This window comes from Perca flavescens, chromosome 14 (genome assembly GCF_004354835.1).
Source record: "Perca flavescens isolate YP-PL-M2 chromosome 14, PFLA_1.0, whole genome shotgun sequence".
Taxonomy (NCBI): Eukaryota; Metazoa; Chordata; class Actinopteri; order Perciformes; family Percidae; genus Perca; species Perca flavescens.
In genome coordinates this window covers 10,596,060-10,668,148 of record NC_041344.1, presented here as the reverse complement: position 1 = coordinate 10,668,148, position 72,089 = coordinate 10,596,060, and the positions used below count along the sequence as shown (strand labels likewise).

The window sequence follows — 72,089 nt, the reverse complement described above, 5'->3', positions numbered from 1 at the left end:
AATATTGTGCAATAATCAATTATTATAAAACTTGGCAATTAGTATTCTGACAATCAGCTAATTGATTAATCAACTAATCAACTAATCATTTCAGCTTGAACTGGCTTTTGCTGCATGTTGATATTTATTAATCACAATAAAGAAAGTTTTAAGGGCGCCTGGAGCTCACCTTTTTACAGCGCTCACCCATATATAGAGGTGTACTCCTCGACGCAGTGGCCGCGGGTTCGACTCCGACCGGCGGCCCTTTGCTGCATGTCTTTCCCCCTCTCTTCACCCCTTCATGTCTACGTCTGTCAAATAAAGGCCTGAAATGCCCAAAAAATAATCTTTAAAATAAAAAAGACTGTTTTAAATAAACCAACACCTACAAATATATACGCTCAACATATGAGAATTTTTGACATTTGGTTCATAAATTATAAAAAAAAATACTTACCGGTAACTATCAAAATCAACTGATTTACTAATCATTTCAGCTATACACAATATGAGACTGTAAAAAAATGAAAATTTAAGATGACCATTAACAATGAAAAGTCACATTCTGCTTATTCTGGTTATTAGTCAATTATAGTCATGAAGTGAGAAATAAAGTGACTAAAAGCCAATATTAAAAAACAAATCATCAGCTGGTTGATGACGCCTTCTAAGTCAACCTTCTGTTACACTGTTGGTGTCGGCTATAAGGATCGGAGCACTGCTTCATCCTCCAGCATGTGTGTTTATTTGAGGTGTCTGTCAAAATAAGCTCTGTTCATTGGATATTTACACAAGCGACTTGGGGGATTGAACTGTAATTGGCCCTCAGTGAAATTCTTCTTCTGTGGTCGTTAAAATCAGAAGAGAAAAGTTATCAGGAGCTTGATATTGTCTGCTTTTATAAAGTAGCTGCTCTTTTCACCTTTTGAGTTCCTGTGTGAGGGGAATAGACCTCTGTGTGGCCATTGTTTGGTATGATTGCACCGGTCCATCACGCGCTTCTCTGAAGGATTAGATTGATCCACTGACTGAAGACGAAGTCCTGGTGTCTGTACTGTATCGAGCAACAGGAGGGGTTGTGATCCCGAAGCTGTTTTTGTCCTTTTCTTTTACTGGGAACTGGGAAATTAATTACCAGTTATCATCAACTAGTCATAGGCGTAATTTACGTGGGGGTGGGGATGGGGGGGTTACAACCCTCCCAATAATCCAAACTGGCCAGAGCAACCCCCGCCTCCCCCCAAATATCTTATCATACTTATAAAACATGATAAGTGGTTGGCTTTCAATGTTTCAATGTAAGCAAAGAAAAAAAAAATTCACACAACAATCTAGCTGAGCTAGCTAACAGCCAATTTTTACTGGAGCAAACGTTAAAGCTATAGTGTGCAGTTTCTGTCGCCCCAATGAAGAATCATAAGTAACGACAACAAAACTGTCGGCGCGTCCACATGATACCCCCCCCACACACACACACACACACACACAGTTGCTAGTAGCCAAGGATGACACGGAGGATTAAAAAAACATGATGTACTCTTCAGAAGAGGTAATTGTCTTCACTCGAGTTTCTGCGTGGGAAAGTCACCGGACGACACAATCGTCTGAACATAGCCATACTGAGAAATACAGAGAGAGTTGTGTGGAGCTGATAGTCTTCATTAGCTCCACACAATGAAGAAATGAAGGGTTTGATGCTCAAAATTTCCTGGGGGAGGACCCCCAGCCCCCTGATTATAATTTGTCCCCCATTGTGTTGAAACAACGACCCAGCTACATAGGTCGAGTTCTCAACCCCCCCCAATGTTGAACCCAAAGTTACGCCCTTGCAACTAGTAATCGTAATGTCTTTTTGTGTTGTAATGTGGGTCTCTGCAGCTGTAAGGGGAATCCTTTGTGAGCAGAAGTGATGGTGCAAGGGTGAATAAAGTGATCAGTGTCCAGAGAAGTCAAGGCCTGAGAATTTATAAAATGAAATACTGAGCAAAAATAGTCTTAGTTTTTCTATAGTTGATGCCAGAACAGATTAAAGTATCCTGAAAATCTACCATTTTGTTGCCATTATAAGGTTACCATGAAGTTGTACTTTCATCAACATTGCCATCATACTGTCTGGCTGAGATCTTGGCTCAGTGTTATTTTAGGTTAAGATGTCAGATGTTAGTTTTACATCAAAACAGACCTGGTTAAGTCTAGAGCTTCTGCAATTTTTGTGGATATTAGACCCATACACACACTTTTAACATACACCATGTAAAGCTTATTATTTGCAGTATAGCTTCCCCAGGAACCCCAAAACTGTAGAATGATCCCTTTAAAGTTTCAATTAGATTTTAATTAGATTTTAAATTTTTTGTACATATTACATTCAAAAAAGTTCAACGTTCCGAGCCCCTTTTGATACATCTGCGCATGACGAAAAAAACTATTTGGGCTCCAAACATTTTGTACTTTTTTTAAATGTATTAAATACATTTTTTGAAAGGAATCGTGTGTTTTGCAAACTGATTGTATTAAAAGAATGTCCCAATAACCAACAATTTCACATGATTCTACAAGTTGAAATAATTTTTTAAATTTTAAAATGTCTATTTATTGTGTTTTTGGTTTGATGCAGTTTTGTGTTTCTCTTTAAAGCACATGATATTTTTGCATATGTTGCTTTCAGTGTACAGATGACGACGTTCATTGATTGAAGTTTTCATCCTAAGAGCATAAGATGCACAGATGTGAGTTACGTTAACATTATTCTGGCCTTTTTCTTCTCTTTATTTACTGTTACTTATAAAATAATGAACAAAATCAAGCCTGGAAAGAGGACAAATGCCACCATAAAATCAGAAAGTTAAACACACTCCTAATTGTCATGTGTGACTGAGTGACATTCTCAAATCTCGTCTTGGACTGAATGTTTTACTTTCTCCCTCGTCTTTTTTTCTCTCTCTCTCAGACTGATTTATACACACAACATGTTGCACAATGGGAGCCTTGTTTGCTAAATGGGATAGCCTTAATGGAGACTTATATTTCCAGGATTATATCTGTATTCAGTTGCAAATGATTTAGAGGGGGAGGGGGGGGTCGTTTCAATACTCTTCCTCTGTCTATGAATAATAGTATCATTTGAATTAAGTGGACACCTGGTGCAGTGGGTAAGGCTCTGAGGCGCGCTGTTGACCCGCTACCACTGCCAACTTCCCTTTTTCCCAGCCTGTCCTTATCCGTCCCTCCAAGCCTCCAATTTCATTCTCCCTCCACAAAATGCCACACACTTGTAACTTTAGTCTCCCTTCGGCAAAAACTTGCTCTCTCCTGAAAGGCAAAGGGGTAGAAAAAAAAACTTTAAGAGAGAAGGGCGAGAGGGGGAGGGAGGGAGAGAAATTCTTATCAATCTCCTCTTAGATTTGGGCAAAGTCATTTGAAAGCGCAGTGTAATGTTTCAGGGAAAACTTCCAATTAAATACTGTAAAAAGATAAAATAACAGTATCCTGGACCTGTCCGCTGCTGGTATTAAAGCCCCCTTTTGTTGATTTATTGTACATTAGCTGCTGAGCCATGCAAGGAAGGGGACATTTCAGAAGGGATTCTATTTGTATGCATCCTGCGTCTACTCCACACACAATCAGGCCTGTATTGCGTTTTGCAAATTTATACCAGGATGTAGGTTTAGAGTGTTCGACCCCCACCCCCCATGAAAGAAAAAGAAAGTTTTTCAAGTAAGTGTCTGCTTTCATGAGCACAAGTGATTGAGGCTCACAAACAGAGCTTGGTTTCTAAACTCACAGATGTACAGCCCCGCCGTAGCTTTGTCCTCTGCCCCTGAGAAGCATTCATAGATTTCTATTAGAGCACAACATTGGATTGTTTGGAAATACTTTAAGAGTGGGCATCCAATAATAACCCAAAGCTTTCCCAGGGAGGAACGAAAGAAGTCTTTTCTGCCCAGATATCAGATAAAAAAGAAAGTAGCCTGCTTTTAAATGTCCTTTTCAATCTTCCAACATGATTTTGCTTTTGTAAAATGTCGTGAAAAAACTAATCAGACTTTGAGCTCTTTCAGTCAAATGACAGCAATAATATTTGGCACTTTAAACTTTGAATGAGATTCTGGGAAACATGAGAAGATAATTTTGTTGATTTCAGATTTTCTAGTTTGCTTATTTCTTAGACACTTGCAGAGTATTTGCCATCTGTAGTGGTAGTAAGTACGTTTACTCAAGTGCTGTACTTAAGTACAATTGTGAGGTACTTTTTCTTCTCCTTTATACTTCTACTCTACTACATTTCAGAGGCAAATATTGTACTTTTTACTCCACTACATTTGTCTGACATTGCCAGTTACTTTTCATGTTGAGATTTTATATTAAAAAACATAATGATAATCCTAAATTCCCAACCTGTTTGGCTTGTGACCTCTTCCAAAAAATCAGTGCTAGGCCCCTTGTGATGTTTCAGATGTCGATGAGTTAGCAGCAGTTCCACCAAAGAGACATTTCACCTCTAAACATCTTAAATGCTTTCATTCAATAACAGTCTGAGGCCCAGAGAGTGAAATGATCCAAAATATGAAAAGAAAATATTACAGAAAAGTCAAAAAAATGAATTCAAATTTGTGTCACAGAACTTAGTTTTCTCGTCTTTTATACTCTAATACTCTAATCTCATGACCCCCCCCCATAGTTGATCTTGTGTTTGGAAACACCCAACTGTATATAAAGGAGTTAAACGTAGCTCCACCTCCACCAACTACAACAGTACAATGCTGATGTATATTGATGCCTCAGTATCTGCCAAGTCCTTTTACTTTTGATATTTTGGGAACATTTTACTGATAATATTTCTGTACTTTTACTTAAGTAAAATTTTGAATTATGGACTTTTACTTGAAATGTATTTTAACACATGAATGTGTTGGTACTTTTACTTATGTAAACGATCTGAGTACTTCATCCACCACTGCACGTTTAAAAAAAAGTATCCAAATGGCACATCGTTTTCAATTATGCTGACAATTTGCACATAATTATGCACATTTCAATTTGCTTTTGTGATATGCTTTCTGACAACAGATGACTCTTTAACTTCAAGAAAGTTCCAATGTCAGTCTTTGTACAGACAACGCAGAGAAAACATACACACACACACACACACACACACACACACACACACACACACACACACACACACACACACACACACACAGGAAGAAAGAGAGAAGGACGGTCATGTTAGAGTTAGATGACAGAGGAACAATTATCTCTCTAATTCTCTTGTCGATACAGTTATGTCTTATGTGGTCGATGGACATGTAGTTGTAATCCCTGATCGATACTGAGACACTTCATAACACATCTGAGCGTGATAGAAGCTGATATCCTGCGCGACACCTCCTGATCCCCATTTAGCTATGATTGCAGGCGTTGGCGTGAATCTGTTTGGCTGGTTATGGATTAGCTACTTTGGCCCTGAAGTGGCTGCAGTTGATGATGTGATTAAATCAATGATCTTCTCTCCGAAGGCTCTTTGATTCGTTCTCGTTTGGCTGCGCAGCGGAACAGAGCAGACTGTCTCGGCAGCAGTGTGAAAAATTACACCGGTTGCACTTCAAAGGCCACGATGTGTTCACTGTCTTAATATACAAAAAAAGGCTGTAAAAATATATTAAATTAACAATCATGTGAAGTAAGAGTAGGTGTTAGTAGGATAATTAAACATTCAGGATTTGACTTGACCTTGTGTGTGATTGAAATATCTCAAGGTCCATCTGCTTGCTTTTCAGGGCTTTCAGCTGCTTCTCACGGTCTTCATCAGGGAAAGGAGTTTTTAGGTTATGGTGGTATTTTTTAAAGATGTTTAGGGATTTTAATGGATTTTTGATATTCCTAATATTTTGTTTACAATGTTTCTCAATTTTTGTGAAGATATTTCATTTTGGGAGATCTCAGGGGATTTTAATGGCTTTTAAGTTTTTTTAAATGATTTTTTAAATATATTTTAGGATTTTCATGATTTTTAGTTTATTGTTTAAGATTTTTAGGTTTTTATTTAGGGTTTTTTGTTTAAGATGTTTGGGAGAAATGTTTAGTTTTTCGGGGGATTTTTAGGATGTTCAAGGATTTTGTGACTTTTAAAGGGTTAAAGGTAATACTTTTCAGGATTTTTTAGATTTGTAGGGAGGAATTTACAGATTCACTTTTAAAATTTCATTTTTAAAACTAATTTCTCTCCAACATGAACTCTCTTAGCTCTAATCCTCCACTGACAATTAGTGAGCACTGCTGCAACTCTGCCTCAGTTGTGTCTAGACTACAGGAAATGCAAAATTGCATTTGTTTACAGCCTCACTGAGCTCAAAGCGGTTGGTGGTTTAAAAGTGCAGCAGCCAGCGAGGATGGCAGAGAGCTGGAGAGGCTGCAGCGAGCAGGCCGGATATGAGAGAAGGTTTGTCTGCAGGCAGCCAGTGAGGATAGGCCCAGGATGTGCTGTAAAACTGTTGTAAAGCAGATTGGACATTTTTTACTGTTTGCATTGCATGACATTTGTTTTTCTCTGTCCCACCTTCCCCTCCCCCTCTTGCCCCCTCCCCTCCTCTCTCTTTGAATGGACTGTTTGACGCACACACTGCCATTTTGTGGCGCAGTCTGCTGTGTCGGGGCTGCAAGAGAACAAGAGTGTGAGGCAGGTAGAAACAGAAACGTTTACTGGGTTTAATTGAGGCCACAGTTTGTGAGAAACTTTTTCTTTCTTTTTCTCTCCTTTTCATTTCTCTATAAACACCAGCCCAGTCAAAAAGTGTCAACGAGCCTCGGCAGTATCATGATATTTGCCAGTTCCTATACGCCTCAGACATAATACAAACACAGCCCTGATGACAGATCTTGTCAGCTGTCTGGCTGTCTGTCTATCCAGCTATTGATTATCCTTCAGCAGGAGGTCATAAATGACCCATGATCATCTGGCTGAAAAACATATTTCCAACATCTGACCTGTCACTAGAGGTTAAGCAAATAAACCTTGCCGGCCCTATGGAGCATGACTTTGCAATTATCCGTAACTTGCTCCTCCTGTGCTGCCTTTTATTGCATCATTAATACAGTGACAACTGAGGGTGATGGCAACTCTTAAAAAAAAAAAAAAAAAACACTGCATGGTGTGTTTAGTTGCCTTGACTTACAGGGCAACATGCAAAATCTGATCTTTTTAAAAGAGAACTTTAACAGAGGAAAACTAAAATAATGCCAACAAATGACAAAGTCGGACGTCTATCTTAACTCCAATCTTGAGAGTGACTTTGATGCCAAGATATTTATTTACAAGGAGACTGACAAACGCATCGCCTCAACATTTGCTGTGATGGATGGGGATGCTGTCACATTTAGGATAGTGTCACTAAGAGATGTTAATATCAGAGAAAGCAGGGTGGGAGGGGTGGAGTGCAGCTGTCATGATGTTTATGTCTGCTACCTGTGGTGCCACCTCCTTCAGTCTGTTTGGATGGAATTAAGGACACTAACAAGAACTTCAGAAGAACACGCTGAACTCTTTGAAACAAAGGCAGCATTTTGCGTGTTTTTTTTTAGAAGGGCGTGAGAAACAGACAGACAAGGTTGTACATTTCCATAAAAATGTTGACGCTAGGAAAGGGTTTTCTGTGCCCATTTTTTATATTTTGTGCACAAGGTTGAGAAAATAAATGCTTCACAATATCCAATGTATAGTAGGAACATAGTGCACAGATTTACATACATTCAGTTCAGTGTCTTGTCATTTCAACATAGTGGAACCTGCTAAGAATCATGAATGTGTGTAATTTGTATGTGCAGACTTTGCTAAAAGTGTACACTGTTTACAGTGTATCCACAATTATAGATCCAAAAATGGACCCTTAACACACGTCTGCATTTATATTCCCCCTGTTTCGTTAGCATGTTGCTAACAGGTTTCACAGAACTGGATAACCTGAAGACTCCAGAAGTGCTCAATTACTTGGTAACTGTGGCTGTTGAATTTTGGAAATTAAAGGATTGTTCCTAATGTCAGCTTTAGCCAGCTAACACTGCTTCAATAGTAAGTCTACTGAGGACCAGCAGAGGCTGAAACATAGCTGATAAAACCACTGAGATTGTTTCAAGTTGAGAAACCTTCCTGTTAAATCCACTCCCATGTGCAATAATATCCAAAACATCTTTGTAAGATCCATGAAGGCTGTTTGCCATGGCTACATCCAAGAGAATAAAATAGAAAAACATCTTACCTACAACTTGGAAATTCAGATCCTGGTATTTTGGGGTGAAAAACAATAAAAAAGTAGCCTCTTGCAGCAGGCCCGAGCCAGAATGTGAGAGCAGCAGTCAAACTGTAACCCTGGGAATGTGTGCCATCTTGCATGATAAATATCAGTGATTTGCTCCAGGCTTCAGACTGTTACTCACAGGAAGTCACTGTTTGAGTGGGTTTACACAGATGGAGACCATTCTTAGTCAACATTCACATAAAAAAGCAGTCTGGGCCCTTTTTTTGTTTCTTTTATTTTTTTTCTCGCCTCCTTTTCATTGTGTGTAGACAGTGGCGGAGCTTTGCTGTTTTACTGGGTGGGAGACGACACCTTTATTTGTTTGAGAGCTTTAACTTCACATTTCACAAGGAGCTGCAACTTCACACTGACATGCGTAAGTTCGACCTCGTCATTCACGTTTTCACACAAGGCAACAGATTTTTATCCCTTCTGGGAGTTACAGTTCTTTACTATCGTGTAGGCCTGTAACACTTATTACATAATTGTCTAATTGTCAATGTTTTTTTTTTTTTTACATAATTGCGGTTTCTTTGTTTAACCGCAATTAATTGCTAACATGAAGGTCTTAAAGTGTATAACTGGTAATTGTTGATTTTGTTAAGATATGCCAAATTGTAAATATATAAGTGATTTTTGGGTGGATTATATATTTCTTCTTATTATTTAAATGTTTAGTTGTTGGCACTTGACCCCCTACACGTTCATAACAACAAAATGATGGCGGGGGGGGTGGAGGGGGGTACATTGGCTGTGTACTTGTGTTATAACATTATCTGGGTCACATAACAGTGATATAACCAAAAGATGTATCCTGGAATTCATTCAAAACTTTAATTTGTTCAAAAAAGTAAAGTTGACTGAAAAAAACAATTTTATTGTTAATCGCAATTATTTCTGAGACAATTAATTGTACAGCAACATTTGGAATTGTTACAGCTCTGCTATCATGTTGAGAACTGCTTTCACTTTCTTCAGTTTGGTGCTTCCAGCTCTGATGATGTGGCAGGACAGAATGTAGGCTGTGGTTTCCCAGCAGTTATTGGTCTTCTGGTCTACGTTATGAGGAGTTTCTCCCGCTGTACTTTCGGACGAGGCTTCTGTCTCCTGCTGAGAGCCATGCTGGACCTAAAACATCTTCACATATGTTGCTTTAACGTGTCAAAGAGGCCTGCAGGGCTCCTCTTAGTTAATGCTGTTTGTGCCACTGGTGGAAGAAGTATTACGACATGACAAGATTCATGACAAGTTCACATCCTGCATTCAAAATGTTACTAATCTAGCTACTAAAGTATTATCAGCAAAGCATTCGTTTTAATTGTGAAGAATGGCCTTAACATGTTGTAGCTGGTGGAAGAACCATTTTATATGCTGTTTTAATCCTCTATAATAATGCATCGTTATGCTACTGGTTGATATTATGATTGTATTTATAGTGTTTATCTGCAAAGTAACTCCTAACTTTGTTACGTAAGTACAAAGTACAGTTACCCCTGAATGTAACCAAGTAAAAGTCGAAAGTTACAGAAAATGGAAATGCTTCATAATAAAAGTATTTTTAGGAATGTTTATGGCATTTAAAGTTTTTCATTTTTTTATGATTTTTTTAAGAAGAATTTTAAATAGTCTTTTGTCTAAAATGTAAACTCGTTAACTTGTTGGCTTCTTTTGTGACCGGTAAGTTTGATCATGTAAAATCAACAAGCGATATTTAGTTTTCTTTACATTTTTCTCACCAGTGGACTTCACGAAAAAGAAAGTTGTCCCTGATATTCTCTACAGTTTACACATGGTAGCATTTAAACTAAATCTTCAGTATTTCAATTCCTTTTAAAACGTTTTACATCAAAATTGTACTGAGCATTTTCGTCAATGTACAAAGTTAGTCTGTCACCACTGAATGTTACGAGAAGTCACATTTAGGTAGAGAAACATAAAAAGTTGTTGGTGGATTGGCTTTCTACCTTGAATATAAAACCATTCCAGGGGGAGCTCTGCATGTTTCCCAGATTAAGTGATTGCCAACCAGATTATTTGTCAGAGTTGATATGAAATGCTGTTTCTGTTGAAACAAAGGGCTACCTGTGGGTAGTCTGCTTTGTTAGTCAGCTCTGAAAAGACTTCTTACTTTCACTTTGATCTGGAAACATCTTTTCTTATTCGAAAGATGTGTGCTGTTAAATTGTTTCTGGGATAAGAAAGAGACATCCTGCTGGTACATTCAAGACTCTCCTCTTTGTTTTAAGAAATCTATTGACTGAAAAGTTTCTCTTCATTTGAAATTTTACATTTTCAGCTGAGATACTTCCATTATAAAATCTGCTATATAAAAAAAAAACTAGATTTTCGGTCACAACAGGCTCTGGTGTATTTCATTTAAAGGAAGTGACTACATTGTATTGTAGTTTTCCTACCAGCCTTAGATGTTAGTTGCTAAAAGGTTGTAATTATCTACTGTTTTATTGCAACCATTGTTGTAATTGGCACAGAAGTTTGTGAGAAGGAATCTCCTTTTTTCCTGATATTTGCAGCTTTTTTTGCCGTTAGGTTTGTTGTCGTGTAAGCATGCACGTCAGCAAAGTCCCAAACACATCATTATGAGGTTTTTATGAAGAAAACAGCAGCTGAGGAGGTGTTTTAATCTGCGTCCCTGTTTCTCCCATGCTGCTCTAAACGGAGAGATTATTTCAATGCCTTCACAAGTTTCCTCAAACAAGAAAAAAGTTCCCAGAAGGAAATATTCTCTTTTTTCTCGCCTGTGCTCCAACAAATATTTACACCGATGTGATATAACCCCACACTTTGAGAGACATATTTAATTTTCGTCCATTTCTTTCTTCCTCAGCCAATTTCCTTCCTTTTTGATCCCAGTCTGCTGGTATCATCAGCTTCCTCATTTACAGCTTGAAGGCGATCCTGACACCCGGGACGTCATGTGAAACCATGAAGGACAGGAAGCAATAAGTCGGAGAATAGCAGCAATCTTCAGAAAAGTTCTTCATTCACTCTCACTCCCGTAGTTCTCTGTCCTCTTATCCAGCCTTGAAGATAAAGAAGAAAAAAAAATCAATACAAAAACACAGTGTTAGATAAAAGCAGAGAGGGGGAGAGAGCCGAGGCAAGTTGGGTGTAGTGAATTAAAGCGATCAGAAATTTCCCGGCCACTCAGCCCTCAGTCTACATAACCTAACAGCCCTGTCTTGCTGCTGTCTATCACTCTCCACTCTCTGTTCAATCCCTCTTTGTTCACTTTTGATTTCTTTTTGGTCTATTCCCCGTTTGCTTTGTGTTTTGGGATGAAGGACCTGCTCCCATTCAGCTGCAATAACTGCTGAGTGAAGGTTTTGGATATTGCAAGGGAGCCTGTCTGAGCTTCCATATGAGCTTTGACAATTGCTGGTCTCTCTGGAGGGACCGGAGGATGGACTGAAGTGATCAGTCTCTTGTTTTTAGCCGGACTAGCGGCGTGCCTCGAGGGATAGCAGTGTCAGACCACTTTGGTCCAGTCTGAAATATTTCAACATCTATTGGATGAATTGCCCAAAAAAATTGTACAGATATTCACGATCCCCTGAAGATGAATCACGATGACTTTGCTGATCCTTTGAACTTTCCTCTAGAACCGCAAGCAGGTTAAGATTTTTATTTTTTTAGTGAAATGTCTCAACTACTATTGATAGATTGCCAAAAGAATTGTGTACAGACATTCATGGTCGCCAGAAGATGAATCTGTCCGACTATGCTGATCCTCTAGCTTTTCCTCTAGTGCCACTATGAGGTTGACATTTGTGGTTTTGAGTGAAATGTCTCGACTACTAAACTATTAAGTGGATTGCCATGAAATTGAGTACACATGTTCATGTTTCCTCCGGGATGAACTGAAACTTTGGTGATCCCCTAACTTTTTCTTCAGCACCATCATCTGGTAAAATCTTCAATGTGTCCAATACTTTGGTTTATGATCAAATTCCTGCAAAACTAATGACATTCACATCAGCCTCAGCTGCACTTTGTGTTCACAGCTAAACAGCTTATGTTAGCATGCTAACACCCTACATCAGCATAGTAATGCACCTCAGTTACTCCCAAATGTTATCAATATATTTACTGAATTTAGCAATATTTCTAAACAGAAAATAAATTGAAATGATTCGCATTACTTCCATGTAACAAATCCAAAGTATTGCTGATCGGAGATGGTGTCTGAAATTCCCATCCTACCGAATTTTAAATATCTTTTTTGGTATCATAATCAGGGTTCAAACTTAGCACCATTCACCAGCCAAATGCTGGTAAAATATGCAAGTGGGTGGTAGATTTGCTTCACTCACCAGCGCCCCAAAAAAAGGTGGCTGGTAAAATTTGAACATTCACTAGCCATTTGGCTGGTGGACAAAAAAGTTAATTTGGAACCCTGATCATCATATATAATGCATATAATGGAATTATAAATACACATATCTATAAAGGAAGACATTTATTATCAAAATAATCATACCTTAACATGTTATTATTGCCATTGTGAGCATGTTATCATGCTAATAGCATGTAGCTCAAAGCACCGCTGTGACTAAGTAGAGCCTCACAGAGCTGCTAATGGCTGTCAACTTGTTTTACCTGCTTCTTGTACGAATATAAGTCCATCTGTATCCCAATCTGTCTCTCAGCTCCTCAGGTACCAGATCACATTGACATCTGATGAGCTGTAGTAGATATCAGGGCCAAGTGTGATGTTCAGCAGGACGTATTTCAAAAGGGGTTGAGGTCATATTTCACGGTTTCAGGGCTGAGGCGCCGTCATGAATTAATTAAAATCCAAATACCCAGTATTGATTGTGTTATCAGGCTAGTGCAGCTTGGGCCCAGTGTATTGATCCGGCCTGTGATTTATGATCATTTTCAAGAAAAATCCTTTTGTGTGATTATATGAGGAAACCGAGCCTGAGTGAGTGTAATTCTTTTAGATCTATTCTGCAGCACAGTGCCCGTGGTTGAAGGCTAAACAGACTGCCACCCTGAAGCCTCCCAGAAGAGAGATATTTTCCACTAAAAAAATTGTTATGATCCAGTTGGTTTCATGGGAAACTAAATCAAAAGAAGTAGCAGGATCGACAGACTTAATAATGGCTTCAGTCTGTGGCTTTCAACCTTTGCTCTTCTTACTGTTTGATACTTCTAATCATAGGATTTTACTAAATTCCTTAAATGTGCATTAAAGGGTTAGTTCACCCAATTCTCAAAACGAAAAGCATATTTTCTCACTAGTGATTGGTGGCCTGAATTACATCCGATCAAAACATAAAAAACGAAAAGTCCAATGCCAAATTTTTTTTTTAATCTGCACATGGCAAGTGCAAGGTTAATTAAAGGGATAGTTCAGATTTTTTGAAGTGGGTTTGTATAAGGTACTCATTCATCGATGGTGGTCAGCACGCCCCTAGTTTAAAGCAGACAGGAGTCCCGACACGGATGCAATGTACTGCTGTGGACGTAGACACCCTGCAAAACGTATTTTAGCCACCTAAAAAAATCAACATCTGTTTTATCTGTGTTTGCTATATTTAGAATATTTTCATCGCTTTACCTTGCCGTCAGACAGCCCTTTCCGACAGGGAACTAAAGCAGTTATATTCATCTTTGCTCTCTTTAAAGCCACCAGATTCCTTTGACAAAAACAGTCATTTTACCTCGCAGATCACAAGAGTTGCCGGTGTACCGCTGCCTCAATCGGTTTGTTTGTGTTAATGTGTGACTTTGGTTAATCCAAACTAACCCTTTAAACCACCAAAGTAGGAAATACACTAACTATGGATAAGTACCTGATACAACCCCAGTTCAAAAAATCCAAACTATCCCTTTAAGTATAGGGAATGACTGTGGTTACATTTCTAAAAAAGCAACCATTAGCTATCAGATTGATGGGACAAAAACTCTGGTTGCCCACATGAAAGTGAGATGCACCACATGCCCATACAGCACTCTGACAACCACACCCATACATTCTGCTTTGTTAACGGGCACACCCCTACATTGGCACTGGAGCCCAAACTGTGTGCTGCAGAACCGTCCAATATGAACATCATTTAGTGATACTGAGTTGGCTCAAAGCACCAAAAAAAAAGACATTTGAAGAGGTCGACAACAAGGTGACTTTCCAAAAAAATGACAGCCTTGGTTGTTTTTTCAAATGTGTAAAACAACTTGTGTTTTCCTGACAAAATTGTGGTTTTGCAAATAATGGCTGTTTGGAAGGCACTTACAAACATGTCGTCCTGTCAATAGAGATGCCAGATTAGAAAAAAACAGCTTATTTGTGTTGTAGGCAATGTCAAATGCCAGTTTTGTCATTTAAGTCTCAGGACTTGCTGGTTGTTGGTTAGTTGTGATAAGTAACCTCATGTGGGCTGTCCCCTTTTATTCCCCTTTAAGTTTTTTTTGCATTTGTAAAAATAATGTTATTCCACACTGTGTGATAATGTCATGTATATTCTGTATCAGCCCAATTAAATATTGTCTTGTGCATCATTTTATATCTATTTACCCTCAGTTCAACCTCATATTTATTTACTTTGTGAACTTTGGGATTTCCACTAGAATTTAAAATAAGGTTATTGGGGTTTGAACAATGTTTGGCTGTACAGCATGAATTTATAATGATCCGCTGGTGGGTCATTGAGGTTTAGGAGCATAAAATGTGGTTGAACTGTCTAAAATCTTGGCCTAAACTTCCCAGATATTGACAAAACAGACCTCCATAAGAATTAGGTTTTCCCTCTTGCTCAGTAAATACCTCAGTATGAAGACATAGGAGCCTCAAAGTCTTCCCCAGGAGTCCTCTCATGTCTTTTAGCCTGACATATCTCTGCAGAGCTTTGCATTTTTAGCTGATCGCTGTCTGCCTCAGCGGGCATTAACTTGTCATATCTCCATCTGAGGCCTCATGCGCCGCACAGCAGCTCTCACATTTCTTAGCTGGCAGCGGCTGACAGGACACTGCTCTATCTACTCCTGCATTCAGCTGCGTGTAAATCAGAGACTTTTACTGTAATCTTCATATGGACTTACACTGCTTGCAGGGAATTGTCTCAATTCTGCGGACTCAATTTCCCCTTTTATATGGAGAGTACGTCATTCTTGTTGACAATCTCTCAAGCTTGTACACACAGAGTGAAGCTTAAAAGTAACAAAAGTAAGTAATGAACAAAGTAAAGAAATGTCTAACCTAATTAAGTTTGTAAACTGACCATTAAAGTGTCTTTGATGCTGTTTTAACCTGTTACATGTGCTGTCTTTAAGTGATTAAATATTTTAATAAGAATATTCTTATTAATGGCTTTCACTTAGTGAAGCTTTGTGTACAATCCCCGTTTGTTTTTCAGATGTTATGTGTACTTGATTTGTGTTACAGCAGCCCAGTGAAGTGGACAAAATACCATGAACAAAAGTAAAAAGTAACCGAAAAACTGTGAAGTCCAGTGCACTAAAATGACATAGGCCCGTAGCCTGTAAGGGGTATGTGTGTGTGTGTGTGTGTGTGTGTGTGTGTGTGTGTGTGTGTGTGTTCTCTGCGTTGTCTGTACAAAGACTGACATTGGACTTTCTTGAAGTTAAAGAGTCATCTGTTGTCAGAAAGCATATCACTTGTATTTAAAAAACAAAAAAAACAAGAGTAAAAATAACCTTTATATCAACATACTTCAGACAAGCAAATTGAAATGTGTATAATTATGTGCAAATTGTCTGCATAATTGAAAACTATGTGCCATTTGGATGCTTTTTCAAAAATGTCCTGTGGTGGAAGAAGTACTCAGATTGTTTACTTAAGTAAAAGTACCGAGAGGCGGGGTCCTACATCAGCTTATATTTTAACATTTCGGCCCCCTGCTTCATTATATCAGATCCCAATATGTAATCTTGGGGTGTAGTTTAAAGAAAATAGTCAACTTCAATGTATACAAGTTACAATACAATGAACACATAATATCACATATATGCATTTGCAAGACACGTAGTAACTTTTAAGGACTTGTCTGGCGATGACTAAATAACATAACTGGGAGGCTACTGGTTAGTCATTTTCCCAACCAAACCTAAAAAAAGAAACACTCACATTCTTATCTAAAAAGCCTCATGTAGGATTCATGACCTCAGTATTAGTAAACTCCTGGCTATGGTCCTGCTTATATTGTAATCTAGTGCAACAACTCCGCGAACAACTGCCTCAAAACTAACTGGAGACTTTGACACGTCTCTGGCACATGTTGACAAAAATGAAACCTTTTAAGCTTCACAGTGGTAGTGTTTGTTATTTATTGTGTACAACTCCTATGTCTTTGTTTCTTACTATATGTCTCTATTTTGTGTAATTTCATGTATCCATTTACTTCCTGCAGCACTTTGATAAACTGAAAAGTTTATATTTAGAGTCGTTTATTCTTGAATATAATTTATGGAACTGCCTTGTTCAGATGCATTTCTTCTGCTCATTATACAATATCACGTGTCAAACTCAAGGCCCGCGGTCCAAATCCAGCCCCTTGCAAATTCACGATAAATATTGGCCCGCCTAGATGTGCGCCATGTCGACCAAACTGTAAGAGGAAAGACTATGAGACATGCAATAATACAGTCAAAGATATTTGACTTTTTTGATTAAAAGCATGTCAATAAACTATACATGCCTGGCCCTTGATGTGATTCTCATTTTTCAGTGTGGCCCTTAGTGAAGTTGAGTTTGACAGCCCTGTACTAAAAAATACAAACTGATACATTTGTTCCTCTTAACAGATACACGCAATAATTCAATTCAAGTGGTGCTTCATGCCGTGAGTGGTGTCTGCGTTAGTGTAGGCCAAGTTAGAATCTGGAAGAGATCACGGTCAAGTAGTTACTAGTTTGATTTTGTGTGCCGACGCTGGTTACAAAGAATCAATATCGAATCAAGGAGGGTTGAGTTTCCAGATAAGCCCTCTTGGCCACTCTGGCTATTCATCATAAGTCTGTAGAAACCTGATAGGTCAGAAGAAATTATATTCCAGCAGGAGTGGGGCCTTCTTATCTCTCCATAGCAGGGGAATGGGAGACATGCCGATCAATACCAGGCTGTTGTGTAGTGCTTGCAATTATCAACAGCTGATTCTGTCCACCCCCAGCTGCATCTTTTAATACCACATAATTACAAGTTTTGGGACAATGCCTGGTGAAAAGGGATTACAGCTTTGGTGAAGTATGCTTCATTCCTCTCTAAGCTTTGAAATAGCTACAGTCTGTGGAAGAGGAGGATCAAACAATAACATCAAAACAGATTCTATATTATACACTTCATATGCTCGGATATTTGCCTTGAATTGAAACTTATGACCTGTAGTTGGTGATTAAATGTCAACCAATCACCAACACTTAAACAAAAACTACAAAAATGAAGGTCTAGGCCTCATTTTTTTTTTCCTTCAACACCCTCATTAAACTCGACTCCATAAGATTACAGCCTGAGCTCATTGGTTTACCCTCCACACATCCCTGATCATCACTCAAAGGAAGAATACTTTTCCAACTTGGAGACATTTTTCAGTCTATTATGGCGCCAAATTGTGGGAGGTCGTAACAAATGAATCAAGGGCTCCAACACCTCCTGTGGTATCCTGGCAGCAGCCTATCGCAGTCGGCTGAAGGGCATCTAATGATGGACCGGAGGCGGAGGCAACAAGGAGAGCGCCGGTGCCTCGGATAAACCAGGGAGTCACTTCCGAGAGCCACCAGTTTGTGATTGGACCTAAATGCTACCTGAGCGAGATTTTTACGCACGTTTTTAATCCGTCTGCGAGGTTTTCGCCTGTTACGCAAGAATTACCTCTTCTATCGCGTCGACTCTGGACTTCACGCAGTTTTTGGAGACTCAGCATATCGCCTGTCCTCCTGTGGAAGGATAACTGCCCCTGCTAGTGTTGCTCTGCTGTCTTATTAAGTGCGTGAGGCGACCGATTCAACCGGGACATCCATCCATCCGCAGCCCGAGTAGGCAGCTCAAACTGGAGCGTCTCTTTTGACAAACGCTCATCCAAGAGCTCAGAAAGAAAAAAAGTCAATCTTAAACCTAAACGGACACGGAGATGCAGCATTTGGCCACAAAGTTAAACCCAAGACCGCTCCACAACGCATGAGCCCCTCACAGGAGTTTATGTTGGACTAAAACATGCCGGAGCCGCTTGGAGTTGTGCGTAAAAGCAGCCGCACACCGGACAGGAAGTGAACTAATTATTATTAAACCCCATACCTCATTTCCATATCTAGCCTGAGTTGGCTGGATCGCAGCCAATCACCCACCGAAGGGCAGCAAGAGTCGTAAAAGCATTATCCTTCCTCCATCACAATTACACTGACATGCGCAATCTGCACACGGGTATCAACACCAGCCACCGTTCGCTTATTTCACCGACCCCGCTCCCTCTGAAGGGTCCCATTCGCTGCTTGTAGATGAGTCGGCGAAAGGCAGCAGCGAGTCGCAGAGAAAGATCAACATGTCCCGTCGCAAGCAAGCCAAACCGCAGCACCTCAGGTCAGATGAAGAAGCGACAGAGAGCGGACTCCTCTGCAGAAATGGTAGGTGTCTGGGAGGCTTTAAACCACTTTTTACTGGGTGTTCAGCTGCTGCTATAAACAGGAATTATCGCTGAGGAACAGCTTCATTTAAGGCTTTTTTTTTTGTTGTTGTTGCAAAGAACATGTTTAAGTATAGGAAAATGATTAAATTGACAATTATTGTAGCTCTACATATTTCTGAAAAAGTGGACAAATTTAGCAAATGAAACTGATCTAAGTTGGTTTACTTCCTGTTTCTGCCTGAGTCTTAATATATAAATAAATATTGGCCTTTTATATATTTTACATTTTTATATTATTTTGTTTTCACACTTTCAGTTTTGAAATCTGCCAAATGAAACCTTGTTAGTATTAAAAAAGTCTGAAAGTTTAGGATTTATGATGAGAAGGGAATTTAAGTGTGCATTTTAATTTTGATTCATATTTAATGTTTTATCAAAAAAGATGGAACATCTCATGAATGGAACTATTTTCACATTTTATTTAATTTGTCCTTCATGTTTAACAGTTTCAGGGGGATAGGTACTGTAGAAACAAGACCTGTTGCCATACAGAATAAACTCATGGAAATAACCACGAAGAGATATGTTAAAAGAGTTATTTCTGAAAATTATGTTTGAGGTTATTCTGGGTTTTGGCTTGAGGCCTTCCTGTTAACTATATTACAACTTTTACATTTAAATCAGAAACATTTACATTATATACCAGGAGAAGACATGTTACTGTTGTTCTCAATTAAATATTTTCAGTATAAATTATTTCGTAAATAATATGAAAAACAAAACAAATTAAATGGATATCAGCATCCAGTATTTCTTAATATTAACGTTTTTAATTCTTAAAAAATGATCAGCCTTGTACACATTATTTGTAACTAGATCTCAGTTCTTACTCATATTGCCAGCCTATGGTATGGCACACCAGAAGCCTATAACATCATTTCTAATATTCTAATATTTAACTCAACAATTACATTCTGTCCTCGTGTACGTGCAGGAAAGCCTCGATGTTATTTGAACCTTTTTACTCACATCAGCAACAATATTTTAACCATAAATGAATCTTTAAACTATTGGATATGTGTTTTTATGTTTGTGGTATCCAAAAATTGATTGAATTGTGAATATAATTTGGCCTGCGCTCTCTAAATCTGGTGCAAACTCTCTGAAAAAAACGGGTTTACATCCTACCTGGCAATAACTGACAGTTCATACATCTAAATGAATCAGAATTAATCTAATTTAATATGATTCATGTGTATTCATTTATATCAATATCGACCTTGTTTATCATTTATGGCACAATTCTGAAAAGCAAAAGGCTTGCAAAAGACCAAACCAATTCCACACATTAATTTGAATCATCATCACAGTTCTTGTTCCATGTTTGTCAGTGATTTATTTATTATTTGTGGCTGCGAGAAGGTGTCGAGTGTGGTAGAGGCCCTCCTCACTCAGGCCCTCCCACAGCCCTGCAGCCACGCGGGGGGCTCCGCCACTCGGAGATGGGCTTTGATCGAGCCTGCTGACTTAACCTTTGTCAGCCTCACCCTGCGAGGGGCAAGTGCTCCATGTCTGGATCATAATACAATTAGTAACTCTGAACCATTGACCTCTTCAGCCCAGAGGTCACACAGAGAGGCAAAGAGGCATCACCGCTGGGCTGAGAGTCGGTTTGCTTTTCAGCTGCAGCTTCATGATTTTTGTTTCCCCTCTCATCGCCAAACCACACAGCAAGAAACAAGACATAAATCTGTTTTCTACTCCTAACATTGAGCGAGGGTGACATTCGAAAAGACATTTCTATCAGCGTTTTTATATTTAGAAATGCATTCAGAGCTTTAAATCAAAAATGATCTTTTCTTTGTTTTTTCTGGAAGTAAATCTTACAAAGTGCAGACAAAATCCTGAGCTAAAACAGTGAAACGTGTTTTTGCTCCTGTGTTTGCTGAATCGCCTTGGTGATCTTCAGACCACCCACATGGTGAGCCAGCGACTCTGATTATTTACCTCTGACGAGTTTGACTTTCAAATAGATTTTACCCACTCAGCTGTGGTCACACTCTTCTTTTTCTACACTGGAAATAAAAAGATTTAAAATCAAGTTTTTATGATCTCAGATGTTAGATAGTTGGAAGCTAAAGACTGTAACATATTAACAAAATGATTACACATTAATACAGACATTGTAGTGTGTGTTTGCATTAGGATTTGTTGAGTGTACTTGTATAATTGTAAGTACACCCGACATCCCAGTCTGTGTTTAGCTTGAGCACTCTGGGACTCATTCTTTCAGGTGGTGAAAGATAGTGATAACTGGAGTGTATTGACTACAGTTGGAAACACACACACACACACACACACACACACACACACACACACACACACACACACACACACACACACACACACACACACACACACACAAACAAACTACATGTACACACGGTAGCACGTACACCCACATTCATGTTAAATTAGCACAACCACATGCACATTTAAATTGTCCACATTTAATTCAATTTATCAAATCATAACAGGAGTTCTCTCAAGACACTTTACAGATAGAGTAGGTCTAGACCACTCTCTGTAATTTACAAAGACCCAACAATTCCAGTAAGAGCAAGCATTTAGTGCGACAGTCTTACTGTGTTTAAGAACAAAGGTTCAGCACATATGTCGGACACACACACACACACACACACACACACACACACACTCTCAACACACGCACTTGATTTTATGATTATGTGGCAGAATTTTTTTTTTTCTTCATAAAATAAGGAAATTATTGTTGCATTTCAAATAAAGCATGTTTGCAAAAAAAATTGAATAAAAAAAAAAATCTAAACCTCATAATATCCATATTTAAATTTTGGGTATTTTTTTAAATTGGTGTTCTTAAATTTGTGTAGGGAAGCCCGAGTGTATGTAACAATAATTTGCTATTGATTTCCTCAACTCCTTCCATCTGGCGTTGCTATCTGTTTCTTAATGGAGCAAAGCCTGAACAGATGCAATAGTGAAGTGTAAAATCTTAAATATCACTGTCAAACAGAAGGAAAAAGAATTTTATTGAAATGTGTTAGATATGTAATGTGTTTTATACAGATTTCATTTTTTACAGATATAACCAAATGATCAAATCTGTATAAAACACATTACATATCTAACACATTTCAATAAAATTCCTTTAAAAAGTAATAGTGGGTTGACTTTACAGTCAATACCAGTTAAGGAATTAAAACAACAAATCCATATGTCATATCCTGTTTACATTAGGATATTCTGGGGTTTTATTGGTTTCATGGACTTTTTTTCTCCTGTAAATTGAGAGCTTAATGACTAAGTAAAATATAATGTAAAAGTGGCAGCCTTAGCACAAATCCTCTAGGTATTTACTGTACTAAAGACAGAACTATGCTGTCTCTTGAAGCTGTGATATTAAATACTGTGGCCTATCGTTAAGATTATTAACCTATCAATTGCCTGGTGTTGTTAATGCAGAATCACGTGTGTTCTTCTAGAAATGAAAACACATGAGTGTTCATCAGAGTGTGATCAGTAATACAACAATAATAATAAAGTGTATAAATTGTTTCAAACTGCTTTGAATATATGTAATATATGTTTAATAAATGCAGTGATTTTCTGCTTATAAACACATCTCATCACAGGGAAGTGTTGTACAGTTAAATTAGTGATTGTCCGGTTTTCTAATCCATTAACTACAAAGTTTTTGCACAAAATGTGGGACGCGTGCAATGTTTGTGCATAAAGATGAGAGACGTTACTGAAATGTATGAATGAAAAAAAAAATCAATACATTGTATGGAATTTCATTATCTGTCTGAATGCACATCGAGAGGTCAACTTAATTGATTTTTCGGGAAGATGATTAACATCTGAAAACAGAGGGTGTGAGTTTAAAACCTTTTTCCACACTTTAAAGCAACATTTATTCCCGGCCTGTTGAAACATTTAAATAGTTGGAATCCCTATAATGTTATAAAAGAAAAGAAAAATAGGTGGCTATTGTTTGCAGTTAAAACTTGGATTCCCATTCAGTTTAATCTTTACTAGCTTCATTATTCATCATTCAAAACATGCATGTATTTTTGCATAGTTTATGAAAATGTTACATTAGATTTTTGCATCAAATGATCTGTTTCTAGATGTGTTTTGCATCATTTCATATATATATATATATATATATATATATATATATATATATATATATATATATATATATATATATATATATATATATATATATATATATATATAATTTGTAAAACTCCTTGCAATTCAGCCAGACATGTTTGCTATATTTGGACACTTTGGGATGTCTTGTGGAATTTCAAGTTCAGTGGGTTTGAACAATGCTTGTCCACACAACATGAGTTTGGAAAGATGGACTCGCTGCTCTGTGTGTGGGGATTAATTGCAATGTGATAAAGGAAAATGTGTCCCTCTGGTGAAATATCAGGACGATAAATGATCAATTATGCATTCTTAATCTGTCTTTTTGTTATGCTTTCAGGCACCGTGCAGGGCATGGAAAGAGAGGAGACCACTGGAGGCTGCCACAGCAGTGAGGAAACACACATATGTGACAAATGCTGTGCTGAATTCTTCTCCTGGGCTGAACTGAGTGAACATCAGAAAGTCTGCACCGAGGATCCCTTGGTGCTGATAGTGAAGGACAACAACGGGATGCCAGTTCCTGAGGAATCTCCTATGGGACCCTCTCCCGTTCCTAGCATGGCGTCCAGTGACTCGTCTGCAGCCGAGTCCACAGGTGCTGGCTTTGAGCTGGGGGAGATGCTAGGGAATGACAAGGACAGTCTGGATAATTTAGACTTAAGCATGGTGCGTGATGAAGCCATGGAGCTTGAGCATCGGCCACAGGACAAATACACCGCAACCTCCAGCCCTCAGCCTCCAGATTCAGCTGAGTCCACTTCCCCCCAGATGTCAGCTGCTGGCAGCTACGGTATGCCGAGTACAAACGTGACGCTGGAGATCCTTCACAGCACCAGGGTGGCTGTCGCTCAGTTCTCCCAGGGGATCAGCAGTGGTACTGGAGGGAAGGCAGCTTCAGCAGCCATCCCGGTGATCCTGGAGCACCTGCTGGCTCTGCAGCAACAACAGGTCCACCAGCTGCAGCTTATTGAGCAGATCTGCAGCCAGGTAGCCTCAATGAACAGACAACCAACACAGGCAGCGCTAAAACCAGTCTCCAGATCTCTTTCTCTGGCACCTAACCCTTTCCCTTCTCAAGGCATCATAACTCCTCCCATCCTGCCACTGTCAGGAACGATGCCCTCAACCATCAACGGACAGGCTGCCGTTTCTTTGTCTTCTGTGCTTGACAAGTCACAAAGTCTCCCCTCACAAACTGCGTACGGGCAGTCCACCTTTAGAGACGTAACATGTACCTCAGCATCCTCGGAAAATTCAACACCATCTCTCTCCAGCTGCAGCAGCAGCATCTCCACGTTACTGCCTCCTTACACAGGCTCGCACACCAGCGGCATCAGCTGCGTTCAGACTCTTAGCTCCTCCAGCCCACTCCCCATGGGGCATAGCAGCCTCCTCAGCTCATCCTCCAGCCTGTCATTTCTACCTCAGACCCCCCCCAGCAGCGTCATTTTCCCCAATCCCTTGGCTAGCATCGCCGCCACAGCCAATGCACTTGACCCTCTCGCAGCCCTGATGAAGCACAGGAAAGGGAAACTGCCTAACATGCCCTTGTTCGAAACGAAGCCCAGCCCAGAGGAGCCCTTCTTCAAGCATAAATGCAGGTTCTGTGCCAAAGTGTTTGGCAGCGACAGCGCTCTGCAGATCCACCTGCGCTCCCATACAGGAGAGCGGCCCTTCAAATGCAACATCTGCGGCAATCGCTTTTCCACGAAAGGAAACTTAAAGGTCCACTTTCAGAGGCATAAAGAGAAGTATCCTCATGTTCAGATGAACCCATACCCGGTGCCAGAATATCTTGACAATGTGCCAACAAGTTCTGGGATTCCCTATGGAATGTCCATTCCCCCAGAGAAACCTGTCTCCTCATGGCTGGATAACAAACCTGTTGTAGCAACTCTGCCAGCCACTATGGGTCTTCCGCTTTCCTCCACTATTACCAGTATCGGAGGCTCAAATGACCCTGTAAGTGTAACACCATCTGCTAAATCTCCCTACCTGCCAGCTCCTGGTGAATGTGCATCTTTGTCACCTAACCACAGAGGCAGTGAGGCTCATTTCTCTCCTGTTTCAGAGTCTCCACCGTCTAACCGTGAGACAGAAGCGTCCGATATACTGGAAACAGAGGGGGTACACCTGCCCCAAAACTGCTCCCTGAGACTGAGAGCCAACCCAGTAACAGAAGCAACCAGCACCACGGTCCCATCTGTGGTCACCACACCTCAACCCATCACCTCAGCGTCCCCTCTCTCCAGCTCTCCGCCTCTCTCGTTCAACTCAGACGAAACTAAATTCCCAACCGGTGGCTTCCTGGACTCTATGCAAACATCTGAAACCTCAAAGCTTCAGCAGCTGGTGGAGAACATTGACAAAAATATTACAGACCCCAACCAGTGTGTCCTCTGTCACCGCGTCCTCAGCTGTCAGAGTGCACTAAAGATGCACTACCGCATTCACACCGGGGAGAGGCCCTTTAAATGTAAAGTGTGTGGCAGGGCTTTCACCACCAAAGGCAACCTAAAGACACACGTTGGTGTTCACAGAGAAAATCCTCCTGTTCAGGTGCAACACTCATGTCCCATTTGCCAGAAGAAGTTCACCAACGCTGTTGTCCTTCAGCAGCATATCCGTATGCACATGGTCGGGCAGATTCCAGACTCCACCCTGGTGGACGGGCTGCAGGAGATGGACAACGATATCTCATTCAACGACAGGAACCTTGACAGCCTCAGCAGCAACGGCAATGACCTCATTGATGATATTTCAATGGAGGATGACGAAGAGGAAGAGGAGGTAGAAAATATGGAGGAAGTTGTTAATCCATCTAAACCCTTGATCTCTGATTATTCTCCGCCTAAGTCCTCCACCATTGTTTCAAGTATAGCTGCACTGGAGAACCAAATGAGGATGATTGACTCTACTTTAAGCCTAAACCACTCCTTTGGTATAACATCTTTAACAAATGGTTTTAATGACAGCAGCCAACTCAATGTTAAATGCTCTTTATCGGGGAAAAGGCTGGAGAATTGCAGCCTAAACAGCCCAAATGTGTCGGAATCCTCCTGTTCACCAAGCGTATCAGTGTCTCCAATTCAAAGCAACTCAGAAGGCATGACGATCAAATCACCTGCAGTGAACAACAACAGGCCAGAATCCCAAGAGCCTTTGGCAGCCTCAGTGAAGAGAGAGCAATCTGAGTCTCCTACCTCTGCATCAGCAGCTGCAGTGGCCCAAGAGCTGAGAGGAATACAGGCCAGCAAGCTGTGTGTGAAAGAGGAGACTCCTTATAGTATGTCATTCCAACTGAGCAGAGAAAGAGGTACATTTATGAAATTAACTAAAGTTAAATTGTGGTTCAAATTTATTTTACTTTTTAGGATGTCTGTGTTTAATTTCAAGGGAGGAAAACTATACCTCTGCACTTTTATTTCAACTGCAGGTCAAAGCATCCCCAGCCTGGATACCAGCACATTATCAGGCCTGATAAAAACCGAGGTGAATGGTCACAGTCAACCAAACAACAACCCGTCCGAAGTGCAGCACCCACCATTTAGCGTCCACATCCCCCCGACTTATGCATCAGTCGGCAGCCCAGGAATGACCTCCCTGCTCGGCCCTGCTCCTCATCGTCGAACACCGAAGCAGCACAACTGCAACGTCTGCGGGAAGAACTTCTCGTCAGCCAGCGCCCTACAGATCCATGAGCGCACACACACCGGAGAGAAACCGTTTGTCTGCTCCATCTGCGGCAGAGCTTTCACTACGAAAGGCAATCTGAAGGTAGATAAAGGATGATGTTTTTCTCCATTTGGAGTCAAGCTGATACATAGCTTTGTTGATATATTCAGTGGTACATATCTGATTTTGTGAAATATTAGAGGGAAGGGTCCTGCACAGCTAAAATTAACAAATTAATTTACAAATATTTTACTCATTGAATAGTCTGCTCATTAATTTCTCCATTGATCAATGAATTGTTTTGTTTATGAAATATCAGAAAATAACTAAAAATGTGCATCACAATTTCCCAAAGCCCAAAGTTTTTTTTTGTCGAATCCTCAGTTCATAACCCAAAGATATGTCTAGTAAATCTTCACATTTCAGAAACTGAAAGCAGCAAATATTTGGTATTTTTGCTTGGAAAATCCCTCAAACGATTAATAGATCATCTAAATTGTTGCTGATTAATTTTCTGTTGATCGTCTAACCGATGAATAAAATCATCGGCCTTTAAAAACCCATACTAGTGGAACTATCATATTGACAGATCTTGTAAACACAGATGCTCATGAAATGTCTTTACAAGTCAACATATATACATTCTATTTTTAATAAGCCTATTGATATATAGAATGAGGAGTATAAAGCCCCAGCTCTTTTAAATTAGGGGACTTGATATTCACTGGGTCAACCCATGCTTGACATATTTGCATTTTGAAATAAAAGCATCATTTGCAGTTCAAATTTCATATCTTATCTGTCATTTTTAGGTTCATATGGGAACTCACATGTGGAACAACGCACCAGCCAGGAGAGGTCGGCGGCTGTCGGTAGAGAACCCCATGGCCCTGCTGAGTGGAGAGGCCGCAAAGTTTGGAGAGATGTTTCAGAAGGACCTGGCAGCTCGAGCGATGAATGTAGACCCTGGATTTTGGAACCGCTATGCCACAGCTATCGCCAACAGCCTGGCAACGAAGAACAACGAGATCTCAGTGATTCAGAACAGAGGCATCTCTCAGCTGCACCCTCTGACTGCAGGCATCGACAGAGTGAGCACCGCAGGAAGTCCGATAACCAGTCTAACCAAGACAGGCATGGACCTGGGAAATAATAGGCATTTTTCTATGCTGATTGATGACAGCAAAGAAATTGGAATCAATTGAAAACAAGATGAATGGAGACTTAATACTTATGCAATCTATTATGGACATTAAAATATTTGTAAAACATTTTTTTTGTTCTTATATATTACTGTATATATAGACTTAAAAAAAGAACTTTTTATCAATTGACAGAGAATAGTAGGGTATTCACATTTTGCTATTTTACTTTGCTGTCATTTGTGAATGTTGTTTTTCTCTATACATTAAATAAGTTGTTTAACTTGTACCTGAGAATTCCTACGGTGCTTAGACATATGGTTGCTCTGAAGAAGGGAACATATGTTCAAATCAATAATGCAAAGAGTCTGTTATCTCTTCCGGACTGCTGCCCAATGCTGCTAGCTGGTGCAAAGCACAAAACATGCTCATAAATACCCACAATTACCAGTTGTCAATGTTATGGTGAGAAATTGTCATTCTTAAACAACAGTTGGACTCGAATAAAAACTAGAACAAACATTCTGTATGTTCATTCACTACCTCAATCTGTTTAAATACTGAAAAGAGCTTACTTGTCTTGATATTATTTCACACACACACACACACACACACACACACACACAAAATCATTTCATCTAGCTTCTCCATAACTGCTTTTGCAAACTTTACCTCTCTTTTGAGCATATAGGCCTAAGTAAAAAAAAAAAATGTAGGCCTACATAGTGCACTCAAACAAAATGCATCTTGTTTATCTTTTATGCTGTTGTTGTAGGCTTGCAGCAAAACTTCCTTCCTCAAGCTGCAACATATCTCAAAAACACTAGTTAATAGTATAAATAATAAGATGCTTTAGAGTTATTTTTTGGTTTTCAAAATCAGTGAATTTATTTCCTATAAATGGTCTCTCTGGTCTCTCTCTAAACTTTATGATATAAACAGTTCCACATCCTACTGTTCCTCTACACTGTGAGAGGATAAATACAAACACTTTTTTTTATTTTTATAATTTACAAAATCTACTTAATCATTTATCGGGAGCACATCAGAAAGTGGACGTTTGGTTGACACGTCGATTAAAACAATTATTCTGGAATATTAGAATAGTATCTGGTGCCTAAATGAAAAATAAACAATTAAGTAAGACAAAGTGGTCTGTTTAGACCTGTTGATAAGAGTGGTGGGTTTACCGGAGACGATAAACTTTTTCAAACGTGAAAAAAATGTAAAGGTTATTTACTTTTGAGGAGCTTTCACTCGCATCTCGCTATCTCCATTTGCAGACTTTCGGAAAGCCGACATTCCCTATTGTTACATTGAATCAGGCCCACTTTTGGTAAGAAAACACCTTCTTTGTTTATTTGGCCTAGTTTTAGAAATCCGTTGGCCTACAATGAATAAAAATAAAAATACGCCCTTTGCCATTTAACCTTAAACCTCGCATCACAGTATAATCACTTCGTCTTATCGTTAATTTCATAGTTACGACATTTCTGCACAGTAAGTGAATGCAGCATAAATCCTAAACGCTATTTTTTTTTTTTAACGTGACGTCAGTATTTACGGCCCATAGGTACTGCCCAGCCAAGATGGCTGACAGCATCCCGTTAAATCCGATACGGAAGAACTCGAAGAGAATCCCGTATTACAACTCATCCAGACTTTCAAGGTATGAAGGGGCGAGATAGGCTATTTCTTCGGTTGCTTACTAAAGACGCAGCCGTTTGTCTAAAGTGTTTATATTTAGCTGCTTCGCTTGCTACCGGGTGCGTGTTTGTGTTCGGTTCGTGGCTGTTAGCTTGTGTTGCTAGCGCTGCTGCTGACAGCTCTTTCGCATTTTCTTCTTTGACAGCTGCTTGGTTTGCTCACACCACCATCGATAAAGTAAAAAAAAAAGTTAAATCTGCCCTAACTAGTCCAATACCACAAACTCCATAACCTCTTAGTGTGCGTTGTAGTGAGTGAACGATATATGTTGACCACTGCACTGCTCAGCCCTCTCCTGGCATTTAAAGTCCTATGATAGCTTATCTGTGTTAACGAAGTTCGTCACATGTTATTAAAGTGTTGTTACATACTGTAGTCATCATTCACCAGCTTGTTCATTTTTCAGACTGGACGAAGATGAGCTAATAAAACCCTCAGGGTCAGGAATGGACAGGAAGTGAACTAGTCGCATGACCAGGTACTTTTGTTTTAGACCAAGTAGTAGGTTGTTGATTGTTTACAAAGTATAAGTAAATATGTTTAATTGGTAGCCCACCACAAATGTATATACCACAGTTGGCTTGGATATAAGCAGTTCTTCTTGAGTTGTGATTATCTCACATTTAAACACACATGACACGTCTGGCTTTCTGAATTCCTTTCTCTTGCTCTCAGTAATAAGATTCATGTGACAGTTTAGTTGGCCATGTGAAGATCTTTTACTGCTGGGTCAGCTACCGAGCACTGGTCCTGAAGCTGGTTAAGCCACACTAATAAAGCTTTTCCAATGACACAGGAAGCAATTGTTGCCAGCAATGCTTTTGCTGCAGCCAACGTTTCCACTGGATTTAGAGTTGAATTATTATGTAATCAGATGTGGGAGTTGAATAGCAAGACACACTATGTCTATTATTTATTTTATTTATTTGTTAGGGACCATCAATTTTTAAAATAAATGTTGCCATTTGATGCATTGTACCAGAGATAGCCTTAGGCTAATCCAGTTTACATCTGCAGTCCCTAGGCAGGGCACAATTTAACAGTAAAAACATGACAACATCAACAAAACAGCAAGACAGATCACAAAACCTACATCAATATAATACACATTGTGACACACAAACACACACACACACCTGTTCAGCACCATGTTGAAAAATAAAAGTAAAAAAGCAGGATGTTATTAACATACCTCAAGTCCCTAAAGTGTGTAAACAAAACACAAAACAGTGAGGAGGTTGGTGGTTACCTCAAGCGCAGTGGTTACTGAGGTCAGAGCCTCATGAGTTGATTTGCAGGTTTTGAACCAAATCCAACAATGTTTTGCACTACCTAGTCTCGCATTGCCAGACCTTCCTCCACAGCGCTACCGAGGAGGGTCTTTCTAGTCCACGCAGCATTCTGGGATATGAGAAAAACACGCTCTGGTTTATTGGCATTTCTTTAAACCAATCACAATCATCTTGGGCGGAGCAACGGTGCCGCTGCAAAATAGCCCCGGGAAGGAACTTGTTTTGGAACGTGTACGTTCAAAAAGTAGTTTTAGTCATGCAACAGAAAACTATATATAATGTATATATGTCCAATATAAGTATTGTGAGATAATCAGACTGATTGTCATTTTGTTTCACCTCATGATCCATGATCATGGTTTGAATTGCTTTAAAGATAGATGTAGGCAGGGATTCAGAGGTCAGGAACCAACTTTGTACAAATTGAAATTGCCACTACATGAGCAAAAGTATTATTATAGTTGTACAGCAGGGATCTGTGTTTTATGTAGTACTACAGATCAAGTAATTTATGCTATGAGGGATTGTTGTAAAATCCATTAGTGTTTGGTTTGACTGGAGTGAAACTTTCATATTTCAGGCTTAATCTCATGATGTAGTGAGATATTTGAATGTAGTAAAGAAAAGTAAGAACTGGGACTCTACAAACCACCCAGTACTTATCGGAGTAATATTGGTGCAGGGCCTTACTTTGGGTGTTTTTCACTGTCCACAGTGGATAACATGGTGCAAGGAGAGATAACAAGTTGTTTTTAGGTCTGAAAGTCCTCTGAATTGCTATTACATTATGTCTCTGGTTCTCTCTCTGTAGGGCTTCACAAGCTTCTACATGTTTTGCCTCTGGAGGGCCGTATCACTGAGAACTAGTGTGGATGGTTGATCTTAAGCTCATAATCCCGCAGATGCTAGTTTTATGCTTGTTCACATGTCTATGTTTTTGTAGGCACAAGACACATATTCATGTACATGGGAGTGACCTTTCAGCCTGTTTTTATATTCCAGAGTTTTCCAAATTAGAATTTTGTTTTGGACAGACTACCCAAATAGATCTGCCTGTACTATATTTTCTGTATGTATGAGTAGCCTATGATTTTATTTCTGTATGTTGAAGTTGTTTTTTTTTTAATTCATTCAAGTGGTTGCTGGTAATAAAAGCAGCCAGGTATTGTAGACAGACACTGGACGTCACCCACTTGGTAGCATTTTGTTGTCTATTGTAGGGCTCTTTATTGGCAAGAATCTGGCGATACAATACGTATCACAATATATGGGTCACGATTCAATATATTTCAATACTGTGCGTAAGGCGATATATTGGGAAGTATAATTTTAGAAAAACTAATATTTAAATAAAAATAGACATGATGTTCATAAAAGTCAAAGAAGATTACTTTAGGTAAACAATTCCGTACACAGAAAATCCAACTGCCAGTTTGGGATTTTGATTCACAGGTTCTTGGTGAGCTAATGTTTATATGCTAAAGTAGGCCAAAGTTCAGCCATAGCTACATTGTTAGATTCTAGCAAAAGTCAGGCACTGTTGGGCAAGGACACTAGTGGTGCGTCTCAGCATAGCCATAGCGGTAGGGGGTTTAAATGCAACATAAACGTGAACCACTGTCTTACATGAATATTTCTGAATGTAAAAATAAATAAATAATAATAGTATATTATTTTTTAATAAAACAAAAATATTGATTTTGCCTTTTTGAAAATCTATACAGTATTGCAAAATAAAATTGCGATACTCAAATGTATAGATTTTTTTCTTACACCCCTAGTCTATTGAAATATATCAGATATGAATGTTGATGTTTTGGTGTCTAAAATGTCTCATTGTGCTGGATCAGTGTGAGCAACGTTGACCGTAGTGAAGTAGGAAGCTTCCTTCACATTCTATTAACAACACCAGATTTGGGTTTGCACCATAATTAATTGACAATTAATATTTTATAAACCTCACTTGTTTTAAACTAAACAATCACAAACCAAAGTAAAGGTGGTCTGCATACATTCAGAAGATAGCAAACTATTTCATTTCTTCAGAAAACACAGTATATTGCTTTAGTGTCTTCTTAAACTCAGAGAAAAAAAAGTAAAGAAAAGTCAGTAAGTGTGGGTGTGCATGCAGAAATATTCGAGTTGTGAATATGGTTGGTTTGTGTTTTTTTAAGCAGGTAAAGAATAGTGTAGGCTCAGCTACATGCCAGCAGAATGGGAAATGGCCTTGACTTTACAGTAACCAAGAAAGTAGCTCATCTTATTGTAAACCTGATATCCCCTTTGGTATCCAATACTCACTGTCTACACAGCAAGCTATCTGTCACATTGAGCTGTGTTTGAATAGATAGGCTTTTACTTATTATTTACTTAAATAATAATGTATATAACAGAAGGTTTTCATTCAAGATTATATTTTCAGTTTTAGGCGCATCTTTGCTTTTTATTCTAGGTTTGTTGGGGTTTGATGTCTTTTGACCAGTTTGTACTGTATGTAATTTGCATCTTTAAGTGCTTTTGTAGTTTTGTAAGTGTAATGTATGACTTCTTTCTGTGTGTTGTCAGTATTGTGAGCCCATGTAGGTTTTTCCTGTTAGGCTACAGACTACCTTGATTCTTTAGAGGGGCCTCATGAATAAGGCATTGTGTGCTTCGCAAGAGTGTTTCCAGTGTGTCTTTATAAGGTGAATAGGAGATGTATTCTACAGTGATGGAGGAACTGTACCAACTGCGCTAACTAGCTTTAATCTTTTTGCACTTATGGTGCGATATGGAGTAATTCTTGAATGTTGACAATCAACCAACTACTCAATGTCCATTAATGACCACACAGCCTGTCTGTAGATCATGTACAATTCAGCATCCATGTGGCTTAAAAGAGGAGCTTATCGTAATGAGTAGAGTGCTGTTTATAATTCTCAATGTAACAAAGTGTTTGTTACATTTTAAATGGGAAATCATCATGACTGAATATTCTTTTTGGATTTGTTGTTATCTTCATTCACCTCAAGTGAATATTCACATCAGAAATGTACAAGGCTGGAGCAGTGTCTGTAATTGCACCTTAACACAAAATGTTATCATTCAAAAATAATGGACCGTCGCAATTTTTCATTTTTCATATTCGGCTTCTTTATATTTGACTGTGCTCTGTCCTCACAGATACTCTCTAGAAGATGAGCCCTCTAATCTGGATGAGATGCCTCTGATGATGTCGGAAGAAGGCTTTGAGAATGATGAGAGCGATTACCAGACGCTGCCCCGGGCCCGAGTCAATCAGAGACAGAGAGGCCTCGGCTGGTTCCTCCTAGGAGGGTGGAAAGTCCTCTGTGGCAGGTATTTCTACACCATTGCGTTATTGTTGTTTATATGGTTTTATTACCACATAATGAGTTATGTTGGTCATCTGTGCATGATGACTCAAAGAAATAATGCACTGATTACACTCGAGTCTCGTGTAGCTGGTCTCGTGGTTCAGTTCAGTCCTACTTCTGCTTGGGAGAAAAGTTGCTGAAACAATTTCTAAACAAAAGCTATATTATAACCGATCTCTAAACATACAGGCCAAATTGTGAAATTGATAATCCTTGTCCAGGAATGGGTGTGAGGTCAGGTATTTTTTCCGAGAGAAATACAGAGATGTTTTCAAACCTAAATAAATTCCTCTGCTACACTGCAAAGTCATGTTATGTTCTGTCTGTAGACTAGAGTTATTGTACTTCCATTTGGGCCTTGAACCACTCTGAAAGTTGTTAGTGTTTTGTCATTCTGTAAATGTATGCGTAGTGTATAATGTCGGTAAGTATGCTTGTGACGATCAGTTTGGATTTCAAACGCACCGGTAGTTGTGCATGAAGTGCAAAGAGGATAAGGGCATGTTTTTGGTCGAGTTCCTCGATGCGCACCATCAGTCCAAAAAGATTTTCAGGTCAAACAGAACGGTGCGGTTTATCCAGCTAATGATTAATTTGACAGGTTTTGCCCTCTAAAGATGCTCCTGTAGAGAGGAGTGTTTGTTTATGCCAGAACAATAAAGTGTAACATTTTATAAACAAATGTTTGTGCAGCACCTCAGTGCCCAAAAAGTAACATTTACTGACGTAGGAATTTCATAGTTTCCTGTGGCGTTTGGTTGTTAGTGGTGCATCTCCAGTTGAAGCTGCATATTGATCCCCCTCCCTCCCCATCCCCCCACTAATGAACAAATCGGATTTTTCACAGCTGACCAGTTTGATGCTTTCCAGTAATTTTATGTGTGCTTAGTGTGGGATTATAAAACACAAATAATTCACACTGAATAAGCCCTGACTGTTCAAATGGCATATTATTTGGATAGCATTCATTTGCTCAAATAATCGCTCTTATGAAACTGGACTCGGCGTGCACAGAGACAGAGAACATCAAGGCCAATACAAACAAGACTTTTTACCAAAGTTGATTTATTTAGTTTTATGTTTTGCCAACTTGCTTAAAAAGTGGAAAAGCCAAGTCGATCAGCATGACGGTATACACTGACACTCTCCCCACTTTCCCCCCCAGGTGCCAGTTTAGGTCATGCTCACATCTAGCTGCTCTCATTGTAATTTACCCCCACACTGCACCCTGTTTGCATTTGATATCAGATATGCTAGATAAGCCCCAATGTAGTCATTAGCAGGTTGATAGAAAGTCAAACACTTTTTAAAATGTAAATGGCAATCTACAATTCATCCCTTCTCTCTAATCTCTTCTTAGAACTTTGATATTATTACAATAATAACATAGGTACATCCTTCCGTAGGAAAGGGCTGGTCTTTGCATGTCAGAAAGATTCAACATGAAGTAATACTAACAAGGACAAATATATATCATAGTCTGCCATGCAGTACTGTATGTCTGCACACACATAGCATGTCTGGTTCTTAAGGTTTACCTGATATTCAGCTCTAAAAGTGCCTGACTCCCACAGCATTAACAGGGGAATTCCCTCCTGGAGAGATACTAACCTTTTCAGATAATTACATTGCCTGTAAGCAAAGGACTTCTTTATAAAATTGTGTCAAAAGAAGCCTTGAAGATCTAATTAACACTAACACCTGAAAAAACACTAATGTAAAAGTCTAGGGTGTGATTATGGAAAAACTTTCTTAACTTCAATTGACTCAGGCTGATGTGGTAGATAATACTGTTCTTGTTTTTGGCTTTTCTCCCCATTTTTAAACATCTTTCTTTTAACTATCCAGATGCCAGACGTATATTCTAAGCTGTTATTCTAGTTAGAAGACTCTTGAATTGTGGTGAAGAGTCTGTTGAAGAAATAATAATTAAAAAAAAAACTCGAAAAATCGATCTACTTTAAAAAATAAAAATAAACTCTGGGCTTCTTCCAGTGAAAGTTGGTAAATTGATAAATTGGATTTAGCTGTATCTTTATTTTTCTTTTTATATATCATAATTTCAACTAAACACGTATTTTATTGTTTTAGGTCCGTAAGTCATGCAGTGTGCTTCTTCTTCCCTACTTAATTTTTGCATCGTTATCAGGTTTCAAAATCAGCTTTTAGATAAATTACTTGGTACGATTTAGAGCTGAAACAGTTCAGTAAAGAGATATTTTGATCTGTACGAAGCAAAGTGAAAAAGTATTTTCCCGTTAGTTTCTTAAGTGTTGGGATTTGCTGCTTTTCTTTGTCTTATGTGATTGTTAATTAAATCTCTTTGGGTTTTGGACAGTTGGTCGAACAAAAAATCCCATTTAAGGACATCACCTGGGCTTCAGGAAATTATGATGGGCATTTTTCAGACCAAATAAGTAATCCATTCATCAAGAAAGTAATTGGCCAATATATTGCTAATGAATTGATTGTTAGTTGCAGCCCAATACATTTAGTAGCATGTGGTTGGTGTAATATGTTGACACTGGATCGTATCGACGTCTTCCTCTCTCAGCTGCTGTGACTGCCTGGCCCATATTTGTCGAAGGAAGAAGGAGCTGAAGGCCAGGACAGTTTGGCTTGGCTCCCCGGAGAAATGTGAAGAGAAGTACCCCAAAAATGCCATCAAAAACCAGAAGTACAACATCTTCACCTTTGTGCCTGGGGTGAGTTTGATTTCAGAAAACAACAAAGACCTATTGCCTGTGAATTCACATTTTAAGCTCTGATCTTGGTTCCAGACACAGACGACGTGGCTTAAATACGTTGGATCTTTTCGCAGATTAACCGTATGTAAAGCCCAGTAGCATGCACTAGGTGTAATTCTTAACTGTTCTGTCATTAAGTTAAGGGTTTACACTGTAGGGGACATTAGAGATCCATCAGGCCTACTTATTAAAAACCAAATGGTTCCATGATTAAGAGGACCACCTTTGGCCCAGGCCATAAAATGTCAACTGTCTGTTAGAGACGCAGATATTCTCATCGATGGTGGACAAAACAGCTAATTTTTTCTCCCTCCATGTTGAATTATTAAATACACACAAATTGAGTTTAGCAGTGTGCATGTTCCCCTAAAGGTCAGGGGGTTCATTAACTGTTGAGCATCGTCCATTGATCCCATTGTGTCTGATAATCTGTGACGAGATGCAAGACTCTCATTATTGCAAACATTATTCAAATTTTGACCTTAGATGAATTAGAATACTAAAGGATCCCTGTTGATGGATAGCCCATTAGCAAAGAGCCCTCAGTAAATCCCAGGTTGCATTTTGGTATGTGTGATTTAAGAAAATTGGCCTTTTTTCAGTCCTGTTTGTCTGTTTGTTCTGCAAAGCGTAGGCACCAACCGACATTATACCAAGTTACCACATGAAATCGGTCACTGAATGCCATTTGAAACAGAAGTTCTCAAAGTGTCAGAGTTTCCATTAGGTTAATGTACAGTTAACAGCATTAACATGTATCTTGTTACACCTTGGAACATGTACAGTAACCCATCCCGTCTCCTTTGTTGTTGCTGCATCCTCTTTGTCTTCTCTGGCAGCTGTCGTCGTCTTTGACTCACCTTGATGACATGTTCACTCACCTCACTGAATCCTTGTCTTCTGCTCCCCTCTCAGGTTCTCTACCAGCAGTTCAAGTTCTTCCTCAATCTCTACTTTCTGGTGGTGGCCTGTTCCCAGTTTGTGCCATCACTGAAAATCGGATATTTGTACACGTACTGGGCACCTCTGGTAAATGCTACTTTAGTTTTCACTCTTTAATTGATTTGTATTAGAAAATATTTTGCTCTCTCAAAGCACGTCTGCCCTGTATTATGCCACAAATGTTGTTTGTATGTAATTGTAGCTGTTATTGTTTATATAAAACAGTCTTTATTGTGATTCATAAATGTCAAAATGCAACAAAAGCCAGTTAGAGCTGAAATCATTAGCTGATTAATAGGTTAGTTGATCGTTCAGAAAATCATAATTTTAATCCATCTTTTCAAATTTGCCATTACTGTTGATCTTAGCACTTTATAGCCATCTTTTTATACCATGAAGACAGATTAAAGATTAAGGCAAAGAGTTTGTGTTTTTAATACCTCATTTGACAAAAAACCTTCAGTTTTCAAAGTCAAGACTGTTTTCATTTAGTGTCTCTTACATTGTTTTTAAGAGTTAATAATGTAAGCCGTGAACCTTTTCTGTATGTAAAAGTCATCTTTACATGTTTTACATTAATGGATTATGGTATTAATGAAGCTTTATAAATGATCATGGTGTGTTTGATCTGTTTTGCCTCTTTTGTCACTCAGGGTTTTGTGTTAGCCGTTACAATGGTGCGAGAGGCTGTGGATGAAGTGCGACGGTACCAACGGGACAAAGAGATGAACTCTCAACTCTACAGCAAGCTCACAGTGCGAGGTTAGTGAGAGAAATCTATCCACACTCCTCCTCATGCCTGTAACTGTTTGCTGCTGACATTATGATAACGGATATTCCAGCGTATAGTCAAGCTCTCCCCATGCAATTAAGAGACGGCCCTCCACTGGATCTACACTTGTAACAGAAGTCATTCTTCTTGCTGTAATTGCATTGATTTTTTCTCGCTCAGTTTCTCAAGAGCGTATGATCTAAGAACTGTCCCTTTGTTGAATGTGTGGTAAAATCCCCCTGTGTGGTATCTGTGACCATGGCCGGGAGATGTAGCTCTCGCTCTGTGCTCGTGTGCATGTACACAGTTACGTGTGCTTGTGAGCACAGAAGAAGAGGGGTCGTGGCGGATATTGAGGCAATATAATTGAGAGTGACCCAATGTGCCATTGTTTTTGTCTATGCGTCTGACCAGAGATGAAAACAGAGGGGTATTACATTCTTATGCTGGAGGTAATCTTATCTGTTAGAAGGTGAGAGAGAAAGAGAAGAGCAATAGCAAAAAGTGGGTTGTGGTTTTAATAGTCAGCATCATTTTCAAGGGCCAGAAATCAATATCTTCATTTTATTTCATAGCTATTTTAAAGTTCACAGCATATTTAAAAAATTAAGAGTCTTAATTTGAACGTGACGTTGCCTTAGGGTTGCTGTCTGTTGTCTTGTCCCATTTTTCTTCATTCCACCTGTCTCTTTCCTCAGGTAAAATTCAAGTAAAGAGTTCAGACATACAAGTTGGGGACCTGATCATTGTTGATAAGGTACATCTTTAGTTTTTCATGTAGATATCTTTGCATGCACTGATTTTGAAAGGCTCAGTTTTGGGCAGTTTTCTGCGACAAATGTTTTTTCATCTCCCAAATAGCTGTTTCTTTCCATCCAGTTTAAGTTTATGATAACAATATGTAACCAATTTATGTTTTATATATGACCTATTATAGACGAGGACCAAACATATTTTTTGAGCCATGATTGATTGAACAACTAGGTTGTGTTTCAGCCACATGCTAGACATGCACAATTTCAGGAACTAGAAGATGTTACCTTTTAAATGAGGTCACACATATATGCATTTGGGCCTTACAGGTCTTCTGTTATAAGCTTTTCCATTTGGGTATGCCAAATAGATGACCATTTGGCTGTTAAAATATTAACTTTAACATCTGTCTGCATTACTGGTAAATGTGATGTGACTACCCTACCCCATTCTATGACTGAGTGACTGTGCACAAAAAAAGTCAGGGTGTAATACAGATTTAAAGAGTATTTGCCTCTTTGCCTCTTTTTTTTTTTTCCATTTTCTTAAAGTTTTTCAGCATAATATTTGTCTAGTCCTGGATCTAATCAGATATTTTATGTATCACTACACATTCTCCCCACGTCCAAAAGATTACAAAGCAGATTTTGAATAGCTTACCAGCAACTCTAAAGTACATAATAATAAGTAACTTAACTTGATTTGAAGGCACAGTGTTAATCAGAGTTTTGCTTCACTGTGAAACCGAGAATGCATGTTTGATACTATAAAACTCCTACTCACCTGTTAAGCATGTGATCTTTGGTTTCAGCTCAGCCAAAATGAAATGCAGCTGCTGCTAGAAAGTTAAATTTCCATTACTGTGTCTTAGACAGACTTTTAAAAAAACGGTTTCTCCTTCACCCTCCGGTCAAGGTATTGACCCTGTTTAATTATTCAGGAAGATTCAAAGGGCTTTTGCCACAGCGCTGAGTAACACACCGCCATTTGCACTCCTGCTTTTTCTCTTTCTTTTTGTAGAACCAAAGGATTCCTGCAGACATGATATTCCTGAGAACGTCAGAGAAAAATGGTGAGCTGGCAAAGTGTTTGTGTAACTTTATCAATGTGAAGGAGGACGGTGCTGAAAAGTTTTAATCCGCATCAGCAAAACTCCTCCTGGATTAATCCTAAAATGGAGAAACATTAATAATCTTTGCAATAAATGGAATAGTAATGCAAAAAATAAAATACAATAATCAGACAGAATGCCTTACAGTTGAACCTTGTGTGCCCTGTGGCACTTTAACAAACTGCATCAAGATCATTTGGGTGAGAAATGTGACTTTTCCCCACACTTCCAGTCCTTTGACATCATCTCCAAGGCAGCCTGTGATCCATATGATTTATGTCACATTCTTCTAGTGACTGATGATGCAAATTCCAATTAATCAATGAGCTGCGTCAGATCCTAGCTCTTTTCTAGGGGGCATCGGGAGGAAATGTTCAGAGGACATCATTTCCATCAATCTTTGATGTGCCAATATGCTTGGCAGGGAGTTGTTGATGTCTTTATGACTCTGAGACACACACACACACACACACACACACACACACACACACACACACACACACACCTTTATCTTTCACATATACAGCCTCATATACTTTCACATAGTCGTACACACGCATCTCAGTGATGTTATGTGAGGAGCTGAAGTCCCATTGCAGCAGAAGGAAAGCATGAATCATCCTCATTGTGCTAATGTTGTCCATCATAGTTAACCCTCCAGGGATGGTTTATAGCTGCCCTTTACCCTCTCTGTCACATAGTTCCTCTCATCCATCAGTTTCATATGTAATATTACCTCAGATCGATACAGGTCACGACTGCTCAACGTTTGTCAGACCTTGCGGTGTCCACAACAGCCACAGATGCTCTGCGTTGTGAATCAGGCTATAATGTACTGTCCTGTTGGCAATAGACATATGCTAGTTTATTAAAGTAACATCATTTTACAAGCTAAATGTGTTTTAATGTTTTAATATACAATGCCTCACAAGGATGTGTGACCTGTATATGCTATATTTAACCGTGTGAACACAAACTGCAACCAATTTTATTAAAACCGTCTCATGTTTGTTGGCTGAATGTTATTTAAACTTTTAGAACCTCCCACAGGGTTTCCAAAAATGCTAATATTTAGTGCTGAATTTTATTGAAATATATATAAAATTATACTAAATCATCAATTTTCTGAGTGAAATTGTGATACAGCCACAGAAACCTTTTTTATCTTAAAGTGAGACTATGCAACTTTTAAAAGATGAAAACATAGTGTTCCTCCTACAGATGAAAAGTTGAATTCATAAGCTCTAAAATGCACTCTTCATCAGTTCAATGCATTTAGGGGTTTTGCTGCTACAGCTTTACTTGGTCTGGTATGACCAGTTGCTAATATTGGAAAACTTAGATAGATAGATAGGGCTGTGTAACTAACATTACCGAGTCAGTTTGCAGACTTTTATCCACTTGTGCTACTATTAGGCTTCGTTTTAGCATTTACGCTAATTCTGTAAATGTAATTTGTGGCCGAGGTTGTCGTTAACCATGTAACAGACACAACAGTCTTTACAGCATTTCTGTCCCTTTTTTTACTTTCAGGTGGATGTTTCATCAGAACTGATCAGCTGGATGGAGAAACTGACTGGAAACTGAAGGTTGCTGTTGGCTGCACTCAACGACTACCAGCAGTGGGGGTATGGATACATTACGATGTAGTGACTCTCTGGTAACAGACAAAGGGATTGTGAATGAGTGTTCTGTTATCTCTAAAAGCATTGCTCATCAAATGAAGTTGTCTGGCTGCGATGGAAACCTAATCACTGATGACAGACAGGAGGAACAGTCTGAATCTGACAGCAGCTTCCTTTAACTGGAGGCGATACTCAACACTTAAGATTTAAGTAGAGTCAATGGTTTTTTTTTTGTTGCCACTTAGTGTGATCAGAGAATTAAAGTTGCAGCAAGTCATTTGATGATTGAGCTTTGGCATCCATATTGGGTTTCAAGACACCTGAAGATAGCAAGAGTTGTCTTCACTTTAGCCTCTGTGCAACCTTCTCACAATGTTATCCCTCAATTTTGGATTATTTATTTAGAGTATTTGATAATATCTCCCAAACTCACCTTTAGTCAGAAGTCAAGACAGATCAGTTTCATGCTCTTTTGTGATTGTTCTCAGGCAGAAATAAGTGCTTAATTTCTCTAATGGTAAAAAGTGAGCACACTGACCCTTTTTCCATCAAAATTTACGCTTTTTTAACACAGGAAAACAAGCTAAAACTAGGTCATAGACTCCTTTCACATTGCCAGTAGACGCGTATGTCTTTCTGTTTATTTATTTTTTTGGGTGTGTCATGTTTGACGGAAAACAGGGTTAGTACAAACACAACACACTAGAAAGCAGCATGGAGGCCAGTGCAAATGTTAAGGTGGTAACCTTTTTATTTATATCCGTTACCTATTCAGTCTCTCTTTCAAACTCGGTGCCAACTAATTTGGGCGCTTCTTGCACGGAGGCGGGCGGAATTTGTCACTGAGATTACAAAGAGTTGCAGAAGTTACAGACGGAAGTGACAAGCGTCATAGCATTGTGCTGTGCAAAAATAAGCGTGTCCACCCAGGTGTCATGTTTCCCGCACTGCCAAAAGAAGATGGAGCCAATAAATACTTGTGCCTACTGCAGAGTCATTGGTCCTGGGAAAGAATTCCGATTGTAACATTTCCCACTAACGACAAAGGCCAGATTTGATTGTTTTTTGCCCAGTGGGAAAGGGGCTATCCAGTAGTGTTAACTCAGATTTTTAGTCAAAGTCTGCTGTTCCTGAATACTAATGGATGAGCTCATGCTGTATGCACTAGATAGTAATAGTACTTTGAAATTTCCATAAAGCTAGGCGGTCATTCTAAGAACAAGTAAATTATATCATATATGTCTTTAAGTTTCAAAACCACCAACAACTTGAGAGTACTGACTACATTCAGACTTCTTATTCCTCTGTGTCTGCTTAAATCACCAAATGATTCCAGTTTGTTCAGCAGCCACATTGATCTCTCTGAATGCATCAAGATGTCACAGAGTCTCTGAGCCCATTTTTGTAAACTGCTGGAGCAACACTACTCTCCATTGGGGGTTCAGTAAAATAATCTTCCCTGCTCCTCTTTAACCGCTCTGCCCATGTTCTCACCAGGAGAACACTATCTGAGCATAGCTGAGGGTTGCCTGGCCGCTGCAGAGGCTGCCTGTCTGAATAATTTAATATTTACAATCAATTTTGTTCCACTTGGGTCAAAAAAAAAAAAAGGCTGCAGTCTTACTTGATGGGATGACTCAGAGAAATGGATGATTAAATAAATTATGGTTCAGTTTTTATTATTGTCTCTGTTTCTTTTTTTTATTAATATCTAAACTGCTTCCACATATTTATGTCATTTCTGTTTGGTTGCATCCAATAATGAGTGTTTTATTTATATATATATATATATATATATATATATATATATATATATATATATATATATATATATATATATATATATATATATATAGTTAAGATTATTTTGTCAAACTAATATTTCAAAGGTTAGGAAACATTTATATCATTACAAGAATTTAGTTGACACTCATCTAAAGCGATTTTAAAGGATTGCTGCGTTAATGTATAGCCTGCAAACCTGAAAATGTTTGTCCTTTACAAGAAAAATATGGTAAAATAATCACTGACTGTGGTAATTAATTAAATAAGACTGTGTCTGAGTTTTATATTCTCCTCTTTTATATCGCCTCCCTTTTCTGTCCTGTCTCCTTGTTTCAGGATCTCTTCTCCATCAGCGCCTATGTCTACGCCCAGAAGCCTCAGCTGGACATCCACAGTTTCGAGGGGAACTTCACAAGGGTACAGTAACTCGTTGACATTTTTATAACCTGTTTAACACATGCAGAGTTTTTCTATAGAAACTGGATTGACATGAAGATGTATATCACTGCAATGTGTTGACAAGCGGCAACAATGAGATCTTGTGTGTCCATCCGGGCCTGTTGTTATCTCCATCAGGCATACCTCTTACATCACAGGCAGGTTCTCGCAGCTCCAGCTCCATCCATCCCGCTCTGCTTGTTGCTCAATGATTTTCTTTTTTCTTCTTTTTTTTATTAATAGCAGATTAGCGCAGCCCCCACAGAGAGGAGAGCTCCAGTACAAAGAGAGGCTTTGTGGGCCGTCTTCACTCTTGGCCACACACCAGGCTTAGTGAGCGAGCACTTCCTCCGCTCATTCATCCTCCGCGGCCTTCCTTTGCATAGCGTGTGCTTTTAGTCTGAGCAGGATGGGAAAAAAAATGGGTTCCCACAGATCCGCAGCAAATGAACTTACCTATTTATGAGGGTTCCTTCTTTTTTTTCGTGAGACGTATATGGTGGCTTTTTTTCTGGGGTCTTTATTGAGACCCTCTGCAGTTATGAACACCGTAGTATGATGCCAATGTCAGAGCGGTCAAGCATTCTGCAATCTGCCATTTATTTTTCATGCACCTCTTCCCATGTTTGAGTGGATTGACAGGATGTGGGTGCTTAGGTATCATAATTATCATATCAGGCTGGCAATTTGAGCTGAAACTGGAGCCTTGACTCTGCGCTCCTGACTCAAGCCATTTCCAGCTTTCGTCTTTAGTTAAGAGAGGGGTAAAACAGGGGGGAGGGTGAAACAAGAGGCTCTCCAGGGGCTTATTTATCACTGAAATCTCATCTACATGCACTCTCTATACTGTTTTTAAAAGGAGCCTCTATCGCCATGCCAAATCTAGTGAAAGTATTGATAAAGGGACCACTGTATTGCTACAGTCTGCACAACTGTGTCAGGTGTTTGTGAAAATTAATGGCACAGCAGAGCCCGGCCATTCTGGTCAGGCTGTATGCACTCCTAACTGTGCTTGTTTTTCTCAATTCTATACACAGCTGAGATTTTTTTGTTTTCAGGGATTTTTTTGTTTTCAGGGATATTTGGTTTGCCTTGACAAAGTGGCATTAGAGAATAAAATGGCTAAAAATATCATTTCACTGTGCGATTTTACTGTTTTGTGTGAGATTTGAGCAAAATCACCACTGCAGTGTATATATACACAGCTGAATGTACTGGTCCACAAGTTGGCTATTTGAAGAAATAAATTTGCAATGTTTAGGTATTTCTTTCAAGGAGGTATCTCTCCTCTGCCACTCAGTTTATTTGATTTTCTTTTCTATGAGTTTCAATAAATGATCTTTTAAGAGTTCAAATCTAGACCAACATATTTACAAATGTACAAGTCCTGAAAATAGCAGACCCTTTAACAAACCTGTAGCATTAATGTTTTAACTATATCTGGGTGTCCTGCTGAAGTAGTGCAGTAAGTGCATTTTTGTTTGGAATTTATGTTTTTGTGCCGTGGTGCATTGACAACAAATCTGGCATTTCTTGTTAACCGTTTCGGAACTACAATGCCTATAATTCATTGGCTTTAGTGTTAGTTAGAGAGTTGAATGGACAAGCAGTGTCCACACAGTCTCACTCTAAAGATAAGAGAGATACCTAGCTGCCCTGTTATACTCTATGGCATTTTACTGCCATACCATAGTCATACAAGCTTAAACAACATGTACACAAATTGCAAAGTAATGTTTTTCCTTCTTTATTTCCCCTGTAGGAAGACACAGATCCCCAGATCCATGAGAGTCTGAGTATTGAAAACACTCTGTGGGCCAGCACAGTTGTTGCATCTGGTAAGTGAATGACAACTCTTATTTCTTCTTTTTATCTTGAAATGAGATATAGGATTTTTTCCAGGGGAGGTCTGTAGAATGGCTGACTGTGTTTATTTAATGTATGGTCTGCTGCTCATTGAATCTGTACATTTTATGTACTTTTATGTTTCATGAAAACGTTGAAACCTCAAACTGCTTAACTTCATGGAACCCTATTCTGCTTCTTCATCTGTACACAGAGCATTCATGTCAATCTGAGACTCACCATTACATGCAACACCCCAAAAGGAAAGACTAATAAAAAGAGTAGACTCTGGTTCAAGCCCAGACAGGGGCCCTTGTTGAATTTCACCCCCCTCCACCCACCATAGTGGCAAACAGCAGAGTAAACGTAGATCAGAAGAGACACTTTTCTATTCACATACATGTAGTTGATGGCTTAAAACCTGTGCAGCATTGTGCTTGTTGTGTTGCATAAAGATTCATGGCCTTAAACCTTGAAGGCGTTTGGTTTGATACTGGTATGTGCTTGTTTGAAGAACTCTGAGAATACCCATAGTTGAGGTAATTCTCCCTTGCGGCAACTTAGTGATTCCCCGCAGAAAAGGTTGTGTCAGTTGAGAGTGTTTGTGATGCTCTCAGCGATGGCCACACCATTGATTTGCGGTGTTGCTCTCCCCTCTGGCCTGACCTTGACCAGAAAAAAAACAAACACACACACTCTCACAAAACGCCTGACTTAGACCACTTACATCATCTCTGCTTGGGAATGTCATTGTCCCTCCCAAGCCTCTCCTTGACAGACACTTCATCGCCTTTACAGTGGCATTCTGGGAACTTAAACCGGCCCGGATCACCATGTATTCACTCTCTTATAGGCCCCAGTCCAGCTGTGACAAGAGAATTAGTTGTTTGCATATTTAAATTGAAGCCCCTCTACATGCTGCGCCACAAACCCATTTGTCACATTGCTCAATATTTCTGAAGTTAGAAGTCAACGAGACTAATTCATCACCTTTCTCCTCAGGACCTGTAACTACCGGTCTCTTTCTTCTTCCTCTCTTCACATGCACTTAACTTTCCTCCTTTTGTTTTCTGCCCATTTTTTACTTTCTTGCCATGTTTATACTTTGGGGATTTCTGGTGCTAGGTTTATTATTGCCTTTGCTCTCCCATTAAGCTCATTTAATATTAATGACTCATTAATCCTTTGTAATAAGGCCACCGTAATGAATTGGCAAATAAAGATGGCAGTGTATTGATCAGGTTTTATGAGCTCCCATAGGGTGGCTGAAGGCCGTGAGAGTCTAAGCGTATTAAACTCCTGTCTGTTGGCTTGAGTGGCAATGAGACAAAACTGCCTCAGCTCAGCCTTATTGTGTTTCCTCTCATGCATGTGTGTGTGTGTGTGTGTGTGTGTGTGTGTGTGTGTGTGTGTGTGTGTGTGTGTGTGTGTGTGTGAGATGGTGGGGGTGGGGTGCAGTTAATGAGTAGCATTACTCTCCTTGGCAGGCACGGTGATAGGGGTGGTGATCTACACAGGCAAAGAGACCAGAAGCGTACTGAACACGTCCTATGCCAAGAACAAGGTGAATACCTTTAAGTTTGTTTGTTTTTTTTCTGCAGGGAAGACCACAAGTTCTGTGATTTGTTTGAGAGTTTTAGGGGTTTTGGTTATGATGATATACTATGATTATTGATTAATGTGCAGACTAATTTCTTGAGATATCAATTAATAGTTTGTTCCGAAAAAAAATCCGAAAACAATAATTTACTAAATCCCAAAATGGCATCTGACTGTTTATTATCACATAAGACAAAGAAAAGCAGCAAATTGTCACAGTTTGGAAGCTGGAACTCTAATAGTTGTGATCTATGCTTAGATTTGATTACTAAAACTTTTGCCAAAAAGATTTCTGCCAATAGGCTAATAGTTTAGGCTCTACTTAAATCAAATCGCCGACAGCACTATCACTAACAATTTTTTTCTTTGTGCAATTTGCACTGATTTGATAATAAATAAAAAATGTGATTTTTTTTTTTTTTTTTTTTTCTTTCTTTCTTTTAAGTATATCCAGAGAAATTTAGATGTTTTTCATGCATTTCCCAAAGCATTGACAAAAATGATTAAAGGCCTGTCACTGCCAGTTGATGCCAGCATAAACATACATGTTTTGTAAAAGCTGCAGAGGGTGAAACACCTCACACAAAGTAACATCGGTTCCAAGTTCCCCTCATGCCACCGTTTTTTCCCCCTGCCTCTAATCACTAATCAATCACTATGGCGAGGTGGTTTTTTAACCTTGACTTTCTAGATAAAGTTGGACCTGTCAATGCAAAAGGTCAGCGTCGGTTGCTAATTAACCAAAAGGGAAATTAACTAACCAAGGATTTAAATGACATTTTCAGCAGAAAGTTAATCCCACAGAATCCCCATTGAGTGTTTTGTCCCCAGATTGTGGAGATTAATGAAAATCTGATTCTAAACATATGATTCTACCTGGAAGATGGTTAGTCAAGATAGACACAGGTCAGCTGATTAGAGGCGGGCATCTGCTGGATCTCAGAGGCAGTGTTTTGGCTATGAGGCATCCACCATGCAATGACTTTTACACACAAAGTTATCACCTACAACAGTCTGCACCACTAAAGCTCTCTGTGGCACAACATAGCCCCTTCCTACGGCAGCATGATTTTGACACTAGTGTCTTTTTTTAAGAACGCTGATGTGGCCGGTCGAACGGCGGGGGCCACTGTTTTGTGTAAGCTCGACAGTTGAGAGGAATTCAATATTTCAAGGAGATGATGTCAGAAGTGCCAATATGGAGACTGGAGATTGGGGGAGAAAGTCGATACAGTGTGGCTAAAGTCGCAAGAACGTTTTGGCCTCATATAATCTGTTGTGACACCGGCCAGGACAATGCCTGCAGTTGATCAATCTGACAGGACATCAGACATAGATTCACTCTTTGTCTCAGTATTGTTAGACAGACCTCTGTCTGAGTAAAGAAGCAGAACAATGTCATTTGACAAGAGGCTGCTCTTCAATTAAGATTGTTTGTTTGAAGTACATATCTAAGTCCCAATACTCTGCTCTCTTCACATGTCTCTCAAACTGTGTGGAGAAAAAAAATCGCAACTTAAGTTGTTTACTAAGATCTCAAGAACCAATTTCAGTTTATTTTCTTGACTTTCTTGATTTGCCGGTGTCTCAAGCACTAACTAATACACTACTTACTGACTGAAGTCCTGATATTCTTTGCTTTTAACTCAATGAATATTCATGTCCCTGGGCTGCAATTCTTCATCAAATTTCACACATGCTAAAATACAAGCCACACAGGCAGAGCTAATCATTCCTTTCACTTTTAATGGCTTGGAGATGAATGGAGTAAAATATGCACTTTTTTTATTCATTGATAGCATCTTTAGGTTGAGGTAATTGAGTCCTTTTCCCCCCTTGACTGAATGAATAATGACTTCATCTGATCCCCGGCAAGGCTTGGAAAATTTAGACTAGCCATTGTTCAAGCAGAAGGGTATCCTTTGCTTTTCAGGCATGCACTGTGCTCTCTGTCTTAATTTTTCTTCATTTTAATCCATCCAAACCTCCTATTTTTCTCAATAGCTCAATCATGAACCATGTAGTGAGGCTGTGGGTTTGGGGTATACCCACCCACCCGCTTGCTCCCCTTACCCTTCCCTTCTCCGCACTCTGCTACTGGGAGTTTAACAGCAACTGATAAATCAGTCACACTGGTCTCCTAGCTCTCCCAGTCCTCAGGGGAATGGGCTCGGTGGGGGTTGAGGCAGTGGAGGAATTTTGCTGCTTTTTATATGTGCTTGCCCCCTCCCCTCCTTTTCAGAGCAGTTCCTTTATTTGAGGGAGGAGAGATGTTATGTTCTGCTGTTTTTGTAAGCGTGGTGCGTCAGAAGAAAGCCTTCTGTGTACAGGGCTTTGCTGTGAGCGCTGCCAGAAAGGGGAAGGGCAGTTCTTTATTTGACATCTTTTTCCCACATGCTCCATTGGCTGGGAGATACACTTGAAAAATAAAAGACAACTCTGACCCCTTTTTTGTCTTTTTTTTTTGTTGTTGTTTTTTTCCAGAAAGCCATCTCAATATGGGAACTTAATCTATTTTTGAGGCCTTTTGACCTTCTGTTGCATTCAAGGACAATAGTTCAGCATGACAATAATGCAGCTTGTAGTTTACCACAAAATAGTGCACCCAATAAACCTATTAATGTCGTACACATGGTTTGCATGATAAAAGCCTGCAGCTAAGAATGTCTTTCATTGGCTTTGTTTTTTCTCCCTGTGTAGCATATTGTAAGGCTTTGGGAGCAGATGGGAAAGTTACAAAGAGTCTACTCTAGTATAAGCTGTCACAAAAGGAATAAAATGTTTACTCCAAATCTCTAGTCTGGACTTAATATTGTAAGTTTACAAATTGTGTGATTCCCATTGAAGGAAAACCTCACTCTCCTTAAGCTTTAGACTTAAGGAACAAACCTAATAAGCACAAGATTATCTTTATAATTAATGCAATGCTAACCTGCTTAGGGGAAATGAGTAGGACACTGATGATCTAATATCTGATGTTTTGACCTCTGACCTCTTGTCCCCATAGGTTGGCTTACTGGACCTGGAGCTGAACCGCCTCACCAAAGCCCTGTTTCTGGCCCAGGTGGTGCTCTCCGTTGTCATGGTAGCACTGCAGGGGTTTGTGGGTCCTTGGTTAAGCAACCTATGCCGATTCGTCGTGCTTTTCTCTTACATTATCCCAATCAGGTACTTTGTCATTCTCTTCATTCTTTGAAATGTCTTTTTTTTTTTTTTTTTTGACCACGTACCAGATCTTTAATTGCGTTGTTTCATTGTTATGTGTTCCTTTTGATAGATTACAGATTTGTTTTTCCCATGTGTAGTTTGCGTGTAAACCTGGACATGGGCAAGTCAGCCTACGGCTGGATGATCATGAAAGACGAAAACATCCCCGGCACTGTTGTGAGAACCAGCACCATCCCAGAAGAACTGGGCAGACTAGTCTATCTGCTTACAGACAAGACAGGTAGGTGACACACTGAAGAAAGATTCGATTTACAGTAGATGTTTAGTACTTAAATTAAAGCAAAATTATACTTCACTTCAAGAGGGCAACTGGCTGTGCACGTTCTGATAGCAGAATGATGGTGGCATCATCATCATCATCATCATACCATGAAAGATCTGTCACAGGGTGAAATAATCTTGTGTCTATACTGTTAAGTTTTGGGTTTTATGTTCAACAATACTAATAACTCAAAAAATAAATAATACACAACGCATTGCCCAATTTTAAACTACAGATGACACTATTGGAAAAAGTGTAGCACACATTCAATCCTTCATCACGGCTGTGTTAGCAAGCATTCATAACATGTTACTCTGCGCCAGACATGAATGCATATCAGGTGTTCTGTGGAATTCACTTTCTTATTTCACTCAGTTCACTCTCTTTCAGAAACAAAATAATGTAATATATATAAACCCAATAAAACGCAGGTCTAATCCCTGAAAATTGAATGTAAACTTTAGGGTCTCACATCTCCTGTAAGAATAGGCACTCGCTCATAAAAATACAAACACTTGATATATACATACATCATAAATTCACATTGAAATAAAGCCACTTAATTTGCGTTTTAATAATAATCTTAAAATCTAATCTAAGACATGTCAACATTGTAAATTAAAAAAAGGAGTTTTTTTACAAACAAAACTTCTGAATTTGTGTCATTTAAACCTACTTCAACTTTTCTCATTTCACAATCATGGCCTGATTCTCTAATAACAAATACCTGCTCTTTATTTATGCCAGACAGTGTGCCAAAGTGATAAACTACTGCTGTGGTCCTAACATGCTTCTTTGTCTTACCCCGCTGATCTAGGTAGGAATAGATTAGCTGTAGAGCCTATTTATCCAGGTTGATAGGTAAAGCACATGGAAAGAAGAACAAACAATCAATCCAATAGAACTGGTTAACCCCGTGGCTCTAATGTTTTCAGAAGTTAGATGCCCTCTAATCAGCTTCATGCTCTATCGACACATATTCTGGCAACCGACATCGCCTCGTTTTCCAAATAATTTTTTTCTTTTAGTGTTTGAATATACACTCAGTCTTTTTGTATGCAATATTGTTTCTTGTCTGTTAGTCAGAGAGGATATGCAGTCCACATTGGTAATGAGATTAGGTCAATGAGAAGGCAGTCCCACAACCCTGCAGGTCCCATTATGTGTCGTAGGCCGTCCTCTGGGGACAAATGCTCTTCTCTCTCTCTCTCTCTCTCTCTCTCTCTCTCTCTCTCTCTCTCTCTCTCTCTCTCTGTGTTTTCAGAGAATTTAAAGAATTAAATTCTTTTGAATATATTTTATTTTTGCTTCACTATGAAGTAGCTGTGTGAATAAAACATCTCTGATGTATTTTTACCCCTGACAGTCTTAACCAGCTGACATTTCTTATATGAATACTCTCTTTATTTGTTTATTTTTTTAACCTTTATTCATCCAGGTAAGTCGATTGAGAACAACTTCTCATTTGCAACGACGACCTGTCACATTCAAACAGTTACACATTCATACCGCGAAGCTGCCCGGCACAACCACAGTCTGATCTGCTGGCCACTGGGCAGCTCCACTGGAGCGGTTGGGCTTAAGGGCCTTGCTCAAGGGCACTTCAGTGGTGGTAACAAGCGCTGCTCTTTTCCACTTTCCCCACCCAGATTGTATCCTGTCGGTCTGGGGATTGAACCAGCGACCTCCCGGTCACAAGCTTGCTTAACCATTAGGCCACCAGTGCCTAACTCACAAGCTTTGTGTTTACAGAACAGAAGAACCTAACATCTTACTTTAATTTAATGTATAGTCAGTATGTCATTGAAAGACACATTTGGTCAACTTTTTTTTTTAAGATAATTTTTTGGCTTTTCTGCCTTTAATGGACAGGACGGGTGAGAGAAGGGGAAGACATGCAGGAAGTCGACACAGGTCGGAGTCGGACCCTGGACCTCTGCGTTGAGGCATAAACCTCTACATTTATGTGCGCCTGCTCCAACCACTGAGCCAATTGGGCCACCTCAACTTTTGATTAGAGAGACAGAGACGTATGAATCAGCCATAGCAACATATTGGCCGATATTCGCTCATTGATATTTCACGTATATGATGATAAGTAACAAGAAATTGTAGCACAGAAATGCCAACCTAGGCTTGAGTTTATTAGGAAACAATGTCACTAATACATAGTTTGTCCACTAGAGAACACTGACCTTTTGATTTTCCAACTGTAAAATGTCCTGCTGAATATGGGTCTTGGTCGCAATTAAAAAAAAAAAACTAAAAACAAGGTATTCCACCACATTTCTTGTGTACTATCTTCTGATACAAATATCAACACCAGTGTCAGTCCCCAAATTCCAGTATCAGTTGAGCTATACTTTTGATGCTTCTGACAATAACACATAAATTATGTGAAAAACAGTAATGGAAGAATAGTGTAAAGGTGATGTAATTTGCTTATGATTTGTTAGTTTGTAACTGTCTAAAGCGGTCTTCTGAACTGCAGGCACTCTGACACAGAACGAAATGGTCTTCAAGCGGCTGCACCTGGGAACGGTATCCTATGGCACTGACACCATGGATGAGATCCAGAACCACATCGTCAAGTCATACGCACAGGTAAGATTTATTACTCTCCAATAGGGCTGCAACTAGTCTCGCTTTCCCAGACCTTCCTCTACAGCGGTGCAGAGGAGGGTCTGGCTAGTCCACACAGCATTCCGTGATGTGAGCAAAACTGCTCTGATTTATTGGCATGTCTTTAAACCAATCACAATCGCCATGGGCGGCGCTAAAAGCTGGAAGGTGCCCCGTTGGCGCCGCAAAATAGCCTCGGGAAGGAACTTATTTTGGTGGAACGTGTACGTTCAAAAGTTGTTTTAGTCATGCAACAGAAAACTCAGATTCAACAGTTAGTCTGCTAGCTGTCTGGATTTACCCTGCAGAGATCTGAGGAGCAGTTAATCATAGTCCTCATATTTCACCAGAGTTTAAAATTCCAATGCAAAGAAAGCGTAAGGTACTGGACATTGGCCCAAAAGGACATATGGCGGAATTTTGGTGGGAACGGGGAAATCCCGGAAGTGGAAGGTCGTGGATTGATTATTTTCATTCGAATATTCTGTCGATTTTTTCTTCATTTTTCTTTATTTTATATAAATCTTCTCAAAATTGATATCCTTTTGTTTTTTTCTGTTAAGATCCTGACCATAAATACAAGCACCATCCAGAAAGTTTCAGTGTAGAATTTTAGTGCTAACTTTTGCCTTTTTGTTACCTTTAGCAATACAAAATTATTTATTCCCATGAAGTATTCAGAGGTGATCTATATGATCCAGTATGTAACAGTGGACAGAACCAACCAAATCAAAGCAAAACTTGTCATTTAGATATTAAAATTTGTTTCCATTAGGGGAGTGGATACATTGATATACAAATATGGTGACTCATGTTTTTCCTGCTTATTCCCGCCTCTCCCTGTAGATCAGTTTAATCCATTTTTATATTTAGCTAAGGATAAGTTTTTCCAGGAAAGAAGCCCATATTGTTCATTCATCACGAAGTGTCCCAGAGCGACTCCACATACTGTAAGCAAGTGTTTTCCTCACTGGGTGGCTCAGATCTGGCTGCAGTCTTGACAGAATGATATTGTTTGTTCTCAGCCAGCTCCAAACAGCTGGTCGACAGTGAAACCATCTGCCCCCCACTCTTATGTGTAATCTCAGCTAATGAAAAATGACTAGTCTTTTTAGAGGTGCACAGCTGAAGCAGTGTAGAGCAGCAATGCCTCTGCCCAGCTGATTTTTACTATGTTGCGGTTTCTTTACTGTCACAGTGACATAATTACATGAAGCTATTATTGTTTTAAACATTTTTCCATCTAGATTAGGGCAGAAACAACAGTTGTTGTTATTATTTTCTCCACAAATCGATTTACTGTTCTATCTATCTATCTATCTATCTATCTATCTATCTATCTCATGCAAAAGATGTGTGTGTACACTTTTAGAGTGTTGTTGGACTTGTTGATTGACTTACACAGACTGCTGTCTCTCTCTGCTGTGTCTTCAGTAACATCCTCTACATGTAGCTCAGACCCTAAACATAACCTAATGATCTGTCCATCGATCTTTCAGTCACTCTTGACAAACATTGTCATCTTGCGTCCCTACTGTACTCCCCATGGCCCCTCCTTCCCTGCCTGGCAGGATTGAAGGTTAATAATAAGCCAAAATCAAATGATTCAGTAGAGCGCATCGGCCTCCCCACATTCCCCCCGCCCTCCTCAAACGCAGCTGGAACAGTGGGCTGTCTGCCTGCTCGCTAGTCACCACCCTGTTAAACTGATGGCTGATGTCAAAACAGCGGAACACACAAAGTCATTTAGCTTGAAAAGAGGTGTCAGAGTGAATTAGCTGCTAGTGTAAGATTTGATCTTGTTGCCTACAATACGCAGTGATCCAACATTTTGGAAGTTGTAACATTTTAAGTAAAATGTCTTTGTCTGATAAGATTGTGTATATAGGTATGTAGATGTTTTTCAAGATAATCGTATTTAATCATTAGGCAGCTTATTTCATTGAGTTTAGTTTGTAGTAGTTTCTCTGGATCATGAAAATGAGCCATTAGCTAACACTTAAATGTAATTTGGTACTTGCAAATGTTGGTACACAACCCATTTGAAATGATTAAAACATTTTTGCACAGCTCACACGTGTCATGAATGTGACTGAAATGGCATGATTTGAAGTCACAGATCATTTATTGACTCCATGGCTCACATTATTCAATGTGATGTCAGGTGTCCTCCCAGCCCTCCAATGGCAGCACCAGTGGCTCCACTCCATCGCGGAAGACCCAGACGTCGTGCCCGAAAGTCCGCAAAAGTGTGAGCAGTCGCATCCACGAGGCTGTGAAGGCCATCGCATTGTGCCACAATGTCACGCCCGTCTATGAGTCACACGCCATCGTAAATGGAGAGACGGAGTCTGCTGAAGCCGACCAGGACTACAGTGATGACAACCGCACCTACCAGGCCTCCAGCCCTGATGAGGTAAATATGAGATACAGTTAACAGTTCAACTGCCTGAATAGAAAACTGAAGTCAAAAGAAAAATGGACTGATTTAAAAAAATAAAAATAAAATAAATGGTTATATTGGTTTAGACATTGAGGGGGTCACTGATAATTGAAAGGGAGTTTCAGAGGTCGCTCCCCAAGATTAGGCTATAGTTCTACCTGCAACTCATAATTAGCAGGTTGAATGATATCCAATCGGTTCAGTGCCCCTGTGCTGCGCTCAACCAAATCTGTTAGAACACTTTTGATGACATATTTGCAGGGCAACATGTTACTTTGTTATAAATGTGCTGGAAGACAATTTATTTTCCCGTGTTACATGATATAATATCTGTAATGCTATTTTTCAGACCAGAGAGACAAACCATAAAACAACTAAAATTGGAGGTTACACCTTTACAAGTTGTTAAACGGTGACAAATGGTTTTGCTCTCTAAGGCCCCTTTTACACTTGTCATTGAAAGTGTCTCATATCTGGATTAAATCAATCAATTAAACACATCCGCTGCTCTGGCAAGAATAAACATGGGGGATTATCAGGAGCAAAGGCTGTGTACCCCTTTCCACAGTTTCCTCTCTGTCTTAATGTTTTATTGGTGATCCTAAATAACACTGGTTTGTCATAATGGTCACTTCATGAACAGGCAGTCAGAGGTCATGAACTCTTCGTAGAGGTTAAGCTATTTAATCGTCTGTATTTTCTTCCTGAGAATTTACTGCTCCAAGTGAAGGAAGAATGCAGCACAAAAACGATCCCCAAAGGCATCCCTATAGCTTCCTTTCCTCTGGCAGTTTCTCCGTGTAACCCAAGAGTTTGAGCTTTTATGGCTGAAGGTGCTACTAAGCCTTTATGTATAGCCCTTTCTAATCCTACTAAAGAATGTATCAATAGAAATAAAGTCTAAATACTGGGAAGACAGGGATGAATTTTTGATCAGGAAAATCTACAGTCAGTATTTGTTCAAAAAGTGTTTAATGCATATTGAAGGTTAGTTAATCTTCCCATACAAACCATTTTAAGACTGTTGGCATGTTTATCACCCATGACATGTGAGTTTTCGTGAAGCCTTTGTGAGACTTGCATACTTTGTTTCAAACCCCTAGTCTAGAAGTCTAGCAATCAAAATGAAGATAAAAAGGTGGCGAAAGATAAATCTCAGTTTTCCATTTTGCCTGCCTGTCTTCCCCCTCTTGAGTTGATGTATATATTTATTTATATCCCTCCCTGCCCACTCTGCTCTATCTCCCCTCTCTCCATTGTCTCACACTGCTTGGATTGATCAATATTTAATTTTCTCCCAGAGACGATGAGAGGTAGAGGTCTGTGATTGTTGGTGGAACTCTGCCTTCCCTTTCTACTATATTCTTTGTTCTTTCTCTGTCCTTTTTAATTTCCATCCCTCTCTCACTCCTTGTCTCCTCACTCTCATTGACTGCAGCATCAGATCTTGGCCACGGCTCCTCTGTTAGTGATAGTTTGTTTGGCCCTGGTTCTCTGCTCAGTCTCTCTAATGTAATGAGCCATTATTAAGGAGATGAAGTGGGCCGGCCGCCGAGGTTAGAACAGGGGTCATCTGACCTGCTGGTCAGCCATGCTGTGAACAGAGTCCTCCTGTAACCTTTGACCCTTGTAATATTGGACAAGAGCATTTGGCTGTAGCCTTTAATGACTGCCATTTCCAGGAATTGGGTGCTTTATCATTTCCAATTGGACGTAACTGGCAGTTTCGGCGAGTGTACAATAAGGGAGGAAGACGGTATCTAACCGCTTTGCGGTTACTAAGTGGTTGTCAGGCATCAGCAAATGATTGGTGCCATTTTTAAATCATTTATAGTTAAAGTTACAATCTGTTTTGTTCTCTTTGGCGGCACCTATGGCAATAAGCGGTAATTGACGGAGGGTTTTTGGATCTCACTTCCCAGAGATACAAACTGTGTCGCCTGTGTGACATCAGTTAGCAGTTACATTACATTACGTTACATGTCATTTAGCTGATGCTTTTATCCAAAGCGACTTACAACTGCTATATAGAGGTTGCACGCCTCTGGAGCAACTAGGGGTTAAGTGTCTTGCTCAGGGACACATTGGTTGATGTATCGCAGTGGGAATCGAACCCGGGTCTCCCACACCAAAGGCATGTGTCGTATCCACTGTGCCACCACCACCCTTACAACTGGACAATTTACTCGCAACGCTGGCAATAACAATACTCCGCTTCACACAGTAGTGAGTTAAAGAGCGTGCCTGTTTAGATAGCTCCGCCTGACTCTCTGGTGGACCAACCACTGCTGGGTCATTGAAAGCATGTCACTAACTGTACGATGCGTGTGATTTTTCCCGGGAATGTCGCCCACAGACACCCAATTCGTAATACAGCAAATGCAGGTGCTTTCAATCGCCATTGTGTTAGCTCATTTGGCGATAGTAACTTTACAGAGATTTATTTAAATTAAAATCTTCAAGATTATTACTTTAAAGTGATAAATGTTCAAGGTAATTAGACCCCATATTCAAGAATGGTTAACAGTATAATCTGTCTATCTGACTATCTGTTGTCTCGCTCTTTAATAAGTACATTTGTTTTTTTCACTGATGAAAGCACTGTATATTGTTCATATATATTTGTCTTTCAAAATAATTTACCTTCTGCACTGAAGTTCCTACTTTACTTTTGTTAGGGTTAGACTATTTTAATTGTCTTGCTGTTTATAATGGAGTAGATCTGTTTCAAGTCTTGCACACATATCCAGATTTGTTGTACTGTTGAACCTCAAAGAACACATAGTATATAGAGATATGTTATATTAGAGATATGTAGTTACTCCTTCAAAACCCATAGTGTTAAACTATCCAAAGGTGAATTCAGTTCTCGAATGTGCACCGTTTTATGTTGCCAGCAGGAGAATTAACAGTTAAGGGCCCATTTTCATCATGACATGCTTGAGCTGCTGTTGATTTTAAAGGCAGTGCTGCCATTGTGATTTACGTGATCACTAGTACATGGTGAACACCGTTGAAATGATTCATCAGGTTGTTTAAGTCAGTCTGCCATTGTCAAAGTACTCTTTTCTATTACTGTCGTAACACATGATTTACGTGCAGTTTGTATCAAATTTGTCAAAGCTTTAAATAGTTTCTGTAGAGCTGATAAAGTAGATTGAAGGACTAGGTTTAGGATCCTCAGCTGTGTGTGTGTGTGTGTGTGTGTGTGTGTGTGTGTGTGTGTGTGTGTGTGTGTGTGTGTGTGTGTGTGTGTGTGTGTGTGTGTGTGTGTGTGTGTGTGTGTGTGTGTGTGTGTGTGTGTGTGTGTGTGTGTGTGTGTGTGTGTGTGTGTGTGTGTGTGTGTGTGTGGAGCTACATATGCACACACGCCAGGATAATGACACACAGATGTGTGTTAAGTAAATATAGGCAGCTCCTTTTTACGGAGCTCAAAGGGGGAGCAGGAGAAATGATGGGGTATTAACAGGAAGTTCCAATTTGTAGGTCAGAGTATAATAACAACCTTTGAGTGAGCAAATTGAAAATGAACCCATTGAGAATTGAGTCGTGTGCAGCTGAAAGCTCACTCGGGGGCCACAGTTCCTGCTGAGGCGAGAAAGAGGAAAGAGAAACAGAAAAACACTTATCTGGAGCTGAATGAGAAGAGCTCAGCAGCTCTGGAGATGCCGTAACTCTCTCATGCCTTGTCTTTCAACTGCAAGTGAAAATAGATTTGGTCAGCTTTATGGGCTACATTTGTTTGGGATTTTCTTCTCTACATAAAGTCATATACCTGTTTTTTGTATTTGGTAAAGAGTGATCATTTTAAATTAGAAAAAAAAGACCTGCTGTTTTCACTTGTTATTCATAAATGTATTTTTTACAAAATATAGTTGGAGGAGACAAGCCTTTGACGTTTCACTAGGACTTTAATTCACAGCTTCCTCTTCAATTAAGTCGGTGTAAAATTGGCTAAATTCATCACCCTGATATATTTTATTGAAGGTGCAGCATAGATGTAAGTGTGTCGAGGTCAAACTGTCAAAGTCTGTGGTCTTCTACACTTGGATGAGCAGTTTTTTTTTTTTTTATGTTTTCCTCAGGTGGAGCTGGTGCGGTGGACGGAGAGCGTCGGCCTGACCCTGGTGAACAGAGACCTGAACTCTCTGCAGCTGAAGACTCCTTCTGGACAGATTCTCTCCTTCCACATCCTGCAGATCTTTCCCTTCACCTCCGAGAGCAAAAGGATGGGCATCATCGTCAGGGTGTGGAACTTGTGTATAACAATGTGATGTGTGGATGCTCCTTCCTGTGTGGTGTTTTTGTTGCTGAATCATGTGTTTCAGTGTTTTTGTGTCAGTCCTTTTATACATTAAATGTACCGGACTTAGCATTTTGTTCAAATTTGTGTTTGTTTGTTTTTTTTTTTTTTTTTTTTTGTTATTTTGGTGTCCAACCCATTGTCACCATAATGTTTTAAGGTCTTTTGAACCTGGCTGTTGAGGTTACCATGCTGCATGATGATTGGTGTAAAAATTAATATTTCTGCACTCAGGAAATGTACTAATTGTCATTTGTAATTTTATGCAGGAGGAGTCGACAGGAGACATCACTTTTTACATGAAGGGTGCTGATGTTGCCATGGCGAGCATCGTCCAGTATAACGACTGGTTGGAAGAAGAGGTAAAAGCTGTGTGGCATATCTATATCTATACCACATACTGAGGGTGCATTTGTGCAGTATAGACATAATGGGAAGGACAGAAAAAACTTCTGGTTATCTCAACTTGGAAGTGTTCAGGGGTATACACTCTTCTCCCACAATGCAATGCACACTGATAATTAGGAGCTTCTGGCAGAATAGAAAATCAGCTCCAGAAACGCCTCAGAAAACCAAAATCTTGTGAATTTTTGAAAAAAAAAAGAAGATTTTGGTTAATTGGCCAGTTGGACCCAGCAGCCATGTCTCATCTAACAGTGTCTTTTAGCAAAACCATAAATCTTTATCTCCTCACACTTAAAATGAGCCCCTCTGGATGAGAACATTAACAAAATGACAAACATGTAAACAGTTATGAAATGGATAAGTATAGGCAACAGATAAACGTATACATTTCCACACATAGTCATACTGTTGTAGTCCACTACCCTCTTGTAATCAGGACATTAATCCAGAGACACATCGGGGCCGAGTCTACACCAGTTTGGTGGTCGAAGGTCTTGTGCGCATATGTTCATAATTATATTGGCATTATTGAGTCATTTAGCACTGGAGGCAGTGTTTGATTTAATTAGTGACCTACATAAAGTTGAAGTAATTACAGTATGTCATATTCTTGAACAATGGTGCTAATGATGTCCTGTTGGCTGTAATATCCCACTGTCAAATCAGCCGGCGCTACGGTTACTTTGCTTGTCAATAACCAATCAACAGGACTGATTCGCCCCATTGGTGTTTCATATCAAAAATGAACTGCCTTCCATCCCTTTGCTTTACTGTGTCCTCTGAGTTTTACCAGAGGCTATGTTATTCACTATTGATTTCTTTGGTGTTGACGGTGCTGTACATGGTGTGCTTATACAGCAGCCGCTCTAATAGAACAGATGATCTGCCCTATGTTTGATTTATATTCATCATGGGGAAAATTTTTAAACACAAAAAAAAATACTTGACATTGAATATCATAAGTAAAAAACTGTGTGTATATCTCTGTTTACTACCATCATCTTCTCCTTTCTGTCAGTGTGGCAATATGGCCAGAGAAGGCCTGAGGACGCTGGTGGTGGCCAAGAAGTCTCTGTCTGAGGAGCAGTATCAGGACTTTGAGGTATGGATGGACACTACTGGATATACTGTACATGTTGACCTTTACATCACTGAATCATGTTTTCTTGAAATGGAACTATAGGTTAGTGTTATACAGTATCACCTTAATAGCAATGTGCGACTGTTTCCTCTTGGATCGTGGTTGGCCAAATATTATGACCATAGCTTAATGTTTTCAGTTGCCTGGTCTGTTGCAGCCCTTTTATCCCACAATTCCCAATTTTGTTTCCCCTATGATTTTTATAGACATGCTTTTATGTGATGTCTCCCTTTTTTATTGTCACTTTACTGTTCCTTTTGATTTGTATCTGTTATTGCTATTGATCTCTATTCTATATATACTGTATTTGCTTATTTTGTCTTCTCATTACCTTGTTTTGTGCTTTTTGGCCTCACTGTTTAGCTGTTATTTTACTGACCTCTTTTGCCTTGCTTGTCTGTCAGAGCACTTTTGTAAAATGTGTTTTTAAAGGTGAGATATATATATATATATATATATATATATATATATATATAAATAATGTATTATTATTATTATTATCCACCTCCCTCTTTGTGCAGAGTCGCTACAACCAGGCGAAGCTGAGTATCCATGACCGAGGCCTGAAGGTTGCAGCAGTGGTGGAGAGCCTAGAGAGGGAGATGGAGCTTCTGTGTCTGACCGGTGTGGAAGACCAACTACAAGCAGACGTCCGGCCCACGCTGGAGCTGCTCAGGAACGCTGGCATCAAGGTTAGCAAGGGAATGAACACTTCTGCCAGGTTAACGCTGGTAAATTCTGTATATTCTTTTTTAAAAGGAGGAAAAGGCTCATCTTATATTGGAAATTATTTGTTGTTATTATTTATGCATCCATAAAACCGGACAGTTTTAAAGACAATTGACACTGAATTGCACTTCATCGTTGTGCCTTTTAATGCCACATCTTCAGTGCACTCGCATGTTGATATTGTTTTCTGTTCAGATCTGGATGCTAACAGGAGACAAGCTAGAGACCGCTACATGCATCGCCAAAAGCTCTCACTTGGTCTCCAGAAACCAAGACATCCATGTCTTCAAACCGGTATGCTGTTTGTCTTTCCTGATGCTTTTATGTACTCTTAATGCGCCTACGTAATGAGAGATTACAGAAAACCTAAAAGTTCCTCAGGGCTAATTGTATTGTGTGGCTCTCGAGCAGATCTCAAGCAGAGGAGAGGCCCATCTGGAGCTCAACGCCTTCAGAAGGAAACATGACTGTGCTCTGGTCATCTCTGGAGACTCCTTAGAGGTACTACAACAAAGTGTAGCACACAGTGACATGTCTTTGCGCAGCAGATGATGCTGAGGATGCAGCCAAACAGGCGATGAGAGAATAAAAAGTACTTCTCAGCCAAAACTCATACTTTGGAGTTCAATCAAGGCCTTGAGGATTTGGAGAGGAAAACAAATCACTGTCGTTCTTTTTATGAGGCAGAACAATTGGAAAACAACTAAGCAGTAGTTTTCCATTTTGTTGGAAGAGCAAACATCTGTGTTTTCATTTATATGGTCTACAAGTCAAACTGTTAATATATGGAAAGAACTTTTAGTGTCCAGTTAACCGTGTTTTGTATGACCATCCTGTTGTGTTGCAGGTGTGCTTGCGGTATTACGAGCATGAGTTTGTAGAGCTGGCGTGTCAGTGTCCAGCGGTGGTCTGCTGTCGCTGCTCCCCGACTCAGAAGGCCCAGATCGTCACGCTCCTCCAGCAGCACACCGCCAACAGAACCTGTGCCATAGGTGAGTGTTGACAGAAAATGTGGCAGCGGCATTACGAGCCGGGATGGTTGTTGTCCACACACAGGCTGGGAAATTCTGTCAGGGGGTGGGGAAATGTCTCCACTCAGTCCCTTTTGTTAAATACTCTGTTTGATAGAAGATGAATTGGCTAGTGTCTCAGAACGGTCTATTTACTGAACAACCATATCCCAGTTGTGATGGATAACTAACTGCACGGATGTTAAGCAAGGTGCTGAGAGCATTCAGGCTCAGAGCAGATGTATGTTACTGTAACGCGCACAGACACCAGAGCAAAAAAAAAAAAAAAGCTCACCAAGACAATTATACTGCCACGTTACTCTACTTTACTTTTTTAAACTGTTAACTCCTCTGTGTATATATAATTATTACTTCTCATTATGCATATATATTTACTACTTTCCTGTTTACATTCAGTTTAATCATTTGCAGTACTGTGTGCACCAATTTATATTATGTTATTTTTTATTTTATGTTTATATTTTAGCCCTAAATCTTTCCTTGCACTATTTTATGTCTTAGTTTTGCTTTTACAGTACTTGCAGGATTTTTGCTTTTATAGATATTTAATGAGCATTGTTGGAGGGCGCCTGAGGCCTAAGATTTTCATTGTAAAATAATGTCTCCATTTTGTGGCAGGTGATGGAGGAAATGATGTCAGTATGATCCAGGCTGCAGACTGTGGAATCGGAATTGAAGGAAAGGTAAAGACCTCCATAAACTACATAAACAGTGACTACATCCAGTGTTCTCCTGGATTAGTGCCTGTAATATAATTAAGTTAGAGATTTCTGTGATAATCTTAAATACACATATTAAGCACTCAATTAATAGTAATAAAACTGATATATTTCCCAGAAGGCCACATGTCTTACTAAACTGTAAAGAACTTATGGGGCACTGGAACAGTTAACAGCACAAAGAAGAGTCTTATCATAACTTGCATCAAGTCACACATATTGTATCTGCCTTTATTTGTAAATTACATTTTTTTAAATAAATTTCTTTAGAAGCCGATGGTACTTAAATACTGTAATGTTTTACAACCCAGCAGTAGCGTTGCATCTTTATGCTTGTGTGTAAACAGGAAGGGAAGCAGGCGTCTCTGGCCGCAGACTTCTCCATCACTCAGTTTAAGCACATCGGTCGCCTGCTCATGGTTCATGGCAGGAACAGCTACAAGCGCTCTGCAGCGTTGGGTCAGTTCGTCATGCACAGAGGCATGATCATCTCCACCATGCAGGTACAGAAGTCATTGAAACACTGACAGAATATCTTTCTCACAAAAGCTTGTTTTGCTGAATGAAGGGGAAATAAAAATGTGTGTAACCTCATGATTTAACAAAACATTTGGGGATTTTTTTTAAATGATTTTTTTAAAGACTTTCAAAGCTGGGTGCTGAAACCAAAGACAGTTTTTCACAGTGTGGACAATGAAGTTTCTAAATAACTAACTTTATGACACCATTTTTGTTTTGTATCCTCAGGCAGTCTTCTCCTCGGTATTTTACTTTGCCTCTGTGCCCTTGTACCAGGGTTTCCTCATGGTGGGGTAAGTACCTTCTCCAAAATGAATTGAGGACTTATTGTTTTATGCATTCTCTAAGTTTCCTGTTTAGCATCATAAAGTTATTAATTAGTTAAATACTACAGTCTTTGGACAGCCGAGATATGAAAAGGCTAACAGTGGCTAATATCGCAACAGCAACACAGCACAGATGTGTTGGCTATATCTGATAATGTAATCATCTAAACTGCTTTGTTCTGTGCAGGTATGCCACCATGTACACCATGTTTCCTGTGTTCTCCTTGGTTCTGGACCAAGATGTGAAGCCAGAGATGGCTCTTCTCTACCCAGAGCTTTACAAAGACCTCACCAAGGTACACAGCCCTTTTTAAAATATGTGTGTGACAAAATGAATTGCCTTTATCGTCATTTTCTTCCCCCAACAACATTCAGCAGGTCCTACCATGTGAACGTACAGTATGTTGTTCTCATGGATGATGTTTCTCTCTTTCAGGGGCGTTCTTTATCTTTCAAGACATTCCTCATTTGGGTTTTGATCAGTGTGTATCAAGGTAAGATGCACAGACTCATTTTTAAAGATATATTAGAATATATATATATATATATATATATATTTAGCTTGATGAAAACTTGAGTCTTGTCTTGAATTTTTTTAAATGTATCAATTTTCTTTTCTCTATAAAATGTCACAAAATAGAGAAAAATGCTCATTAGAAGCCAAGAGAAGGTATTCAGATTGCTTGCTTTGTCCAACCATCCATTCAAAACCCAAAGAAGTTCACTTTACTATCACATGTGACAAACAAAATCAGCAAATCCTCACATTAAAGAAGGAGTGATTAAACGATTATTAAGATAGTTGCCAATACATGTTTCTGTCAATAGGTAAATTAATTAATGGACTAATTGTTTCAGATCTACTTTTATGTAGCACATACTGTAGCTCTGGCTTTCTCCCAGTGAGCTTTCAGTGCAGAAAAAATGACCGAGCACTTCAAGGGGCAACCGCTTTCTTTACTGCATACAGAGTCTGGTCACAGCAACTCTTAAACCACCATTTCATAATTTCTACTGTGTCTTAATACCAGGGTCCCCGGGCCCCTTCAAACTCTGGGACAGTCAGTTTCTCAGTATCTAAGGTTTCCAACCGTCGTCCGCTTTTACGTGCATGCTTTTGTCTGTCCAGTAAATCGATATTTCTGTAATCGCTAAGCCATGCAGCGTGTGAGAAAGATCTATGTTCCTGCTCGAGCGTGACTTCCTGACAGCTCCAGGTTTTTAATTAAAGGCCAATACCAGGTCTAGGGGCGGGGGAGAAGAAACATAAAGACCATATGAGAGGACCACTGCCGAGGAGGGAAATATTAGGCACCAATCTAGCCTAATTTATTACAGAGTTTGACTTGCTGGAATGTGCTGCATGAGGACTGTATGAAAAAGCAATTATGTGATCCGTTATAGGCTATTAAGCTCAATTTGTGTTGTTTTATGATAAAATGAAGGGCTATCAAGATACAGTAGGCGCCCAAAGATGAGTGAGTGTCTGGACACTTCTAGATGTTAATCACACAGAGACACACTAGATCACATTGTGCATCTTTCCCCCTCATCTCCAGACACATTAATCCTTTACTCAACGTCTCAGTCAGCTGATTGTGAAGCAGACCTAAGAAAAAATGTTAAGAGAGAAAGAAAAAATGCATGAAGAAATATTGTACTGCAGGAAATCCTCGAGCACAGACACAACCCCTTTTTATCTATCCTGGTTTCACTTTTTCCACCTCTTCAAACAAGTAAACTCAATCGGTCTGGTAACGATTTGTTTCCTTTGGCGCCACCAGGTGGCATCCTCATGTATGGCGCGTTGGTGCTGTTTGAGTCGGAGTTTGTGCACGTGGTCGCCATCTCCTTCACAGCGCTCGTCCTGACGGAGCTGCTGATGGTGGCGCTGACTATTCGCACCTGGCACTGGCTCATGGTGGTGGCCGAGTTCTTCAGCTTAGGCTGCTACCTGGCCTCGCTCGCCTTCCTCAACGAGTACTTTGGTAAGTATCCATTTTTTCCCTCCGCTTATATATTGATCTTGTATCTTTGAAAGCTTAAAGCTTTAGTGCGTAACTTTTTGATATTAATAGACGTCTGTTACATTCAAGCCATCGCCAAAAGAGTTTCTACAAAGCTAATGAAGACTACCAGCTCCACACAACTCTCTGTATTTTTCAGTATGTTCAGAAGATTGTGTCGTCTGGTGACTTTCCCGCGCAGAAGCTCGAGTGAAGATAATGACCTCTTCTGAAGAGTCCATGTTTATTTAATCCTCCGTGTCCTCCTTGGCTACTAGCAATTGTGTGAAGGGGGCGTGGGGGCGCTGTGCGGTCAAAGAAGGCTTGTATCGTGGACGCGCCGACAGTTTTGTTGTCATTACTTAGAATTCCTCATGGGGGCGACAGAAACTACGCACTATAGCTTTAAGAGAATTAAAAGAAAAGCTTAATTTTTGATTAAAAATATATATTTATGAAATTTGTTTTGAATAGTTTCTTGTGCCCAAGCTTGATAAAAACTTGAGTCTTGAGTTAAATTTATCAATTTTCTTTTCTCTAAAAAAATGTCACAAAATAGAGAAGAACGCTCATTATAATTTCCTAGAAGCCAAGAGAAGGTATTCAGATTGCTTGCTTTGTCCAACCATCCATTCAAAACCCAAAGAAGTTCACTTTATTATCACATGTGACAAACAAAATCAGCAAATCCTCACATTTAAGAAGGAATAATTAAACAATTATTAAGATAGTCGCCAATGCATGTTTCTGTCGATAGCTAAGTGAATTAATGGACTAATCGTTTCAGATCTACTTTTATGTAGCACGTACTGTAGCTCTGGCTTTCTCTCCGTGAGCTTTCAGTGCAGAAGAAGGATAACTTTACTTTTGGTTTGTTAAGTCTAGTATTGAACGGACCGAGCACTTCAAGGGGCAACAGCTTTCTTCACTGCACCTGCTTTGTGTTGATTTTGATGTATCTCTACCTGACACCCAAGTGTTGTGCAGTAGTTCAGCTCTGTGCTTTTATTGCTTCCCCCCACTCTCTCTCTCTCTCTCTCTCTCTCTCTCTCTCTCTCTCTCTCTCTCTCTCTCTCTCTCTCTCTCTCTCTCTCTCTGTCTGTCCCTTTCTTTTTTCTCCGATCACTGCTAACCTTTGTCTTTTGTACTGCACTCTATTTCTGCTGCATTTCTTTTGCTTCTGTATGTTGGCAACAGGCATAGGCAGGGTGTCCTTTGGAGCGTTCCTTGGTAGGTGTGCAGCCTGTAAATGAACCTCCTCATTCCCTCATGCAACTCGCTGCATGTGTGTTATGTCTGTATGTTCCAGTGATGTTTTACTGTGTCATCATTTTGTCTGTATCATTCCAGTTTGTGGCATTACACTGTTGCATAAACTCCCAACATGTTGTGATTGGATTTAACACATCAAGACCAGCATCTGATGTTGACTTTCTAAGCTGCATCTCGACTGCTCATGTTGCTTTTACTTGTTGTGCAAAGTGACGTTGACTCTTTCATTACTTGGTTGAATGCCCTTTCTCCTGTGGCATCACAACGCAGTGCTAAGACATGTGCGCCTGAGCTGTTTTTTTTTCTTCTCTTTGCTCTCCCAGACTTGTCGTTCATCACAACTTGGCCTTTCCTGTGGAAGGTGTCCGCCATCACGTTGGTCAGCTGTCTTCCTCTCTACATAATCAAATACCTGAAACGCAAGTTTTCCCCCCCGAGCTACTCCAAACTATCCTCATGAGCCAAACTTGGATTACTCTAGTTTCTTTTGTAGTTTGCTTCTCTGAGCTTTCTATTTTCAGCACTTTTTTTACTCACTGATCTTCAGTGATGGACAGGTAAGGAACCACTGGAACAAATTGGAAAATGGAGAGAAATGAATTGTTCTTTGGATTATGTCACTGAGACTTGGGATTACTTGAAAAAATAAATGGAGCACATAAAAACAGACTATAAAAGGATGGATTCAGTCAAGCAAAAGAAGGGCAAACTGGTGTAACTGACTGCACTTATAACTTGCCAGAAAGAGTCAATCTGCCTTTTTTGTTGTTGTTGAAGCATTTCAAACAAATCGGCTTCAAATGTCATTTTATACAGTTGTGATGCATTTCTTTCAGTGTTTAAATTTTTACAAGTGGAGTTCAGAATTTTTTTAAGTATTATTTTTTATTCTAGGCATTAATTACAGTTTCCAGCCTGCGTCATTGACCGGAGTTGAGTTGCTGTAAGGGATATAAAAAAAAAAACTACAACATTTATTTGAACATTTTCCTGTTTGTGTAAATAAAGCCTTTACGCGCAGCTTTGATCACTACGGCTGTCGATGTAAAACCTCACTGCATTTAAATAAGAACATTTACGATGACCTTCACAAAGAAAATGTTAGGACTTGCTTCAAACTGAATTTCTGTGCATATGCTGCTTTATGTCCTTTGTATTTTTAAGATGCGGAATGACATCATCAATCATCATCTCCGTAGTATACAGTAAAACCAGCACTCCATAGAATTTACACAATAAAGTTAATAAAAAGAAAATAAGAACAGCACTTCATAGCATCATTGTATTGTCAGCATATTTGGCCTTGATTACGGAATTTTGTCATTTGATGTCTTGTCGGTGGCCACAAGTCCTCGTGTAGGGATATGGCAGCTCGCGTTGTGCCTCTTTGTAATAATGTACTGAAGCTGCATCTCACAGCATTTGGATGTTTAAACAATCAGTCAGAGGTTTGGGTTAGTGTTTGCTTTGGTTACCTCTGCAGCCAGATCTGAACTTCCAGGAGCTTGAATTTTTCTCTTCTCTGAAAACATTTTTTCTGAAGGTAGAACTACTTTAAAAGTCACAATGAAGGACCCTGAACCACTGATAGCTGTATAGTTTTTAGCCTTTATTGACAATATGACTCCCCTGGGCTTCGGTGTGACTTTGGCCTGCAGCGGACATTGACATTCAGCTCTTTTTAAAGGAGGAATGAGTTTTATTATTCGCTCCATGTACTGTACTGTAAGTGTTGAACATGTTTTGAGCACAGTGGACACAAACCAGATGGAATAAAGTTAAACTGATAAACCTTTAAATATACAGTTCAGTAAACAGGGTGTGGTCTAGCTATATTTATTAGTCAGGTTGTCTTTTCTTTCTGAATCACAATTGAGTTAAACTCAGGTTGATCGTTCCTAAACATAGCTGTATTATTTGGTTTATATTGTGGCAACCGTGCTGTAAAATGTAGCTACACTGTACCAAAAAAAAGACAAATAACGGATGTAGTTATTTGGGAAAGAGTTGGTGTGACTGCGACACTTTAATGCAAATTGCATTTAGGTTTTCAATTTCTGATTCTTATGAAGTCTTTTAGAAATTCCAAATGTTGATTCCTGTGTTTTCTGTTGAGATCTTTGTTCTGTGTTTGTGATGTCGTTTCATCATTTCATTCTCGTCAACTTGCTTTCCATACACTACACTGCGATTTCTAACGGTGTGTCTGTTATTTATAATATTGTTATTGATTTAATGAATAATAAAAAGGGAGAACAGATGCCAAAAAGTTCCCTTTCTCTATGTCTACAGTAACCAAAAGTCATTGTTATGTTCATCATGTGGCCACTAGATGGAGATAGAGACTAAGCCCTTGACAGAAGATAATGTGGCTTAAATTAAAGGAGCATTACAGTAAAATGCACAGTATTATTGACCTTCATGAAGATTGTTAAATTCCCCATGACAACTGTTTTTTAATGCAGTCGAATTATTCAATACATTTACATTATTAAACTTTAGAAACCTTTGTGACTGGAGTTTCCATTGCCATGTTTTTCAGGCAGTTTAATGAGCAATGTATTTGAAAATATAGATTTTGGGTACTGTGTAGATGGAACACACATTTGTTTGCAACAATTTAAACCCAGCAAAACAAAGGTTATGTATTCAGGTTTAACAATTATTCTTTACATGCTTTTTACACACATTTCTAACTTGCATACTGACAGCATTTAACTCAAAATGTCCATTATCTGAGTAATATCTTAAAGTCCCCCTCCACTCAAACGTATGTTTAGCTTATTGTTCCTTCTCTTGGATGTTTGAGCTTCACTGTGCAGAATGGGGAGTGTTTCTGTGCTCACCTTAAATCTCAGTTTAACACCTGGATGTAGGAGTAGGATTTTATGACATCACAAATTTAAAGCCAATCGTGGGCCAGTATGTAACTTACACAAGTGTGACAACTTCAACCCTCCAGTGCTGGTAACGTACACTAAGAATTATCTTTTCAGTGAAGTACAGACATCTTGTTTCTAGCAGTTATACTTTTGAAATAGGAAATATGTTCATAGTAATTCATAGATTATGGATTTTTAAATGCGGGATAAAGGGTAGATGTAACTTTAAGAATTCCTAACAGGGTGATCAAACTTTTCTGTGTGGGGAAAAAACATATTTGATGCAAATAGTTATTAAATTTTGAGTTTTATGT

The 72,089-nt window shown here is 39.4% G+C and overlaps 2 protein-coding genes across 3 annotated transcripts; both read left to right on the top strand.

Annotated features, from left to right (window-relative positions):
- The first annotated feature begins 17,481 nt into the window (after window positions 1–17,481).
- sall3b (spalt-like transcription factor 3b) lies at window positions 17,482–28,467 on the top strand. The gene is made up of 4 exons (XM_028598222.1): window positions 17,482–18,875; window positions 23,418–26,396; window positions 26,511–26,857; window positions 27,568–28,467. Exons 1-4 carry the CDS (start codon window positions 18,794–18,796, stop codon window positions 27,958–27,960), a joined length of 3,801 nt encoding a protein of 1,266 aa, XP_028454023.1. The 5' UTR covers window positions 17,482–18,793; the 3' UTR covers window positions 27,961–28,467.
- A 1,004-nt stretch (window positions 28,468–29,471) lies between these two features.
- Window positions 29,472–71,163, top strand: atp9b (ATPase phospholipid transporting 9B). 2 transcript variants are annotated; one of them, XM_028597368.1, is made up of 30 exons: window positions 29,478–29,566; window positions 30,011–30,082; window positions 34,059–34,232; window positions 36,825–36,975; window positions 37,933–38,046; window positions 38,613–38,721; window positions 39,430–39,488; window positions 40,505–40,556; window positions 42,129–42,223; window positions 44,342–44,422; window positions 46,206–46,281; window positions 47,776–47,852; window positions 50,895–51,055; window positions 51,193–51,335; window positions 53,869–53,981; window positions 56,164–56,415; window positions 60,528–60,689; window positions 61,015–61,107; window positions 62,169–62,252; window positions 62,813–62,983; window positions 63,216–63,314; window positions 63,432–63,521; window positions 63,868–64,012; window positions 64,670–64,734; window positions 65,118–65,273; window positions 65,518–65,582; window positions 65,803–65,911; window positions 66,052–66,109; window positions 67,400–67,603; window positions 69,217–71,163. In XM_028597368.1, the coding sequence occupies exons 2-30, from the start codon at window positions 30,075–30,077 to the stop codon at window positions 69,351–69,353; spliced, it is 3,303 nt and encodes a 1,100-aa protein (XP_028453169.1). In that variant the 5' UTR covers window positions 29,478–29,566; window positions 30,011–30,074; the 3' UTR covers window positions 69,354–71,163. The 2 variants fall into 2 exon arrangements, with proteins under 2 accessions (XP_028453168.1, XP_028453169.1); XM_028597367.1 differs by lacking the exon at window positions 30,011–30,082 and having other exon boundaries at window positions 29,472–29,566.
- Window positions 71,164–72,089: the final 926 nt, after the last annotated feature.

Bases quoted from the DNA above. Each gene is read 5' to 3' on its own strand.
- sall3b (XM_028598222.1), top strand. From the start codon at position 18,794: ATGTCCCGTCGCAAGCAAGCCAAACCGCAGCACCTCAGGTCAGATGAA. The intron at 18,876-23,417 runs GTAGGTGTCTGG...TTATGCTTTCAG, and splicing joins CGGACTCCTCTGCAGAAATG to GCACCGTGCAGGGCATGGAA. The intron at 26,858-27,567 runs GTAGATAAAGGA...TGTCATTTTTAG, and splicing joins CTACGAAAGGCAATCTGAAG to GTTCATATGGGAACTCACAT.
- atp9b (XM_028597367.1), top strand. From the start codon at position 29,487: ATGGCTGACAGCATCCCGTTAAATCCGATACGGAAGAACTCGAAGAGA. The intron at 61,108-62,168 runs GTAAAAGCTGTG...CCTTTCTGTCAG, and splicing joins ACGACTGGTTGGAAGAAGAG to TGTGGCAATATGGCCAGAGA. The intron at 66,110-67,399 runs GTAAGATGCACA...TGGCGCCACCAG, and splicing joins TTTGATCAGTGTGTATCAAG to GTGGCATCCTCATGTATGGC.